A 72,089-nucleotide genomic window follows, 5' to 3' on the forward strand; every position below is an offset into this window, starting at 1 on the left:
GGAACATAGTATTTCAAAAAAATTCCTACGATCACGCAAGATCTATCTAGGAGAAGCATCGCAACGAGCGGGGAGAGTGTGTCCACGTACCCTCGTAGACCGAAAGCAGAAGCGTTTAGTAATGCGGTTGATGTGTCGAATGTCTTTGTGATCCAAGCACCGAACCTAAGGCACCTCCGCGTTCAGCACACATTCATCTCGATGACGTCCCTCGATCTCTTGATCCAGTTGAGGACGAGGGAGAGTTCCGTCAGCAAGATGGCGTGGCGACAGTGATGATGAAGCTACCGGCGCAGAGCTTTGCCTAAGCACTACAACGATATGACCGAGACATGTAACTGTGGAGGGGGGCACCGCACACGGCTAAGAGAAGACTTGGTGTGCCTTTGGAGTGCCCCCTCCCACGTATACAAAGGGGGGAGGAGAGGTGACCGACCCAAGGAGGGTGCGCCATGGGGGGAGTCCTACTTGGACTCCCGGTCCAAGTAGGATTCGCCCCCCCCCCTTTCCTATTCCCACTAGGAGAAGGAAGGAAGGAGGAGGAGGAGATAACGAAAGGGGGGCCGCCCCCCTCAACCCTAGTCCAATTCGGTTTGGGCATGGGGGGGGCGCCAACACCTCGTGTTGGGGAATGCAGTAATTTCCAAAAAATCCTACGCACACGCAAGATCTATCATGGTGATGCATAGCAACGAGAGGGGAAGAGTGTTGTCCACATACCCTTGTAGACCGTAAGCGGAAGCGTTATGACAATGCGGTTGATGTAGTCGTACGTCTTCATGATCCGACCGATCCTAGTACTGAAAGTACGGCACCTCCCCGATCTGCACACGTTCGGATCGGTGACGTCCCATGAACTCTTGATCCAGCTGAGTGTCGAGGGAGAGCTTCGTCAGCACGATGGCGTGATGACGGTGATGATGAAGCTACCGGCGTAGGGCTTCGCCTAAGCACTATGATGATATGACCGAGGTGGATTATGATGGAGGGGGCACCGCACACGTCTAAGGGATCAATGATCAACTTGTGTGTTCTAGGGTGCCCCTGCCCCCATATATAAAGGAGCAAGGGGGAGGCCGGCCGGCCCTAGTGGTGCGCCAAGGGAGGAGGAATCCTCCTCCTAGTAGGAGTAGGGTTCCTCCTTTCCTAGTGCTACTAGGAGGAGAAGGGGAAGGAAGGAATGGAGAGGAAGAGGAGAATGAAAGGGGTGGCGCGCCCCCTCCCTAGTCCAATTCAGATTTCCTATAGGGAAGGGGCGTGGCTGCCCCTTGTGGGCTACCTCCACTCTTCCCTATGGCCCATGAAGGCCCAACTTTCCCGGGGGGGGGGGGGGGGGGGTTTCCGGTAACCCTCCGGCACTATGGTTTTCTCCGAAATCACCCGGAACACTTCCAGTATCCTAATATAGTTGTCCAATATATCAGTCTTTATGTCTCGACCATTTCGAGACTTCTCGTCATGTCTGTGATCATATCCGGGACTCCAAACTACCTTCGGTACATCAAAACACATAAAACTCATAATACCGATCGTCACCGAACATTAAGCTTGCGGACCCTACGGGTTCGAGAACTCTGTAGACATGACCGAAACATGTATCCGGTCAATAACCAATATGGAACGTGGATGTTCATATTGGCTCCCACATATTCTGCGAAGATCTTTATCGGTCAAACTGCATAACGATATACGTTGTTCCCTTTGTCATTGGTATGTTACTTGCCCGAGATTCGACCGTCGGTATCTCAATACCTAGTTCAATCTCGTTACAGGCAAGTCTCTTTACTCATTCCGTAATGCATCATGCCGCAACTAACTCATTAGTCACATTTCTTGCAAGGCTTATAGTGATGTGCATTGCCGAGAGGGCCCAGAAATACCTCTGTGATACTCGGAGTGACAAATCCTAATCTCGATCTATGCCAACTCAACAAACACCATCGGAGACACCTGTATAGCATCTTTATAGTCACCCAGTTATGTTGTGACATTTGATAGCACACAAAGTGTTCCTCCGGTATTCGGGAGTTGCATGATCTCATAGTTATAGGAACACGTATAAGTTATGGAGAAAGCAATAGCAACAAACTAAACGATCATCGTGCTAAGCTAACGGATGGTTCAAGTCAATCACATCATTCTCTAATGATGTGATCCCATTAATCAAATGAAAACTCATGTCTATGGTCAGGAAACATAACCATCATTGATTCAACGAGCTAGTCAAGTAGAGGCATACTAGTGACACTCTGTTTGTCTATGTATTCACACATGTACTAAGTTTCCGGTTAATGCAATTTTAGCATGAATAATAGACATTTATCATGATATAAGGAAATATAAATAACAACTTTATTATTGCCTCTAGGGCATATTTCCTTCAGTTTCCCACTTGCAGTAGAGTCAATAATCTAGTTCACATCGTCATGTGATTTCACACCAATAGATCACATCTTTATGTGATTAGTTCACATCTTTATGTCACTAATACCCAAAGGGTTTACTAGAGTCAATAATTGATACGTCTCCGTCGTATCTACTTTTCCAAACACTTTTGCCCTTGTTTTGGACTCTAACTTGCATGATTTGAATGGAACTAACCCGGACTGACGCTGTTCTCAGCAGAATTGCCATGGTGTTATTTATGTGCAGAAACAAAAGTTCTCGGAATGACCTGAAACTTCACGGAGATTATTTTTGGAAATAATAAAAAATACTGGCAAAAGATCAAGACCAGGGGCCCACACCCTAGCCACGAGGGTGGGGGGCGCGCCCCCTACCTTGTGGGTCCCCTGGAGCTCCTCTGACCTCAACTCCAACTCTATATATTCATGTTCAGAGAGAAAAAAATCAGAGAGAAAGATTCATCGCGTTTTACGATACGGAACCGCCGCCAAGCCCTAAACTCTCTTGGGAGGGCTGATCTGGAGTCTGTTCGGGGCTCCGGAGAGGGGAATCCGTCGCCATCGTCATCATCAACCGTCCTCCATCACCAATTTCATGATGCTCACCGCCGTGCGTGAGTAATTCCATTGTAGGCTTGCTGGACGGTGATGTGTTGGATGAGATTTATCATGTAATCGAGTTAGTTTTGTTAGGGTTTGATCCCTAGTATCCATTATGTTCTGAGATTGATGTTGCTATGACTTTGCTATGCTTAATGCTTGTCACTAGGGCCCGAGTGCCATGATTTCAGATCTGAACCTATTAAGTTTTCATGAATATATGAGAGTTCTTGATCCTATCTTGCAAGTCTATAGTCACCTACTATGTGTTATGATCCGACAACCCCGAAGTGACAATAATCGGGACCACTTCCGGTGATGACCGTAGTTTGAGGAGTTCATGTATTCACTATGTGTTAATGCTTTGGTCTGGTACTCTATTAAAAGGAGGCCTCAATATCCCTTAGTTTCCGCTAGGACCCCGCTGCCACGGGAGGGTAGGACAAAAGATGTCATGCAAGTTCTTTTCCATAAGCACGTATGACTATATTCGGAATACATGCCTACATTACATTGATGAATTGGAGCTAGTTCTGTGTCACCCTAGGTTATGACTGTTACATGATGAATCGCATCCGGCATAATTCTCTATCACCGACCCATTGCCTACGAGCTTTCCATATATTGTTCTTCGCTTATTTACTTTTCCGTTGCTATTGCTATCATCACTACAAAATACCAAAAACATTACTTTTGCTACCGTTACCACCACTATCATATTACTTTTCTACTAAATACCTCGCTGCAGATATTAAATTTCCAGGTGTGGTTGAATTGACAACTCAGCTGCTAACACTTGAGAATATTCTTTGGCTCCCCTTGTGTCGAATCAATAAATTTGGGTTGAATACTCTACCCTCAAAAACTGTTGCGATCCCCTATACTTGTGGGCTATCAATAATCTAGTTTACATTGCTATGTGATTAATACCCAAAGAGTGATCATGTTTTTCTTGTGAGAGAAGTTTAGTCTACGGGTCTGCAACATTCAGATCCGTATGTATTTCGCAAATTTCTATGTCTACAATACTCTGCACGAAGCTACTCTAGCTAATTGCTCCCACTTTCAATATGTATCTAGATCGATGTAAAAAGCTCCCATCGACGTAACTCTTTACGACGAACTCTTTTATCACCTCCATAACCGAGAAATATTTCCTTAGTCCTCTAAGGATAATTTTGACCGCTGTCCAGTGATATATTCCTAGATCACTATTGTACTCCCTTGTCAGAAATATGCTAAGGTATACAATAGGACTGGTACACAACATAACATACTTTATAGAACCTATGACTGAGGCATAGGGAATGACTTTTCATTCTCTTTCTATTTTCTATTGTGGTCGGGTTTTGAGTCTTTACTCGGCTTCACACCTTGCAACACAGGCAAGAACTCCTTTTTTGACTGATCCATTTTGAACTACTTCAAAATCTTGCCAATGTATGTACTCACTGAAAAATCTTATCAAGCATCTTGATCTATCTCTATAGAACTTGATGCTCAATGTGTAAGCAGCTTCACCGAGGTCTTTCTTTGAAAAATTCTTATTCAAGTATCCTTTTATGTTATCCAGAAATTCAGTATCATTTCCGATCAACAATATGTCATCCACTTATAATATTAGAAATGCTACAGAGCTCCCACTCACTTTCTTGTAAATACAGGCTGCTCCAAAAGTTTGTATAAAACCATATGCTTTGATCAACTCATCAAAGCGTATATTCCAACTCCGAGATGCTTGCACCAATCCATAGAAGGATCGCTGGAGCTGGCACACTTTGTTAGCATCTTTAGGATTTACAAAACTTTCTTGTTGTATCATATACAACTCTTCTTTAAGAAATCCATTAAGAAATGCAGTTTTGACATCCATTTGCCAGATTTCATAAAATGGGGCAATTTCTAACATGATTCGGACAGACTTAAGCATCACTACGAGTGAGAAAATCTCATCGTAGTCAACACCTTGATCTTGTCGAAAACCTTTTTGCGACAATTTGAGCTTTTAGATAGTAACACTACTATCAGCGTCCGTCTTCCTCTTGAAGATCCATTTATTCTCAATGGCTCGCCAATCATTGGGAAAGTCAATCAAAGTCCATACTTTGTTCTTTATACATGGATCCCATCCCAGATTTCATGGCCTTAAGCCATTTCTAAGAATCTGGGCTCATCATCGCTTCCTCATAGTTCGTAGGTTCATCATGGTCTAGTAACATGACTTCCAGAAAGGATTACCATAACACTCTGGTGCGGACCATACTCTGGTTGTCCTACGAGGTTCGGTAGTAACTTGATGTGATGTTTCATGATCATCATCATTAGCTTCCTCGCTAATTGGTGTAGAAATCACTAGAAGTGATTTCTGTGATGAACTACTTTCAAATTTGGGAGAAGATACAATTATCTCATCAAGTTGTACATTCCTCCCACTCACTTATTTCAAGAGAAACTTCTTCTCTAGAAAGGATCCACTCTTAGCAACAAAGATCTTGCCTTTCGGATCTGCGATAGAAGGTGTACCCAACAATTTCTTTTGGGTATCCTATGAAGATGCACCTTTCCAACTTGGGTTTGAGCTTATCAGGCTGAAACTTTTTCACATAAGCATCACAACCCCAAACTTTAAGAAACGACAGCTTAGGTTTCTAGGTAAACCATAATTCATACGCTGTCATCTCAATGGATTAGCGGTGTCCTATTTAACGTGAATGTAGCTGTCTCTAATGCATAACCCCAAAATGATAATGGTAAATCGGTAAGAGACATCATAGATTGCACTATATCCAATAAAGTATGGTTATGATGTTCGGACACACCATATGCTGTGGTGTTCCAGGTGGCATGAATTTGTGAAGCTATTCCACATTGTTTTAGTTGAAGACCAAACTCGTAACTCAAATATTCCTCTCTGCGATCAGATCGTAGAAACTTTATTTTCTTGTTATGATGATTTTCCACTTCACTCTGAAATTCTTTGAACTTTTCAAATGTTTCAGACTTATGTTTCATCAAGTAGATATACCCATATCTTCTCAAATCATCTATGAAGGTCAGAAAATAATGATACCCGCCGCGAGCCTCAACACTCATCGGACCACATACATCAGTATGTATTATTTCCAATAAGTCAGTTGCTCGCTCCATTGTTCCGGAGAACGGAGTCTTAGTCATCTCTCCTATGAGGCATGGTTCGCAAGCATCAAGTGATTCATTATCAAGGGATTCCAAAAGCCCATTAGCATGGAGTTTCTTCATGCGCTTTACATCAATATGACCTAAATGGCAGTGCCACAAATAAGTTGCATTATCATTATTAACTTTGCATCTTTTGGCTGCAATATTATGAATATGTGTATCACTGCGGTCAAGATTCAATAAACCATTTATATAGAGTGTATGACCATAGAAGGTTTTATTCATGTAAATAGTACAACAATTATTCTTTGACTTAAATGAATAACCATATTGCAATAAACATCATCCAATCATATTCATGCTCAACGCGAACACCAAATAACATTTATGTTAGGGTCAACACTAATCCCGTAGGTAAAGGGAGTGTGCGATGGTGATATTATCAACCTTGGAATCACTTCCAGCACACATCATCACCTCGCCCTTAACTAGTCTCTGTTTATTTTGAAACTCCCGTTTCGAGTTACTACTCTTAGCAACTGAACCAGTATCAAATACCGAGGGGTTGCTATAAACACTAGTAAAGTATACATCAATAACATGTATATCCAATATACCTTTGTTCAGTATGCCATCCTTCTTATCCACCAAGTATCTAGGGCAGTTCCACGTCCAGTGACCATTTCCTTTGCAGTAGAAGCACTCAGTTTCAGGCTTGGGTCTAGCTTTGGGCTTCTTCATGGGAGTGGCAACTTGCTTGCCATTCTTCTTGAAGTTCTCTTTCTTTCCCTTTCCCTTTTACTCAAAACTAGTGGTCTTGACAACCATCAACACTTGATGCTTTTCTAGATTTCTACCTTCGCTGATTTCAGCATCGCGAAGAGCTTGAGAATTACTTTCGTCATCCCTTGCATATTATAGTTCATCACGAAGTTCCAGTAACTTGGTGATAGTGACTAGAGAACTCTGTCAATCACTATTTTATCTGGAAGATTAACTCCCACTTGATTCAAGCAATTGTAGTACCCAGACAATCTGAGCACATGCTCACTGGTTGAGCTATTCTCCTCCATCTTGTAGGCAAAGTACTATCAGAGGTCTCATACCTCTCGACACGGGCATGAGCATGAAATACCAATTTCAACTCTTGGAACATCTCATATGCTCCATGTCATTAAAAACATTTTTGAACTCCTGGTACTAAGCCGTAAAGCATGGTGCACTAAACTATCAAGTAGTCATCATACCGAGCTTGTCAAACGTTCATAACGTCTGCATCTGCTCCTGCAATAGTTCGGTCACCTAGTGGTGCATCAAGGACATAATACTTCTGTGCAGCATTGAGGATAATCCTCAGATCACGGAGCTAGTCCACATCATTGCTACTAACATCTTTCAACTTATTTTTCACTAGGAACATATCAAAAATAAACGGGGAGCTACATCGTGAGCTATTGATCTACAACATAGTTATGCAAATACTATCAGGAATAAGTTCATGATAAATTAAAGTTCAATTAATCATATTACTTAAGAACTCCCACTTAGATAGACATCCCTCTAATCATCTAAGTGATCACGTGATCCATATCAACTAAACCATGTCCGATCATCACGTGAGATGGAGTAGTTTTCAATGGTGAACATCACTATGTTGATCATATCTACTATATGATTCACACTCGACCTTTCGGTCTGAGTGTTTCGAGGCCATATCTGCATATGCTAGGCTCATCAAGTTTAACCCGAGTATTCTGCGTGTGCAAAACTGGCTTGCACCCGTTGTATGTGAATGTAGAGCTTATCACACCCGATCATCACGTGGTGTCTCGGCACGATGAACTGTCGCAACGGTGCATACTCAGGGAGAACACTTGTACCTTGAAATTTAGGGAGGGTTCATTTTATAATGCTACCGTCGTACTAAGCAAAATAGGATGCATAAAATATAAACATCACATGCAATCAAAATATTGTTGGAAATATTCCCTAGAGGCAATAATAAATAAGTTATTATTATATTTCCTTGTTCATGATAATCGTTTATTATCCATGCTATAATTGTATTGATAGGAAACTCAGATACATGTGTGGATACATAGACAACACCATGTCCCTAGTAAGCCTCTAGTTGACTAGCTCGTTGATCAATAGATGGTTACGGTTTCCTGACCATGGACATTGGATGTCGTTGATAACGGGATCACATCATTAGGAGAATGATGTGATGGACAAGACCCAGTCCTAAGCATAGCACAAAGATCGTGTAGTTCGTTTGCTAAAGCTTTTATAATGTCAAGTATCATTTCCTTAGACCATGAGATTGTGCAACTCCCGGATACCGTAGGAGTGCTTTGGGTGTGCCAAACGTCACAACGTAACTGGGTGGCTATAAAGGTACACTACAGGTATCTCCGAAAGTGTCTGTTGGGTTGGCACGAATCGAGACTGGGATTTGTCACTCCGTGTGACAGAGAGCTATCTCTGGGCCCACTCAGTAGGACATCATCATAATGTGCACAATGTGATCAAGGAGTTGATCACGGGATGATGTGTTACGGAACGAGTAAAGAGACTTGCCGGTAACGAGATTGAACAAGGTATCGGAATACCAACGATTGAATCTCGGGCAAGTATCGTACCGATAGACAAAGGGAATTGTATACGGGATTGATTAAGTCCTTGACATCGTGGTTCATCCGATGAGATCATCGTGGAACATGTGGGAGCCAACATGGGTATCCAGATCCCGCTGTTGGTTATTGACCGGAGAACATCTCGGTCATGTTTGCATGTCTCCCGAACCCGTAGGGTCTACACACTTAAGGTTCGATGACGCTAGGGTTATAAAGGAAGTTTGTATGTGGTTACTGAATGTTGTTCGGAGTCCCGGATGAGATCCCGGACGTCACGAGGAGTTCCGGAATGGTCCGGAGGTAAAGATTTATATATGGGAAGTCCTGTTTTGGTCACCGGACAAGTTTCGGGGTCACCGATATTGTACCGGGACCACCGGAAGGGTCCCGGGGGTCCACCGGGTGGGGCCACCTGCCCCGGGGGGCCACATGGGCTGTAGGGGGTGCGCCTTGGCCTATATGGGCCAAGGGCACCAGCCCCAAGAGGTCCATGCGCCAAGAGAAGAGGGAAAGGAAGAGTCCTAAAGGGGGAAGGCACCTCCGAGGTGCCTTGGGGAGGAGGGACTCCTCCTAGCCGCACCCTTCCTTGGAGGAAGGGCCAAGGCTGCGCCTCCCCCCTCTCCCTTGCCCCTATATATATGTGGGGGGTGGGAGGGCAGCCATACCAATGTTCTGGTGCAGCCCTCCCCTTCTCCCAAGTCCTTCTCCTCTCCCGTGGTGCTTGGCGAAGCCCTGCAGGATTGCCACGCTCCTCCACGACCACCACGCCGTTGTGCTGCTGCTGGATGGAGTCTTCCTCAACCTCTTCCTCTCTCCTTGCTGGACCAAGGCGTGGGAGACGTCACCGGGCTGTACGTGTGTTGAACGCGGAGGTGCCGTCCGTTCGGCACTTGGTCATCGGTGATTTGGATCACGACGAGTACGACTCCATGAACCCCGTTCTCTTGAACGCTTTCGCGCGCGATCTACAAGGGTATGTAGATCCACTCCTCCCTCGTTGCTAGATGTCTCCATAGATTGATCTTGGTGACACGTAGGAAAATTTTGAATTATTGCTACGTTCCCCAACAGTGGCATCATGAGCTAGGTCTATGCGTAGTTACTATGCACGAGTAGAACACAAAGTAGTTGTGGGCATTGATTTTGTTCAATATGCTTACCGTTACTAGTCCAATCTTGATTCGGCGGCATCGTGGGATGAAGCAGCCCGGACCGACCTTACACGTACTCTTACGTGAGACTGGTTCCACCGACTAACATGCACTAGTTGCATAAGGTGGTTGGCGGGTTTCTGTCTCTCCCACTTTAGTCGGATCGGATTCAATGAAAAGGGTCCTTATGAAGGGTAAATAGCAATTGGCATATCACGTTGTGGTCTTTGCGTAGGTAAGAAAATTTCTTGCTAGAAACCCATAGCAGCCACGTAAAACATGCAAACAACAATTAGAGGACGTCTAACTTGTTTTTGCAGGGTATGCTATGTGATGTGATATGGCCAAAAGGATGTGATGAATGATATATGTGATGTATGAGATTGATCATGTTCTTGTAATAGGAATCACGACTTGCATGTCGATGAGTATGACAACCGGCAGGAGCCATAGGAGTTGTCTTTATTTATTTATGGCCTGCGTGTCAACATAAACGTCATGTAATTACTTTACTTTATTGCTAACCGTTAGCCATAGTAGTAGAAGTAATAGTTGGCGAGACAACTTCATGAAGACACGATGATGGAGATCATGATGATGGAGATCATGGTGTCATGCCGGTGACGATGATGATCATGGAGCCCCGAAGATGGAGATCAAAAGGAGCAATATGATATTGGCCATATCATGTCACTATTTGATTGCATGTGATGTTTATCATGTTTATACATCTTATTTGCTTAGAACGACGGTAGTAAATAAGATGATCCCTCATTAAAATTTCAAGAAAGTGTTCCCCCTAACTGTGCACTGTTGCGACAGTTCGTTGTTTCAATGCACCACGTGATGATCGGGTGTTTGATTCAAACGTTCACATACAACGGGTGTAAGACAGATTTACACATGCAAACACTTAGGTTGACTTGACGAGCCTAGCATGTACAGACATGGCCTCGGAACACAGAAGACCGAAAGGTCGAGCATGAGTCGTATGATAGATACGATCAACATGAAGATGTTCACCGATGTTGACTAGTCCGTCTCACGTGATGATCGGACACGGCCTAGTTGACTCGGATCATGTAATCACTTAGATGACTAGAGGGATGTCTATCTGAGTGGGAGTTCATAAGATGAACTTAATTATCCTGAACATAGTCAAAAGGTCTTCGCAAATTATGTCGTAGCTCGCGCTTTAGTTCTACTATTTAGATATGTTCCTAGAGAAAATTTAGTTGAAAGTTGAAAGTAGCAATTATGCGGACTAGGTCCGTAAACTGAGGATTGTCCTCATTGCTTCACAGAAGGCTTATGTCCTTAATGCACCGCTCAGTGTGCTGAACCTCGAACGTTGTCTGTGGATGTTGCGAACATCTGACATACACATTTTGATAACTACATGATAGTTCAATTAAACGGTTTAGAATTGAGGCACCGAAGACGTTTTGAAACGTCGTGAAACATATGAGATGTTTCGAGGGCTGAAATTGGAATTTCAGGCTCGTGCCCACGTCAAGAGGTATAAGACCTCCGACGATTTTCTTAGCCTACAAACTAAGGGAGAAAAGCTCAATTGTTGAGCTTGTGCTCAGATTGTCTGAGTACATCAATCATTTGAATCGAGTGGGAGTTGATCTTCCAGATGAGATAGTGATGTTTCTCCGAAGTCATTACCACGAAGCTGCTAGAGCTTCGTGATGAACTATAACATATCAAGGACATATATGATGATCTTTGAGATATTCGTGATGTTTGACACCACAAAAGTAGAAATCAAGAAGGAGCATCAATTGTTGATGGTTGGCGAAACCACTAGTTTCAAGAAGGGCAAGGGCAAGAAGGGATACTTCATGAAACGGCAAATCAGCTGCTGATCTAGTGAAGAAACCCAAGGTTGAACCCAAACCCGAGACTAAGTGCTTTTGTAATAAGGGGTACAACCACTGGAGCAGAATTACCCTAGATACTTGGTAGATTAGAAGGTTGGCAAGGTCGATAGAAGTATATTGGATATACATTGTGTTGATGTGTACTTTACTAGTACTCCTAGTAGCACCAGGGTATTAGATACCGGTTCGGTTGCTAAGTGTTAGTAACTCGAAATAAAAGCTACGGAATAAACGGAGACTAGCTAAAGGTGAGCTGACGATATGTGTTGGAAGTGTTTCCAATGTTGATATGATCAAGCATCGCACGCTCCCTCTACCATCGAGATTGGTGTTAAACCTAAATAATGGTTATTTGGTGTTTGCGTTGAGCATAGACATGATTGGATTATGACTATCTCAATACGGTTATTCATTTAAGGAGAATAATCGTTACTCTGTTTATTTGAATAATACCTTCAATGGTCTTACGCCTAAAATGAATGGTTTATTGAATCTCGATTGTAGTGATACACATGTTCATGCCAAAAGATATAAGATAGTAATGATAGTACCACCTACTTGTGGCACTGCCACTTAAGTCATATCGGTATAAAACGCATGAAGAAGCTCCATGTTGATGGATCTTTGGGCTCACTCGTTTTTGAAAAGTTTGAGACATGCGAACCATGTCTATTGGTGTTTATGCATGAAGAAACTCCATGCAAATGGACCGTTTGGACTCACTTGATTTTTGAATCACTTGAGACATGCAAATCATACCACATGGGCAAGATGACTGAAAGCCTCGGTTTCGGTAAAATGGAACTGGAAAGCAACTTGTTGGAAGTAATACATTTTGATGTGTGCAGTCCAATGAGTGCTGAGGCGTGTAGTGGATATCGTTATGTTCTTACTTCACAGATGATTTGAGTAGATGTTGAGTATATTTACTTGATGAATCACGAGTCTGAATTATTGAAAGGTTCAAGTAATTTCAGGGTGAAGTTGAAAGATCGTCGTGACAAGAGGATAAAGTATCTATGATATGATCATAGAGATGAATATCTGAATTAGGAGTTTGGCACAGAATTAAGAGATTGTGGAAATTGTTTCACAACTGATACAGCCTGGAACACCATAGTGTGATGGTGTGTCCGAACATCATAACTGCACCCTATTGGATATGATGCATACCATGATGTCTCTTATCGAATTACCACAATAGTTTATGGGTTAGGCATTAGAGACAACCACATTCACTTTAAAAGGGGCACCACGTAATTCTGATGAGATGACACCATATGAACTATGGTTTAAAGAAACCTAAGCTGTCATTACTTAAAAGTTTGGGGCTGCGACGCTTATGTGAAAAAGTTTCGGGCTGATAAGCTCAAACCCAAAGAGGATAAATGAATCTTCATAGGACACCCAAAACAGTTGGGTATACCTCTTGTCTCAGATTCGAAAGCAATAAGGGATTGTTTCTAGAATCGGGTCCTTTCTCGAGGAAAAGTTTCTCTCGAAAGAATTGAGTGGGAGGATGGTGGAGACTTGATGAGGTTATTGAACCGTTACTTCAACTAGTGTATAGCAGGGCACAAAGAGTTGTTCCTGTGGCACCTACACCAATTGAAGTGGAAGCTTATGATAGTGATCATGAAACTTCAGATCAAGTCACTACCAAACCTCGTAGGATGACAAGGATGCGTACTACTTCAGAGTGGTACGTAGTCCTGTCTTGGAAGTCATGTTGCTAGACAACAATGAACCTACGAGCTATGGAGAAGCGATGGTGGGCCCAGATTCCGATAAATGGCTTGAGGCCATAAAATCCGAGAGAGGATCCATATATGAAAACAAAGTGTAGACTTTGGAAGAACTACTTGATGGTCGTAAGGCTGTTAGGTACATATGGATTTTAAAAGGAAGACGGACAATGATGGTAAATGTCACCATTAAGAAAGCTCGACTTGTCGTTAAGAAGTTTCCCGACAAGTTCAAGGAGTTGACTACGATGAGACTTTCTCACTCGTAGCGATGCTAAGAGTCTGTTGGAATTATATTAGCGATTACTGCATTATTTATGAAATCTTGTAGATAGGATGTCAAAACATTGTTTCCTCGATGATTTTCTTGAGAAAAGGCTGTATGTGATACAACCGGAAGGTTTTGTCAATCCTGAAAGATGCTAATAAGTATGCAAAGCTCCAGCAATCCTTCTAAGGACTGGAGTAAGCGTCTCGGAGTTGGAATGTGTGCTTTGATGATGATCAAAGATTTTGGGTCTATACAAAGTTTATGAGAAACTTGTATTTCCAAAGAAGTGAGTGGGAGCATTATAGAATTTTCGATGAGTATATGTTGTTAACATATTGTTGATCGGAAATGACGTAGAATTTCTGGAAAGCATATAGGGTTATTTGAAAAATGTTTTTCAATGGAAAACCTGGATTAAGCTACTTGAGCATTGAGCATCAAGATCTATAAGGATATATCAAAACGCTTAATGGTACTTTCAAATGAGCACATACCTTGACATGATCTTGAAGGTGTTCAAGATGGATCAGTCAAAGAAGGAGTTCTTGCTTGAGTTGTAAGGTAAGAAGTTAAGACTTAAAGCTCGACCACGGCAGAAGAAAGAGGAAGGACGAAGGTCGTCCCCTATGCTTTTATCATAGGCTCTCTACAGTATGTTATGCTGTGTACCGCACCTGAAGTGTGCCTTGCCATGAGTCAGTCAAGGGGTACAAGAGTGATCCAAGAATGGATCACAGGACAGCGGTCAAAGTTATCCTTAGTAACTAGTGGACTAAGGAATTTTCTCGATTATGGAGGTGGTAAAAGAGTTCGTCGTAAAGGGTTACGTCGATGCAAGCTTAACACCTATCCAGATAGCTGTGAGTAGAGATACCGGATATGTATAATGGAGCAACAATTTAGTATAGCTACAAGTAGAACAGTTATTTGGAATAGCTCCAAATAGAACGTGGTAGCTACATCTAGGAGATGACATAGAGATTTGTAAAGCACACACGGATCTGAAAGGTTCAGACCCGTTGACTAAAACCTCTCTCACAAGCAACATGATCAAACCTAGAACTCATTGAGTGTTAATCACATAGTGATGTGAACTAGACTACTGACTCTAGTAAACTCTTGGGTGTTAGTCACATGGCGATGTGACCTGTGAGTGTTAATCACATGGAGATGTGAACTAGATTATTGACTCCAGTGCAAGTGGGAGACTGTTGGAAATATGCCCTAGAGGCAATAATAAATAAGTTATTATTATATTTCCTTGTTCATGATAATCGTTTATTATCCATGCTATAATTGTATTGATAGGAAACTCAGATACATGTGTGGATACATAGACAACACCATGTCCCTAGTAAGCCTCTATTTGACTAGCTCGTTGATCAATAGATGGTTACGGTTTCCTGACCATGGACATTGGATGTCGTTGATAACGGGATCACATCATTAGGAGAATGATGTGATGGACAAGACCCAATCCTAAGCATAGCACAAAGATCGTGTAGTTCGTTCGCTAAAGCTTTTATAATGTCAAGTATCATTTCCTTAGACCATGAGATTGTGCAACTCCCGGATACCGTAGGAGTGCTTTGGGTGTGCCAAACATCACAACGTAACTGGGTGGCTATAAAGGTACACTACAGGTATCTCCGAAAGTGTCTGTTGGGTTGGCACGAATCGAGACTGGGATTTTTCACTCCGTGTGACGGAGAAGTATCTCTGGGCCCACTCGGTAGGACATCATCATAATGTGCACAATGTGATCAAGGAGTTGATCACGGGATGATGTGTTATGGAACGAGTAAAGAGACTTGCCGGTAACGAGATTGAACAAGGTATCGGGATACCGACGATCGAATCTCGGGCAAGTATCGTACCGATAGACAAAGGGAATTATATACGGGATTGATTAAGTCCTTGACATCGTGGTTCATCCAATGAGATCATCGTGGAACATGTGGGAGCCAACATGGGTATCCAGATCCCGCTGTTGGTTATTGACTGGAGAACGTCTCGGTCATGTCTGCATGTCTCCTGAACCTATAGGGTCTACACACTTAAGGTTCAATGATGCTAGGGTTATAAAGGAAGTTTGTATGTGGTTACCGAATGTTGTTCGGAGTCCCGGATGAGATCCCGGACGTCACGAGGAGTTCCGGAATGGTCCGGAGGTAAAGATTTATATATGGGAAGTCCTGTTTTGGTCACCGGACAAGTTTCGGGGTCACCGGTATTGTACCGGGACCACCGGAAGGGTCCCGGGGGTCCACCGGGTGGGGCCACCTGCCCCGGGGGGCCACATGGGCTGTAGGGGGTGCGCCTTGGACTATATGGGCCAAGGGAACCAGCCCCAAGAGGCCCATGCGCCAAGAGAAGAGGGAAAGGAAGAGTCCTAAAGGGGGAAGGCACCTCCGAGGTGCCTTGGGGAGGAGGGACTCCTCCTAGCCGCACCCTTCCTTGGAGGAAGGGCCAAGGCTGCGCCTCCCCCCTCTCCCTTGCCCCTATATACATGTGGTGGGTGGGAGGGCAGCCATACCAATGTTCTGGTGCAGCCCTCCCCTTCTCCCAAGTCCTTCTCCTCTCCCGTGGTGCTTGGCGAAGCCCTGCAGGATTGCCACGCTCCTCCACCACCACCACGCCGTTGTGCTGCTGCTGGATGGAGTCTTCCTCAACCTCTTCCTCTCTCCTTGCTGGATCAAGGCGTGGGAGACGTCACCGGGCTGTACGTGTGTTGAACGCGGAGGTGCCGTCCGTTCGGCACTTGGTCATCGGTGATTTGGATCACGACGAGTACGACTCCATCAACCCCGTTCTCTTGAACGCTTCCGCGCGCGATCTACAATGGTATGTAGATCCACTCCTCCCTCGTTGCTAGATGACTCCATAGATTGATCTTGGTGACACGTAGGAAAATTTTGAATTATTGCTACGTTCCCCAACAAATATGTGACATGATATGGCCATTATCATCTTGTTCCTTTGATTTCCATCTCCAAAGTACCGTCATGATCTCTATCATCATCGGAATGACAACATGATCTCCATCATCTTGATATCTATCAATGTGACGTCACATGGTCGTCTCGCCAACTATTGTTTTTGCAACTATTGCTATCACATAGTAATAAAGTAAAGCAATTATATGGCGCTTGCATCTTATGGAATAAAGAGACAACCAGGAGGCTTCTGCCAGTTGCCGATAACTTTAACAAAACATGATCATCTCATACAACAATTTATATCTCATCACGTCTTGACCATATCACATCACAACATGCCCTGAAAAAAAATTTAGACGTCCTCTACTTCGTTGTTGCATGTTTTAAGTGGCTACTACGGGATGAGCAAGAACCTTCTTACCTACGCATCAAAAACCACAACGCGGTATAGTGATTGCTTTTTGATCTTCAGAAAGAACCTTGTTCATTGAATCTGATTCAACTAAAGTTGGAGAAACAGACACCCACTAGCCACCTGTGTGCGAAGCACGTCGGTAGAACCAGTCTCGCGTAAGCGTACGCGTAATGTCGGTCAGGGCTGCTTCATCCAACAATACCGCCGAATCAAGAATCAACTAGTGACGGCAAGAGATATGTATATACCCACGGCCATAACTCCTTTGTGTTCTACTCGTGCATATAACATCTACGCATAGACCTGGCTCTGATGCCACTGTTGGGGCATGCAGTAATTTCAAAAAAATTCCTACGCACACGCAAGATCTATCATGGTGATGCATAGCAACGAGAGGGGAAGAGTGTTGTCCACGTACCCTCGTAGACCGTAAGCGGAAGCATTATGACAACGCGGTTGATGTAGTCGTACGTCTTCAGGATCCAACCGATCCTTGTACCAAAAGTACGGCACCTCTGCGATCGGCACATGTTCTGCTCGGTGATGTCCCACGAACTCTTGATCCAGCTGAGTGTCGAGGGAGAGCTTCGTTAGCACGACCGCGTGTTGACGGTGATGATGAAGCTACCGGCACAGGGCTTCTCCTAAGTACTACGACGATATGACCGAGGTGGATTATGGTGGAGGGGGGCACTGCACACGGCTAAGGGATCAATGATCAACTTGTGTGTTCTAGGGTGCCCCCTGCCCCCGTACATAAAGGAGTAAGGGGGAGGCCAGCCGGCCCTAGTGGCACGCCGAGGGAGTAGGAACCTGATACGTCTCCAACGTATCTATAATTTTTGATTGTTCCATGCTATTATATTATCTGTTTTGGATGTTTAATGGGCTTTACTATGCAATTTTATACTATTTTTGGGACTAACCTATTAACCGAAAGCCCAGTGCAAATTGCTGTTATTTTTGCCTATTTCAGTGTTTCGCAGAAAAGGAATATCAAACAGAACGAAACCTTCGCAAGGATCTTGCAGCGAGGAAGCCACGAGGTAGGAGGCCACGCCCAGGGGGCCAGGTACGAACACCACCCTCGTGGGCCCCTCACAGCTCCACCGACCTACTTCTTTCGCCTATATATACTCTTATACCCTGAAACCATCGGGGAGAGCCACAAAACACCTTTTCCACTGCCGCAACGTTCTGTACCCTTGTGATCCCATCTTGGGGCCTTTTCCGGCGCTCCGCCGGAGGGGGATTCAATCACGGAGGGCTTCTACATCAACACCATATCCTCTCCGATGATGTGTGAGTAGTTTACCACAGACCTTTGGGTCCATAGTTATTAGCTAGATGGCTTCTTCTCTCTCTTTGGATCTCAATACAAAGTTCTCCTCGATCTTCTTGGAGATCTATTCGATGTAATTCTTTTTGTGGTGTGTTTGTCGAGATCCGATGAATTGTGTATTTCTTATCAAGATTATCTATGAACAATACTTGATTCTTCTCTGAATTCTTATATGCATGATTTAATATCTTTACAAGTCTCCTCGAATTATCAGTTTGGTTTGGCCTACTAGATTGATATTTATTGCAATGGGAGAAGTGCTTAGCTTTGGATTCAATCTTGCGTTGTCCTTTCCCAGTGACAGCAGTGGCATCAAGGACCGTATTGTATTGTTGCCATCAAGGGTAAAAAGATGGGGTTTATATCATATTGCTTGAGTTTATCCCTCTACATCATGTCATCTTGCCTAATGCGTTACTCTGTTCTTATGAACTTAATACTCTAGATGCATGCTGGATAGCGGTCGATGTGTGGATTAATAGTAGTAGATGCAGAATCGTTTTGGTCTACTTGTCACGGATGTGATGCCTATGTTTATGATCATGCCTAGATATTCTCATAACTATGCCATTTTCTATCAATTGCTCGATAGTAATTTGTTCACCCACCATAATATTTGCTATCTTGAGAGAAGCCACTAGTGAAACCTATGGCCCCCGGGTCTATTTTACATCATATTAGTCTCCCGTCAACTAGCAATCTCTGTCGCCGTTTACTTTGCAATCTATACAACAAAAATACCAAAAATATTTATCTTATTATCTTTATCAGATCTCACTTTTGCAAGTGGCCATGAAGGGATTGACAACCCCTTTATCGCGTTGGTTGCAAGGTTCTTGATTGTTTGTGTAGGTACTAGGCGACTTGTGTGTAGTCTCCTACTGGATTGATACCTTGGTTCTGAAAAACAGAGGGAAATACTTACGCTACTTTGCTACATCACCGTTTCCTCTTCAAGGGAAAACCAACGCATGATCAAGAAGTAGCAAGAAGGATTTATGGCGCCATTGCCGGGGAGATCTACGCGCAAGTCAATACATACCAAGTACCCATCACAAACTATTATCCCCCGCATTACATTATTTGCCATTTGCCTCTCGTTTTCCTCTCCCCCACTTCACCTTTGCCTTTTTCTTTCGCCCTTCTTTTGTTCGATCTTGTGTTACCATATTTAGTGCTAAATTTACGGAGAACATCGGTATCCATAAAAGATTTAACACAATCAAACTTAGGTGTCATACCTGACTCCTTACCTTCATCGAGATCCCAATCTTCAGAGTTGCATTTAATTCTTTCCAATAAATCCCATTTGAATTCAATAGTCTTCATCATAAAAGAGCCAGCACAAGAAGTATCAAGCATAGTGAGGTTGTTATCAGAAAGCCGAGCATAAATTTTTTGAATAATCATTTCTCTTGAGAGATCATGATTGGGGCATGAATATAACGTTGACTTAAGCCTCCCCCAAGCTTGAGCGATGCTTTCTCCTTTGCGAGGTCAAAAATTATATATATAATTACGATCACGATGAACAAGATGCATAGGATAAAACTTCTGATGAAATTCAAATTTCAATCCCATGATCCCATATCATCACATAGCCTATACCATGTCAATGCGTCTCCCTCCAAAGATAAAGGGAAGACCTTCTTCTTAATAACATCATCGAGCACACCTACAAGCTTAAATAATCCACAAACTTCATCCACATATATCAAAGGTTTAGCTAGCAGTTTTTCTATCATACCCGAAGGAATTTCAAAGCAGACATTTTCATTTTCAGTAGGTTCAATAGGTTGAGGAGCAACTCTTTGCTCTACTGGTCGGGGTGAAGATACCCCGAACAAGCCCCTCAGAGGATTACTTTCCATAGTAACAAGTGACAGTAAATTTCAGCACGCTAAATAAATTTTTCCTTACCAAATTCCACCTACCAAAGGCGCTTCACTCTCCGGCAACGACGCCAGAAAAGAGTCTTGATGACCCACAAGTATAGGGGATCTATCGTAGTCCTTTGGATAAGTAAGAGTGTCGAACCCAACGAGGAGCAGAAGGAAATGATAAGCGGTTTTCAACAAGGTATTCTCTGCAAGCACTGAAATTATAGGTAACAGATAGTTTTGTGATAAGATAATTGGTAATGAGCAACAAGTAACAAAAGTAAATAAAGTGCAGCAAGGTAGCCCAATCCTTTTTGTAGCAAAGGACAAGCATGGACAAATTCTTATATAGAGAAAAGCGCTCCCGAGGACACATGGGAATTATCGTCAAGCTAGTTTTCATCTCGTTCATATGATTCGCGTTCGGTACTTTGATAATTTGGTATGTGGGTGGACCGGTGCTTGGGTACTGTCCTTACTTGGAAAAGCATCCCACTTATGATTAACCTCTATTGCAAGCATCTGCAACTACAACAAAAGTATTAAGGTAAACCTAACCATAGCATGAAACATGTGGATCCAAATCAGCCCCTTACCAAGCAACGCATGAACTAGGGTTCAAGATTCTATCACTCTAGCAACCCATCTTCTACTTATTACTTCCCAATGCCTTCCTCTAGGCCCAAATAATGGTTAAGTGTCATGTAGTCGACGTTCACATAACACCACTAGAGGAGAGACAACATACATCTCATCAAAATATCGAACGAATACCAAATTCACATGGCTACTAATAGCAAGACTTCTCCCATGTCCTCAGGAACAAACGTAACTACTCACAAAGAATATTCATGTTCATAATCAGAGGGGTATTAATATGCATATAGGATCTGAACATATGATCTTCGACCAAATAAACCAACTAGCATCAATTACAAGGAGTAATTAACACTACTAGCGACCCACAGGTACCAATCCCAGGCTTAGAAGCAAGAATTGGATACAAGAGATGAACTAGGGTTTGAGAGGAGATGATGCTGGTGAAGATGTTGATGGAGATTGACCCTCTCCCGATGAAAGGATCGTTGGTGATGACGATGGAGATGATTTCCCCCTCCCGGATGGAAGTTTCCTCGGAAGAACAGCTCCGCCAGAGCCCTAGATTGGTTCCGCCAAGGTTCCGCCTCGTAGCGGCGGAGTCTCGTCCCGAAAGTTGGCTTATGATTTTTTCCTCATCGAAAGACTCCATATAGCGGAAGGTGGGTGTCGGTGTCAAAATCGGCGGCTCTCGGGTAGGGGGTCCCGAACTGTGCGTCTATGGCGGATGGTAATAGGAGGCAGGGGACACGATGTTTTACCCAGGTTCGAGCCCTCTTAATGGAGGTAAAACCCTACGTCCTGCTTGATTATTCTTGATAATATGTGTAGTACAAGAGTTGATCTACCACGAGATCGGAGAGGCTAAACCCTAGAAGCTAGCCTATGGTATGATTGTCTGTTGTCCTACGGACTAAAACCCTCCGGTTTATACAGACACCGGAGGGGGCTAGGGTTACACAAGGTCATTTACAAAGGAGGAGATATACATATCCATATTGCCTAGCTTGCCTTCCACGCCAAGTAGAGTCCCATCCGGACACGGGACGAAGTCTTCAATCTTGTATCTTCATAGTCCAATAGTCCGACCAAAGGATATAGTCCGGCTGTCCGGATACCCCCTAATCCAGGACTCCCTCAGTAGCCCCTGAACCAGGCTTCAATGACAATGAGTCCGGCGCGTAGTGTTGTCTTCGACATTGCAAGGTGGGTTCCTCCTCCGAATACACCACAGAAGAGTTTGAATACAAGGATAGTGTCTGAACCTGCAAAATAAGTTCCACATACCACCGTAGAGAGAATAATATTTCCACAAATCCAATCTGTTGACATGTTTTGGCGGCATGACCTCATGCCATGGTCTGGTAATTATTCGAACTGTTTTTCTTTAACCAGCCCCGCACATAACGCGAGGCGGTTTCTTGACACGTCTTTTCAAGGCAGAGATCGTGTTCCCCTTATTACGGGAGTCTCATCAATACGGACATGGGTAACCCAACCGTTCCTAGGACTCCTAGATTTTAGGCAAGTCCCAAACGGCCACGAGGAGGACGCTTGATATTCACCCTCTTTATAAAGGGTCAAGGCTTTTACTTCTTCCCTCCCGTGCTCAATCGAATCCTTCCCCCGCCTCGAGTTCTAACACCCAAAGCCCAGGTCAGGTGCTTCAAATCTTCAATCATGTCCAGGTCCAACCTTCATGGCCGGTGGATGCCCTCCTCTGTCACGGAGGAGGATATCAAGAAGTTGAGGGAGGCCAGATACCTGACCGCCGAAATTTCGCATAGGCTGCCCGCCCAAGGGCAGGTCATCCATACTCCCGAACCCAATGAGAGCGTTGTGTTCATCTCCCACTTCCTCCGAGGACTAGGCCTTGCTCTAGATCCTTTTGTTAGGGGTCTTATGTCTTATTACAGGCTGAATTTTCACGATCTAGCCCCGGATTCCCTCCTTCACATCTCGTCATTTATTATCGTTTGTGAGGCCTTCCTCTGCATTACCCCTCACTTCGGCCTGTGGCTCAAGACCTTTGATGTGAAGCTGAAGATGGTCGAGGGGCAGTACACAGCGTGCGGAGGTGTTCTAATAAGCAAAATTGCTGGCGCTCCATGGCCGAAGGGCTCCTTTCCAGAGGTGTCCGGACTGTGGCAACGGGAGTGGTTCTACGTCACAGCTCCTCGAAGTGCCAAGTGGGTAGCCGCCCCCACCTTCCGCTCGGGCCCTCCACCACAACTGATGTCATGGATGAGAGGGGGCTGAGCTGGGGCCCAGCCAAGGACGTGCCCATACTGCAGAGCCGCATCCGTGATCTCTTCGAGGGGGATTTTATTCTGGTTATGGTGATGCAAGTCATGCTGGTTCATCGAGTCCAGCCTTGCAAACGCCGGCCCCTCCGCATGTGGGAATTCAACCCGGAAGGACCGCGCACTATTCAGAATTTCCTCGGCCTGACGCACGAGGAGATGTACAAATCGTTCTTCAGACCCCAAATAGAGTGTCCGGATACTACCGAGGACGTGGGCCTGAGCAGCAACTGCACCGCGGCCCAAGTAGGTAATCCCATGGCTGAACACACTATTTTTTATCATGACATCATTCTAAAGAATCGCTCTTTGACCAGGACTAGATAACAAAGGCGAAGATGATCCGGTGTTCGGCCCCCCTTCCTGAAGGCTTGGACAATCCGGTGCTAGAAAAGATGCTCGAGCCAGCACCTTGCCTGGTGCCCTCAAAAGAAGATGAAGGGGGTAATAAAGAGGGCGAAAGTGGGCCTCCACCGTTACCAGTTCCAACCGAGGGAACGAGCGTCTCCGCGAGGGAGGACAACCCGGGGGAAGAATCTGACATTCTCTCGCCCCGGGGAAGAAAGAGGACTACCTCTGAAGATCCGGAAACCAAGGTTTCCAAACGGGAGAAGAAATCTCCGCCAGAGGGTCCTGCCTCGGAGGGTGTTCTTGGCACACAATGTCCGCGCGGGGATCAGCCCTCTAACGAGCTGTAAGTAAAAAGGTATTTAATAATGAAGAAATCCTACCTTACTTCCGAGGAAAATAACTGAAGTATTTATCTTGTAGTTCGGATCTTAGCCCTTCTCAGCTGAGCTCGTCTTCGGAGGATCTTCTTCCGGAGATGATGGAGAGCGAAACGCCTCCCCCGGACTCCCTAGCTCAAGAAGCGGGCGACCTTGAGTGTCGTCGCGGAGGGCCTCTCCGGATCCGGTGTGGCCAGAGGATAATCCTATGGGCACCCGAAGTCCCCAGTATCCGGCTCTTGAAGAGAGCAACCAAAAGAGTCCGGCACCGTCTGGTGCGCGGTCGGATGTACGGAGGGATCTGCTGGAGAAAGCGGTTATCTCAGAAGAGCACCGCTCATTGATGGGTACGGTGATTGAAAGGATTTCATCTACCGAAAGCGGGCTGCATGAAGCCTTTATGAGTCTACTGACGGGTTTTGAGGTACGTGCAATGATGTAAAAGTATCGCACATTTTTAGATGTGCCCTGTGTAGATAGTAGCCCCTGAGACTCTGGTTGTCGTCGAAAACGACGGCAAACAGAGGATCGTAGCCCCAGGTAATAACCAAACTGTCTTTATGTGCAGGTGATGGAGGCTCTGGTGGCTAGCCGGACTATTGGGTATGCTGAAATAAAGCGGCAGCTGGATGCGGCAGATGCCGACATCGTGCTTGTCAATGAGCGGCTTGACAAGGCACAGGGTGAGTGGCCTTTTTGGTGATTGTCACATAATAAGAGCAACGTGATGCCAGTATCTTTAATATGTTGTGACTGCAGATGGAGCGGCCAACGTGGAGACCCTTCGGGCGGAGCTTGCCCGAGCCAAGGAGCAAGCAAGGAGTAGTAATGCGGCCGCTTTAAAGGCGGCCGAAGAGTTACGAGCCGAAAAGGCCGCGCATTGCGAGAGCAAAGAGAAAATGGCCAAGATGGCCGTAAATTTAAAAGGCACTGTCGACCGTCGCCAGCTTCTTGAAGAAGAAAACCGGGCGAAGGCAACAGACCTGGAAAAGGCCACAGTGGCGACCAAAGACACCCGCTCTGTGATGAGAGCGAAGAAGGAGGAGCTGCGTCAAGCCGGGGATATCGCGGCTGGGAAACCCTTCATGCTGCGGAGGAAGTTTGGAGATCCTCAGTATGCCCCTCTGGATCGGCTGTGGAGTTCGGCGGACGCATATCTGGACTTGGCGGCGAGTGCTGTCGATTCGGCCGAATACTTCCGAGATCAAACAGATCGTGAAGTGGACAAGCTATTCTAGTCACAATTTAATGTTCCAGAGCGTCCACTTCCATTGACTAATCAGCTTGCTGAATGGGCCGACCTGAATAGATTGTCCGGACTCGCGATGAGGTCTGTTGTGGATCATCTGTGGCCGGAAAGGCCAAAGCCGAACAACTATTTTAGTTTGGTGCAGCAGTTCCTTGGTGCGGTGCCGCGCATTAATGCGATGAAGAGGTCGTCGTGCATAGAAGGCTCGCGGATGGCCCTTGCCCGTGTCAAAACATACTGGGCGGAGATGGATGCCACCGCTGTCGCGGCGCAGGGTTCGACCATAGGCCGAGTGGCTGCTGAGCACTATTTTGAAGAAGTTCTCGAAGGCGCTCGTTCGATAGAGGCCCAGTGCTCGAAGAATATTATGTTTGAATGACATGTATTCTCATTGTAAAAACAATGTTGTATTAAGTTTATCAAGGCTTTATTTATACTTTTGCCCGAAAGTATTGTGATGCCTCCTGTGCGGCCGTTTATGTATATATGTATATAACCTGAAAGATTGCAGTCGTCGGCTTCAGCCCCCACGAATATAATGCGGGGGTGTTCGCAGAAGACGCATATTCACACTTGATCCAACGTCTTGGTCCATTAAGGAGGTGATAGCGCAGCGAACTAGGCAACATGACTATAATGCTTTAACACTTTCACTTAGCCAGAGGAGTTTGACGGTGGGGCTACTATATAGCCCCTGGTGGCTCCGCACTCATCCGAATTTGGCGTGCGTACATGCCTGGCCGAGAAACGACCCTTCGTTAAGGCGGAGGAATCCCGAAGATTCCGGTAGGTCATCGAGTGGTTGACCAGTCTCACGCTATATCATGATAGTCAGTTTTCGGCTTTCTCTACTGAGGTGCTCGTCCGGATGAACCAGGGCACAATCGCAGTAGTTCTCCTGGTGCCGCCTTAGCCGATAGAGCGGAACGTAAGGCAGCAAAACACAGGAGCCGGGCAAACCCAACATTTGACCAAAGACATGATTCGGAGCTGATGCATATAAGGCCAAACTCGCGATGCCGAACACTCCCTAAGGTATTCGGTCTTTTATGATGTAAACCGGGCCTAAACAGTGCCCTTTGTAATAAGCCCCTGGTGTCCAGGTACGTGCAATATTTTGACGTGGCCACATGCCAATACGTCAGCATCCTTCTCCATTGTACTGAGAATCCGGGGGATGTGTATCAACAAGAGACAGTAAAAAAGGTTTACGCAGGGTCTTAATCTAAAAAGAATCCTTGTAATGGGTCCCTTCTGCACGTCTGCGCCTGTGTCTCCATTGTGCCGTATTCTGGACGGGTGTAGCACGATGGTCATCTGAAAAAGAGAGTAACTTAATTGGAAAGTTGCCGTGCGAAAGGTAAGTTATACTAAATAAACAATATGAGTAAGGTTGAGCCTAATTGTCGCTTGTGCACGGCGTTGAGCCCCTTGTATTGTAATAGGGGTATAGCAATCAAACCTATATCAATTACATGTAGCAGTACCGGACTCGTCCAACCGTGTCCGTGGTGTTAACGACCTGTCAGATGCTTTAGTTGGTGAGGCTGTTTAGTGTGCGGCTGCCAAGGCAGCCGCATGGTCTTCCACGCGCAAGGAGCGCTCAATATTTCCATTTACTGTAATGATACCACGTGGACCGGGCATCTTAAGCATGAGGGAAGCGTAATGCGGTATTGCGTTAAAGCGAGCGAAAGCTTCGCGTCCAAGTAGTGCTTGATAGCCACTTTGGAACGAAGCAATGTGGAACATTAACTTTTCGCTGCGGAAGTTATCGGGAAAGCCGAATATAACCTCTAGTAGCAGGGAGCCCATGCAATGGGCTTCTGGGCCTGGCGTTACTCCTTTAAAGGTAGTATTGCTATGGCTAATTTTTGCTGGGTCTATCCCGATGTTGCATACTGTGTCCAGATATATCAGGTTTAAACTACTGCCGCCGTCCATGAGAACTCGTCTGAAGTGGTATCCGTCAATTATTTGGTCTAATACCAAGGCAGCCCATCCTGCCCGCCAGACACTTGCTGAGTAATCCCGATGGTCAAAAGTGATGGGTTGTGACGACCGGTGGCAGAATTCCACGGTGATAGGCCCTGGGGCATGTGTCTCTGGGAGTGCCGCTTTGTTTCCCCCCTTTATTACGTGTAACACGTTAACTGTTTTGACTTCTGGTGGGAATTTCTTATGTTCCCCAGTGCTTTGCTTGCGAGGCTCATCCTCGTCCTCGCTTGGTGTATCCTACCCCCTTATATTCGGCCTTGAGCTTGCCGGACTGCTTGAAGACCCAACATTCTTATGGGTATGATTTGCAGGTTTGTCGGGGGTACTATGGATCTGGCATATTTGGTCCAGAATCTTGTTTAGGCTGGACTGTTCGTCTTTGTTGCCTTTGGAGGGTGGCTTTTGCTGACCTAGCCGAGAGCTTCTGAATCCGGCGTTTACCGTCGTGCTCTTCGGGCTGTTTTCTTTATTTCGGCGCTTGTTTTTGCTGCGTCGTGATTTCCCGTTTCCATCCCTGACTTCGGATGTACTTGGGTCGCTGGTGCTGCATTGGGCTAACCAGTTGTCCTCGCCCGCGCAAAAGCGGGTCATGAGGCTTGTTAATGCTGCTATTGTTCTCGGCTTTTCTTGGCCGAGGTGTCTAGCGAGCCATTCGTCTCGAACGCTGTGCTTGAAGGCTGCTAAGGCTTCGGCGTCCGGACAGTCTACTATTTGGTTCTTCTTGGTGAGGAACCTGTTCCAAAGCTTTCGGGCTGACTCTCCGGGCTATTGAATTATATGACTTAAGTCGGCTGCATCTGGTGGTCGGACATATGTCCCATGAAAATTTGCCCGAAAGGCGTCTTCAAGCTCTTCCTAGCTTCCAATGGAGTTTTCGGGGAGGCCTTTAAGCCAGTGCCGAGCTGGCCCTTTGAACTTGAGGGGTAAGTACTTGATGGCGTGGAGATCGTCTCCTCGAGCCATGTGGATATGGAGGATATAGTCCTCAATCCAGACCCCAGGGTCTGTTGTTCCGTCGTACGCCTTTATGTTTACGGGTTTGAATCCCTCTGGAAATTCATGGTCCAGCACCTCGTCGGTGAAACATAGGGGGTGTGTGGCACCCTTGTATTTGGGTGTACCGTGGTGTTCGGATGTTTGTTGTGTTGTATTGCATACTGGAGCGTGCTTGCGTGGACCATATATGGATCTGGTTGCGCCGTCCTTTTCATGCGAGCCCTCGCGTGGATCGCGTACTGGCTTATGTGCAGCATTATTTGCCGCTCTGTATTGGCCACGAGGTCGTCTATCCGACTGGATGGCCATTTTGTTTTCTAATTACAGGGTATCTAAGGCCTCCTCGTCGAATTCGGGTAGCAACTTTTGCTTCGGGTAGCTCTTGGTGTGGCGATTACCGCCGTACTTCGCTGCAGTGTTGAGTACGTCACTCCATCTGATTCTGAGTGTGCCTTGTGCAGCTCTGAGCCTTTGCTTCTGCCTTTTCAGACTCCTTGCCGTGGCAACAAGACTTTGATGGGCATTCTGTTGCTCCGAGCGCCTGTCCGGTGTGATGTCGTCCGGACTGTTATCTTCGACAGAGTCGGGTTGTTCGGTTTGATTCTCCGTGTGGCCCTGGTCGGGCGATGGTTCACCCTACTCTATCGCTGGGTCTATATGACCGTTGTTTCTGCCGAGGCGGGATTTGGAGCAGCGCTTACGCCACCGCTTTGACTGCTTCTCGAGGGAACAACCCTGCGTTGCGTCCTTCTGTTCCTCGTCGTCGTTTTCTTTGGGTGTGTCCACCATGTATACATCATGTGATGAAGTGGGCATCCAGTGCCCTGTTGGCAATGGTTCCTATTCGTCTCATGCATCGTTGTCCATACCGTCGATGTCTTCGGAGTCGGTCGAGCATGTTGGTCAAATCATCGACAGTGGCTACTAAGTGGGTGGTGGGTGGGTGACGAATTTCATCGTCATCCGCACCCCAATCCTGCCGGACATAGTTTGGCCTGGACTCTCCTGACAAGGAGAGAGACCTTAATGAGTTCAGCATGTCACCGGAGGGCGAGTGGTGAAAGATATCCGTGGAGATAATCTCCATGATCGGCGCCTAGTCGGATTCGATAGGCACGAGCGTAGGCGGTTCGAAGTCTGTGGCCAGGGAAGGATTAGGTAGTGTGGCATCACGGCTCTCGTGAAGGGTAAGGTCGATATTCGGCTCGATCGCCGCTGAGGATGCGGCCTCCGTGGAGGGGTCTATCCACCCGTCCATGGATGGCGCAACTGGTTCCGAATTGAGGGTTGAAGTGGTTGCCGGCGCGATCACCTGGACACTGTCTGATGGCAGAACTAAATCATGCTCATCGTGACCGCATGGCGCACTAAGCAGGGGCTCGAATCCATCGAAGATCAAGTCTCCGCGGATATCGGCCGTGTAGTTTAAGCTTCCAAACCCGACATGATGGCCAGGGGCGTAACTCTTGATCTGCTCCAGATGGCCAAGCGAGCTGGCCCGCAGTGCGAAGCCGCCAAATACAAAGATCTGTCTAGGGAGAAAAGTCTCACCCTGTACTGCATCGCTAACGATGATCGAAGGAGCCATCAAGCCTAATGGCGACGACACAGAGGAACTCTCAATAAAAGCACCAATGTCGTTGTCAAAACCGGCGGATCTCGGGTAGGGGGTCCCGAACTGTGCGTCTAAGGCGGATGGTAACAGGAGGCAGGGGACACGATGTTTTACACAGGTTCGGGCCCTCTTGATGGAGGTAAAACCCTACGTCCTGCTTGATTATTCTTGATAATATGTGTAGTACAAGAGTTGATCTACCATGAGATTGGAGAGGCTAAACCCTAGAAGCTAGCCTATGGTATGATTGTCTGTTGTCCTACGGACTAAAACCCTCCGGTTTATATAGACACCGGAGGGGGCTAGGGTTACACAAGGTCGGTTACAAAGGAGGAGATATACATATCCGTATTGCCTAGCTTTCCTTCCACGCCAAGTAGAGTCCCATCCGGACACGGGATGAAGTCTTCAATCTTGTATCTTAATAGTCCAACAGTCCGTCCAAAGGATATAGTCCGGCTGTCCGGATACCCCCTAATCCAGGACTCCCTCAGTGCGCATCGGAGGGCCACCAGGGGGCCCACGAGGCAGGGGGCGCGCCCAGGGGGGTAGGGCGCGCCCCCACCCTCGTGGGCAGGGTGTGGCCCCCCTCCGGAACTTCTTGCACTCAGTATTTTTTTATATATTCTGAAAATGACTTCCGTGAAGTTTCAGGACTTTTGGAGCTTTGCAGAATAGGTCTCTAATATTTGCTCCATTTCCAGCCCAAAATCCCAGATGCCGGCATTCTCCCTCTTTATGTAAACCTTGTAAAATAAGAGAGAATAGGCATAAGTATTGTGACATAATGTGTAATAACAGCCCATAATGCAATAAATATCGATATGAAAGCATGATGCAAAAAGGACGTATCAATTCTCCCAAGCTTAGACCTCGCTTGTCCTCAAGCAAAGGATGAAATCGAAAAATATGTCCACATGTTTAGAGATAGAGGTGTCGACAAAAATAAAATACGGACATGAGGGCATCATGATCATTCTTAGAACATCAACTTATATAATTCTTGTCATATGATCTCTTATGCTAGAGTAGCAATTAAATCACAATTTCAAGTATGAATCATAAACTTCATTGAAAACTAACAAACTATAATCTCAGTCATTGGAGCAATTGCAATTTATCATAACATAGGAAAGAGTCAATATAAGAGCTTTTCAGCAAGTCCACATACTCAACTATCATATAGTCTTTCACAATTGCTAACACTCACGCAATACTTATGGGTATGGAGTTTGTCATGGCTTTGTCACGGCAGATGTCCTAGAGAAAGGACTTAGTCGTGGAGCCATCGCGACGGGTTAGGTTGAAGGGGTTAAAGCGGACACAGGGACGCAAGAGAGTTTATACTACTTCGGCCCCTTCGATTAAGGTAAAAGCCTACGTCTAGTTGTGATAGAATTTATGGGGTTTCGATGACTAGGGAGCAAACAAGCTTCGCCTATGTCTCGAGTTGTTGTCTATCTCTGAACCGCCGCCGGGTCGTCCCCTTATATACACGGGTGACACCCGTCGGTTCACAGAGTCCCAACACCGGTCGATATTCGTATTCTAGGTTGGTCCCTCCTTATTCCTAACTTACAATACAAGTTTATATACAAATCCCAGTTTATAGCTACAAGTCTTGAACCGGCTACGGGCCTTAGGCCCTCATCTGCCTTCTTGGGCTTTATCACTCTGGAACTACTGATGAAGTTGACCCGGCCCAGATAGGTCGGTTTACGCCCAGCAGTAATATCCCCAACATTAGGCCCCAGATTGATTTGAACGGGTTCATGTCAATCCTTTAACAAAAGCTTCATCTTCAACATCTTCTCATAAATTGGTAAATCGCCATGATGTCATCTTCTCTGATTGCTGTAAACCGGAGTGACATCACCTGTCATAACAAAGCTATCCATTATGCTTCTTTGTTTAATAGATCTGCGGAAATCGAGGCGACAGCTCCGTTTCGTGGCCCCTTGATTGTCGCACCTGACACATGTTCTTTCTCCTTATAAATAGGACCGAAGGGTCATTTCTTTCCTCCCCTTCGTGCCTTTCTTCTTCGTCTTCCTCGCATCGCCAGCCTCGGAGCTCCGCCGCCGCTGTCGACCTCTGCCTCAACCTTGGCCGCTGGATCAACCTGGGCGCACCAGAGCATCGCGGCAACCTTTCGTGTCTCCCTCAGCTCCGGTAAATCTTCTATCCTTTCCCCCGCAGATCTGACCTAGGGTTTCACAGTTCTTCAGTGTTCATCGTCTGCCTCTTGCTCATACGATAGATCTTTAGATGACTCCGCAAATCTTTATTCTGTGCAATGGTAGCTGTTTACCCTTCGCCTTCACTTACACATCTCAAAACCATAGATCTGTATGTACGTCTTGCTCATTGATTCGGTACTGCTCCTTTTTGGACCTCTGAATATTTGTCTTTTTTCTAAACTTGCTTCAGATCCATCGCTGTAGAGAAATCTTACGAAATCTGTTTCTATAAACTTACTCATCTGCTTCAATGTTTAAACCAGGCGGTTTAAGCTTGTAGAAAAAAATTGCCAAAACGGTATATACCATTAGTCCCCTTGTTGAACCGCCAGATGTTGTTGCTTCATAAAACTCCGGTTCAGATAGATCTGTCTCCGGTTTAACATTGCACATACCAATGTACCTTGATCAAATGCATTTTTGAACCGGGATCTTCTACCTTGTAGATTCCATCATGGCCAAGCAAGTATATGAGTGCAATTGGGTTCCTTCTCGCGTCACAGAGGCTCAGCTGGACGATCTAGTCCTAATCGGCGCTTTAGGCAGCAAAAATACCATCCATTGGAGGGCTCCTGGCAAAGAATGCCCTCCCACTCCTCAAGAAGGAGAGGTTGTTGTTTTCGTAGATCACTTAGCTCGGGGCTTTAAGCCGCCCGGTTCTAAATTTTACCGGGATGTTTTGGCCGATTTCCAACTCCATCCACAAGACACTGGCCCCAATTCTGTTACAAATATGTGTCACTTCCAAGTGCTCTGTGAGGAGTTCTTTCAAGAGGAGCCCACAGTGGAATTGTTCAGAGACCTTTTCCATCTAAACCGCCGTACTGAGTTTACTGACGGCTCCAATACGGAGTTGGGTGGCATGGCGATCTAGAAAAGGAAAGAGGTCACATACCCTCACGCCAAACTGCACAGCCACCCCAAAGAGTGGAATCAGACATCGTTCTATTGCAAAGACACCTCCCATGCTGGTGAGAATCCCTTGCCTGGCTTTCGTCCGGAGCGGCTCAGCAATACACACCCTTTTCCGCAAAGATTGACTGCCCAGGAGAGAAGCAAATATGCTCCTCAACTGTCGAAGCTCAGAGCCTTTATGGCCAATGGTTTAATAGGGGTTGATCTCGCTCGCTGTTGGATATCATGGAGCATACTGCCCCTTAGTCAGCGCTCCAGTTTGATGTGCGAGTATACCGGCAGTGTTGATCACCCACTGCGACATTCCAAAATCCAGCTCACTGATGAAGAAATCACAGAGGCTGTGAATAAGATGCTGAATGAACCGGAACATATCTGTGCTAAAAACGGCCTGCTTCCCTTCTGTGCCACCAACAAACCGCCAGTTGTAAGACCTTGATTTTTCCTTTTGCTGAATCTGTTATTGATATATCTGGTCATTGTTTAATATCAGTGTTTGTGTAATCAGGGCAATGATCCGTTTTGGAGCAAGAAATTGCCGCAGGAGAAACCAGAAAAACCAGACAAACTGGAAAGAGCAACCCGGCAAAAGACTAAAGCTGTAAAGAAGACTGCCCACAGGAAAAGAACTACTGCATCTTCTAATCCGGCCCCTGATGATGATGTGGATAATCCGGACCTTGAGGTAGAGCTTGACTCACTTGGCTTATTTTTCATGCATCTTATTGATGATGATATTTGTCAGGATGATGCCGAAGCCAGCCACGCTGACGCTGCAGAGGTAATTATTCTCTCTTCCGATTCAGAACCTTTGCCTTCGCTAAAAATCCGTCAGGCAAACCGGAAAGTTAAATTTTCTCATCCTCTTGCTTATTTGGATCCCAAATTTCTTATGAAGACCCAACAGCACGAAGCTCGTCGCACAACCCGGCACAGCGGCCAGGTAGTTACCTCCACCGGTTTACCGAACAGTCCGGATCGGAAACACCGTTCAGAGGTCTCTAATTTGCTTGTCAGTGATTGTCCTAAAGTAGGCTGCTTTCGTCAACCTCTTAATCCATCTGACTCCAATTAACAGGTTACTTCCCACTCATCTTCTGGCGAGTCATCGGCTACTCAGCTGCCACCTCTCAAAACGGTGCTTGGGTAAGCTATACTTATTATGATATTTGCAGCACATCGGTTTAAAACATATGCTGTATTTGATTTTGTTATTCTTTTCAGGGCCAAACCTAGGCCAAGTAAGAAGGCCCGCCTGGAGAAAGCGGCCGAAGAAGATGCCGTTCTTGAGCCAGGCAAAACACCCGATCTTGAAGTGGCTATTCTTGAGGATATACCCAATGATCCACCGCAGCAAGATGATGATCTTATTGCTGAAGAGAGACCTACTGATGCCTCAGGTCCTGTCAATCAGCCCACAGGCTCCATCCGGATTGAGAGATCCACCGGTCCAGCAAAGCCTACTGACAAGCCAACAGCCCCAGTGCAAATCGGCGATACTCAGGAGGATGAGGTTCTCATTACTGGCACTGGCCATACCGAGCCAAGCAATCCTGTTGCTTTGTCCAAACATTCTTCCAAGGAAGAATTTGCTGCCTTTGGTAAAGGCAAGTGGAATGCTGATCTGGCAACTTACGCTGCTCTGAACGCCCAAGATATCCATTCCGGCTACCTGAACCGGCTGTATACCAGCCATGACTATGAAGCCAGTCTGGTTAATATGATGAAGGATAAATACGGGGTAACTTTCATATGCTCTTTCCTGCTTGTATGCTTCAATACTTGCTGACTCTGCTAGCCCCCAAGGGCCGGTTTGTAATCTTCTTTCAAACCGGGACTTACTAATATAAATCTTAATACTTTGAAATTTGCCGATGTATCCCCCAAGGGCCGGTTCAACTTAGCGTAGTTAAACCGGTACTTTAAGTAATTGAGATTGCCGCATCAGAATATATATACGAGCAAATAGCCATTAGCCCCCAAGTGCCAAGTTGAATACTTGTATTGATCTTGGGACTTTGTAAGCAATTGAAAGATGAAGATCGAATATGCATTAGCCCCCAAGTGCTAAGTGCATAACTTGTTATGTGGTTGGTACTTCAATCCTTGTACCGTTTTGTTGAAGCATATAACTGTCTGCATGCAGGCGGAGCTGAAGACGAAAGAAAGCCAAGTCGCCGATCTCCAAGAAAACCTGAAAACCCAACAAGCTGAAACCTCCAAAGCAAAAGAGGAATTAGCCAACGCTTTAAGCGCCATGGAACAGCTTAAGGAGAGCTTCAAGAAGAAGCGGGCGGATTGGGCCACTGAAAAGTCCGCTTTAATCAAACGAGCAGAGGATGCCGAGGCTGGACTAAAACCAGTGGCCGATGAACTAACCAGCATAAAGCGGCACGTGCATGCCATGACTACTGCTATCTTTGGTAAGCCAGTTTGACTTCTGAATTGGCTCTGCATTGGTCACTTGGAGTCAGATGTGCGGAAGAAACTAAAAGACGCGTATACATTGGTTGAACAATTGTATACTGGTGCCCAGCGGATCATCTGTACCGCATCCCATAACAAACCGGCGCCCACTTTGATTCAAGACACTCTGATGAAACTGTCGGTGCTTCCTGCTCGGGTTGAAGAGCTGAAGAAATCTGCTGCTCGAACCAGTGCGATCAATGCCTTAATCCGGGAAAAAGCCTGGGTGCTGGATTTTGATCCTATTGAAGCGGCTCAGGGCTATCCCAGCTTGAAGGAAGACGGGTCAGAGTTTGGTGAAGCGGATCTGCGAGCAATAAACCGGGAGCTACGTCCGCTAGCTTGTCAATTGGTTGAAGAAGGAGACTTGTCTCATTATCAAGCCCAATATGATAATCAGAACAAGCGAATAGCTGCACCAATCCATGAATCGGAAAATCTGATCCCTCCAATCCATAAGCATACTTACGCTCCCGATATTGACCCGTCATTGTTGATCCATGATGAAGCTGTTTTTCAAGCATTAATGGGAATCGACTGGACAACTGTTGATTTCCAGCCACTGGGTAGAGAAACGGAGGCTGAAGCGGCGCAGGATGACCCACAACCATCAGGCCAGGCTGGTGACCAAGCTTGAACCGGAAGCCGGTTTGAAAACTGCCTCTCCTTTGCGAAAAACAATGATATTATTATGGGCATCGTGTTGCCTTGTAATAGGCTAGGTGATACTTTTGATGTTGATATGCCTTCGTGCATAATTTGTTCTTCCTGTGGTGATGAACTTTCCAAAGCACTTTCTGCAATAAGAAACTCTTCAAGCGCCACCGCGGTTGTACTGTCAGGCGGAATATGATGTCTGCATATATGAAGTCAAAACATCCAAAAAATTAAGTATATGACCAAATTTTTGAGATACATAATACCTGCTATCGTTGAGCATGAAGTTGGCTTGGCCAATCTTGAAGCGGAGTTTTGCAAACCCACACTGTTGGAGGAGATAACAGGTCCTGTATATATATGACGCTGGTTTACCATGTAAACCGTGCCGGGTTATAATAAACACCGTGTTACTCCATAAGAGGATGTTAACAACAAGGATCAAACCAGGCAAATAGTCTCCGGATTGACGTGAATTGTGTTCCGTCAATTGATTGGTTGAAAACTTTGTCGGTTTTAAAAAAACACAATAAAAAAGAAAGAAGTATCTTGCAAAGAAAAGTGCGAAGCAAAAGCAATGAAAAACCGTTTGCAAAAAGGGTTTATTTGAGCTGATCAAATGGCGTTACCATGGCCGAACACGACCAAGCTCCCGTTAGGTGTAACTATGGTTCTAGTCAGCCAGGTCCCCAAATGAAACCGTGGCATTTATGCCGACCAAGTGGCATGGCAATGGTTCGGGTTCGACCAAGCCCCCAAGTGATTCTGTGGCCTTAGGCCGATCAAGAGGCATGACTGGTTCAGACGTGACCAAGTCCCCAAGGATTGGGTCTTGTCCATCACATCATTCTCCTAATGATGTGATCCCGTTATCAATGACATCCAATGTCCATGGTCAGGAAACCGTAACCATCTATTGATCAACGAGCTAGTCAACTAGAGGCTTACTAGGGACATGGTGTTGTCTATGTATCCACACATGTATCTGAGTTTCCTATCAATACAATTCTAGCATGGATAATAAACAATTATCATGAACAAGGAAATATAATAATAACTAATTTATTATTGCCTCTAGGGCATATTTCCAACAGTCTCCCACTTGCACTAGAGTCAATAATCCAGTTCACATCGATATGTGATTAACACTCAAGGTCACATCCCCATGTGACTAACACCCAATGAGTTTACTAGAGTCAATAATCTAGTTCACATTACCATGTGATTAACACTCGATGAGTTCTGGGTTTGATCATGTTATGCTTGTGAGAGATGTTATAGTCAACGGGTCTGAATCTTTTAGATCCGTATGTACTTCGCAAATCTCTATGTCATCTTGTAGATGCAGCTACTACGCTATATTTGGAGCTATTCCAAATAACTGTTCTACTATACGAATCCAGTCTACTACTCAGAATAATTTGGATTAGTGTCAAAGTTTGCATCGGCGTAACCCTTTACGACGAACTCTTTTACCACCTCCATAATCGAGAAAATTCCTTAGTCCACTAGTTACTAAGGATAACTTTGACCGCTGTCCTGTGATCCATTCTTGGATCACTCTTGTACCCCTTGACTAACTCATGGCAAGGCACACTTCAGGTGCGGTACACAGCATAACATACTGTAGAGAGCCTATGATAAAAGCATAGGGGACGACCTTCGTCCTTCCTCTTTCTTCTGCCGTGGTCGAGCTTTAAGTCTTAACTTCTTACCTTACAACTCAAGCAAGAACTCCTTCTTTGACTGATCCATCTTGAACACCTTCAAGATCATGTCAAGGTATGTGCTCATTTGAAAGTACCATTAAGCGTTTTGATCTATCCTTATAGATCTTGATGCTCAATGTTCAAGTAGCTTAATCCAGGCTTTCCATTGAAAAACACTTTCCAAATAACCCTATATGCTTTCCAGAAATTCTACGTCATTTCTGATCAACAATATGTCAACAACATATATTCATCAGAAATTATATAGTGCTCCCACTCACTTCTTTGGAAATACAAGTTTCTCATAAACTTTGTATAAACCCAAAATCTTTGATCATCTCATCAAAGCGTACATTCCAACTCCGAGATGCTTACTCCAGTCTTTAGAAGGATTGCTGGAGCTTTGCATACTTATTAGCATCTTTCAGGATTGACAAAACCTTCCGGTTGTATCACATACAACCTTTCCTCAAGAAAATCGTCGAGGAAACAATGTTTTGACATCCTATCTGCAAGATTTCATAAATAATGCAGTAATCCCTAATATAATTCCAACAGACTCTTAGCATCGCTACGAGTGAGAAAGTCTCATCGTAGTCAACTCCTTGAACTTGTCGGAAAACATCTTAACGACAAGTCGAGCTTTCTTAATGGTGAAATTTACCATCATTGTCCGTCTTCCTTTTAAAATCCATTTGTACTCAACAGCCTCACGACCATCGAGTTGTTCTGTCAAAGTCTACACTTTGTTTCCATACATGGATCCTCTCTCGGATTTTATGGGCTCGAGCCATTTATCGGAATCCGGGCCCACCATCGCTTCTCCATAGCTCGTAGGTTCATTGTTGTCTAGCAACATGACTTCCAAGACAGGATTACGTACCACTCTGAAGTAGTACGCATCCTTGTCCTCCTACGAGGTTTGGTAGTGACTTGATCTGAAGTTTCATGATCACTATCATAAGCTTCCACTTCAATTGGTGTAGGTGCCACAGGAACAACTTCATGTGCCCTGCCACACACTAGTTGAAGAGACGGTTCAATAACCTCATCAAGTCTCCACCATCCTCCCACTCAATTCTTTCGAGAGAAACTTTTCCTCGAGAAAGGACCCGATTCTAGAAACAATCCCTTATTGCTTTTGGATCTGAGACAGGAGGTATACCCAACTGTTTTGGGTGTCCTATGAAGATGCATTTATCCACTTTGGGTTCGAGCTTATCAGCCTGAAACTTTTTCGCATAAGCGTCGCAGCCCCAAACTTTTAAGAAATGACAGCTTAGGTTTCTCTAAACCATAGTTCATACGGTGTCATCTCATCGGAATTACGTGCTGCCCCTTTTAAAGTGAATGTGGTTGTCTCTAATGCCTAACCCATAAACTATTGTGGTAATTCGATAAGAGACATCATGGTATGCATCATATCCAATGGGGTGCAGTTATGATGTTCGGACACACCATCACACTATGGTGTTCCAGGCTGTATTAGTTGTGAAACAATTTCCACAATGTCTTAATTTTGTGCCAAACTCGTAATTCAGATATTCATCTCTATGATCATATCATAGATCTTTTATCCTCTTGTCACGACGATCTTTCAACTTCACCCTGAAATTACTTGAACCTTTCAATAATTCAGCCTCGTGATTCATCAAGTAAATATACTCAACATCTACTCACATCATCTGTGAAGTAAGAACATAACGATATCCACTACATGCCTCAGCACTCATTGGACTGCACACATCAAAATGTATTACTTCCAACAAGTTGCTTTCTAGTTCCATTTTACTGAAAACGAGGCTTTCAGTCATCTTGCCCATGTGGTATGATTTGCATGTCTCAAGTGATTCAAAATCAAGTGAGTCCAAACGGTCCATTTGCATGGAGTTTCTTCATGCATATACACCAATAGACATGGTTCGCATGCCTCAAACTTTTCAAAAACGAGTGAGCCCAAAGATCCATCAACATGGAGCTTCTTCATGCGTTTTATACCGATATGACTTACGTGGCAGTGCCACAAGTAGGTGGTACTATCATTACTATCTTTTGGCATGAACATGTGTATCACTACGATCGAGATTCAATGAACCATTCATTTTAGGTGCAAGACCATTGAAGGTATTATTCAAATAAACAGAGTAACCATTATTCTCCTTAAATGAATAACCGTATCGCGATAGACATAATCCAATTATATCTATGCTCAACGCAAACACCAATCTCGATGGTAGAGGGAGCGTGCGATGCTTGATCATATTAACATTGGAAACACTTCCAACACATATTGTCAGCTCACCTTTAGCTAGTCTCCGTTTATTCCGTAGCTTTTATTTCGAGTTACTAACACTTAGCAACCGAACCGGTATCTAATACCCTGGTGCTACTAGGAGTACTAGTAAAGTACACATCAACACAATGTATATCCAATATACTTCTATCGACCTTGCCAGCCTTCTCATCTACCAAGTATCTAGGGTAATTCTGCTCCAGTGGCTGTTCCCCTTATTACAGAAGCACTTAGTCTCGGGTTTGGGTTCAACCTTGGGTTTCTTCACTAGAGCAGCAGCTGAATTGCCGTTTCATGAAGTATCCCTTCGTGCCCTTGCCCTTCTTGAAACTAGTGGTTTCACCAACCATCAACAATTGATGCTCCTTCTTGATTTCTACTTTTGTGGTATCAAACATCGCGAATATCTCAAGGATCATCATATATGTCCCTGATATATTATAGTTCATCACGAAGCTCTAGCAGCTTGGTGGTAATGACTTCGGAGAAATATCACTATCTCATCTGGAAGATCAACTCCCACTCGATTCAAATGATTGTTGTACTCAGACAATCTGAGCACTGGCTCAACAATTGAGCTTTTCTCCCTTAGTTTGCAGGCTAAGAAAATCATCGGAGGTCTTATACCTCTTGACGTGGGCACGAGCCTGAAATCCCAATTTCAGCCCTCGAAACATCTCATATGTTTCGCGATGTTTCAAAACGTCTTTGGTGCCTCAATTCTAAACCATTTAGCATTACGCACTGAACTATCATGTAGTCATCAAAATGTGTATGTCAGATGTTCGCAACATCCACAGACAACGTTCGAGGTTCAGCACACTGAGCAGTGCATTAAGGACATAAGCCTTCTATGAAGCAATGAGGACAAACCTCAGTTTACGTACCTAGTCCACATAATTACTACTATCAACTTTCAACTAAATTTTCTCTAGGAACATATCTAAACAGTAGAACTGAAGCGCGAGCTACGACATAATTTGCGAAGACCTTTTGACTATGTTCAGGATAATTAAGTTCATCTTATGAACTCCCACTCAGATAGACATCCCTCTAGTCATCTAAGTGATTACATGATCCGAGTCAACTAGGCCGTGTCCGATCATCACGTGAGACGGACTAGTCAACATCGGTGAACATCTTCATGTTGATCGTATCTACCATACGACTCATGCTCGACCTTTCGGTCTCTTTTGTTCCGAGGCCATGTCTGTACACATGCTAGGCTCGTCAAGTCAACCTAAGTGTTTCGCGTGTGTAAATCTGTCTTACACCCGTTGTATGTGAACGTTAGAATCTATCACACCCGATCATCACGTGGTGCTTCGAAACAACGAACTGTCGCAACGGTGCACAGTTAGGGGGAACACCTTCTTGAAATTTTAGTGAGGGATCATCTTATTTACTACTGTCATTCTAAGTAAACAAGATGTATAAACATGATAAACATCACATGCAATCAAATAATAGTGACATGATATGGCCAATATCATATAGCTCCTTTGATCTCCATCTTGGGGCTCCATGATCATCTTGTCACCGGGATGACACCATGATCTCCATCATCGTGTCTCCATGAAGTTGTCACGTCATCTATTACTTCTACTACTACAGCTAACGGTTAGCAATAAAGTAAAGTAATTACATGACGTTTATGTTGACACGCAGGTCATAAATAAATTAAGACAACTCCTATGGCTCCTGCCGGTTGTCATACTCATCGACATGCAAGTCGTGATTCCTATTACAAGAACATGATCAATCTCATACATCACATATATCATTCATCACATCCTTTTGGCCATATCACATCACATAGCATACCCTGCAAAAACAAGTTAGACGTCCTCTAATTGTTGTTTGCATGTTTTACGTGGCTGCTATTGCTTTCTAGCAAGAACGTTTCTTACCTACGCAAAAACCACAACTTGATATGCCAATTGCTATTTACCCTTCATAAGGACCCTTTTCATCGAATCCGATCCGACTAAAGTGGGAGAGACAGACACCCGCTAGCCACCTTATGCAACTAGTGCATGTCAGTCGGTGGAACCAGTCTCACGTAAGAGTACGTGTAAGGTCGGTCCGGGCCGCTTCATCCCACAATGCCGCCGAATCAAGATTGGACTAGTAACGGTAAGCATATTGAACAAAATCAATGCCCACAACTACTTTGTGTTCTACTCGTGCATAGAAACTACGCATAGAACTAGCTCTGATACCACTGTTGGGGAACGTAGTATAAATTCAAAATTTTCCTACATGTCACCAAGATCAATCTATGGAGAGACCAGCAACGAGGGGAAGGAGAGTGCATCTACATACCCTTGTAGATCGCTAAGAGGAAGCGTTCAAGAGAACGGGGTTGATGGAGTCGTACTCGTCGTGATCCAAATCACCGGAGAACCTAGTGCCGAACGGACGGCACCTCCGCGTTCAACACACGTACAGCCCGACGATGTCTCCCATGCCTTGATCCAGCAAGGAGAGAGGGAGAGGTTGAGGAAGACTCCATCTAGCAGCAGCACAACGGTGTGGTGGTGATGGAGGAGCGTGGCAATCCTACAGGGCTTCGCCAAGCACCACGGGAGAGGAGAAGGACTTGGGAGAAGGGGAGGGCTGCGCCAGAACATTGGTATGGCTGCCCTCCCACCCCCCACATATATATAGGGGCAAGGGAGAGGGGGGAGGTGCAGCCTTGGCCCTTCCTCCAAGGAAGGGTGCAGCTAGGAGGAGTCCCTCCTCCCCAAGGCACCTCGGAGGTGCCTTCCCCCTTTAGGACTCTTCCTTTCCCTCTTCTCTTGGCGCATGGGCCTCTTGGGGCTGGTGCCCTTAGCCCATATAGGCCAAGGCGCACCCCCTACAGCCCATGTGGCCCCCCGAGGCAGGTGGCCCCACCCGGTGGACCCCCGGGACCCTTCCGGTGGTCCCGGTAGAATACCGGTGACCCCAAAACTTGTCCGGTGACCAAAACAGGACTTCCCATATATAAATCTTTACCTCCGGACCATTCCGGAACTCCTCGTGACGTCCGGGATCTCATACGGGACTCCGAACAACATTCGCTAACCACATACAAACTTCCTTTATAACCCTAGCGTCATCGAACCTTAAGTGTGTAGACCCTACGGGTTCGGGAGACATGCAGACATGACCGAGACGTTCTCCGGTCAATAACCAACAGCGGGAACTGGATACCCATGTTGGCTCCCACATGTTCCACGATGATCTCATCGGATGAACCACGATGTCAAGGACTTAATCAATCCCGTATACAACTCCCTTTGTCTATCGGTACGACACTTGCCCGAGATTCGATCGTCGGTATCCCGATACCTTGTTCAATCTCGTTACCGGCAAGTCTCTTTTACTCGTTCCGTAACACATCATCCCGTGATCAACTCCTTGATCACATTGTGCACATTATGATGATGTCCTACCGAGTGGGCCCAGAGATACCTCTCCGTCACACGGAGTGACAAATCCCAGTCTCGATTCGTGCCAACCCAACAGACACTTTCGGAGATACCCGTAGTGCACCTTTATAGTCACCCAGTTATGTTGTGACGTTTGGTACACCCAAAGCACTCCTACGGTATCCGGGAGTTGCACAATCTCATGGTCTAAGGAAATGATACTTGACATTAGAAAAGCTTTAGCATGCAAACTACACGATCTTGTGCTATGCTTAGGATTGGGTCTTGTCCATCACATCATTCTCCTAATGATGTGATCCCGTTATCAATGACATCCAATGTCCATGGTCAGGAAACCGTAACCATCTATTGATCAACGAGCTAGTCAACTAGAGGCTTACTAGGGACATGGTGTTGTCTATGTATCCACACATGTATCTGAGTTTCCTATCAATACAATTCTAGCATGAATAATAAACGATTATCATGAACAAGGAAATATAATAATAACCAATTTATTATTGCCTCTAGGGCATATTTCCAACAATACTGTGTGGAAAGCCAAACCGGAAAATCACTTTTTTAATGAACTGAACCGCCGTGGCCGCATCACACTTGCTAACAGGTTCTGCCTCCACCCACTTTGTAAACTTGTCAACCGCCACCAGGAGGTGGGTCTTCTTATCTTTGGACCTTTTGAAAGGCCCAACCATATCCAGCCCCCAAGTCGCAAACGGCCAAGTAATTGGAATCATTCTCAATTCTTGAGCTGGTACATGAGCACGTCTTGAGAACTTTTGGCAACCATCACATCGTCTGACCAGATCCTCTGCATCAGCATGAGCAGTTAACCAATAGAAGCCATGGCGAAACGCTTTAGCCACCAGAGATTTTGAACCGGCGTGGTGACCAAAATCTCCTGCATGGATCTCACGCAAAATTTCACGGCCTTCTTCAGGAGACACACAGCGTTGAAATGCTCCTGACACACTGCAATGATGCAACTCGCCGTTGATAATAATCATGGACTTGGATCGCCGGATTATCTGCCTGGCCAGAGTCTCATCCTCTGGTAACTCACCCCGGTTCTTGTACGCCAGGTAGGGAAGCGTCCAATCCGGAATAACATGAAGAGCTGCCACCAATTGAGCCTTCGGATCAGGAATAGCCAAATCTGCTTCACCAGGGATCTTGACCGATGGGTTGTGCAGCACATCCAGAAAAACATTGGGCTGAACCGGTTTGCGCTGAGAGCCCAGCCGGCTTAAAGCGTCCGCCGCTTCATTTTTCCGCCAGTCCACGTGGTCCACCTGATAGCCTTTGAAATGACCTGCAACAATATCCACCTCACGACGATATGCCGCCATGAGTGGATCCTTAGAATCCCAAGTGCCAGACACTTGCTAAGCCACGAGGTCCGAGTCACCGAAGCACTTAACTCGACCTAGATTCATCTCCTTAGCCATCCGGAGACCATGGAGCAAGGCTTCATACTCAGCTGCATTGTTAGTACAAGGGAACATTAAGCGGATAACATAACAAAACTTATCACCTTGTGGGGAAGTTAATACGACTCCAGCCCCCGAACCTTCCAATTGCCTAGATCCGTCAAAATGGATGGTCCAATATGTGTGATCCGGCTTTTCTTCAGGTGCTTGCATTTTCGTCCAATCATTGATAAAATCAACCAGTGTTTGAGACTTAATCGCCGTCCGAGGCACATACTTCAAATTGTGCGGCCCAAGCTCTATATCCCACTTGGCAATCTGGCCAATTGCTTCCTGGTTCTGGATGATATCCCCCAAAGGAGCAGAACTGACCACCGTAATTGAACTCCATACAAACTGATCCGTCTTTTTCAACATCTGATACAGAGGGATTGCCTTCTCACCAAGACGACTGATAAACCGGCTTAACGCGGCAATCCGGCCTGCCAGGCATTGAACATCATTGATACACTTCGGTTTAGCCAGGGAGGTGATGGCTGTGATCTTCTCCGAATTAGCCTCAATTCCCCTATTGGACACCAGGAAGCCTAATAACTTGCCCGCCGGTACACCAAAGACGCATTTGTCCGGATTAAGCATCATCTTGTATGTCCTCAGGTTATCAAAAGTTTCCTTGAAATCACCAATCAGAGTCTCCTTCTCCCTGGATTTAACCACGATATCATCCACGTAGGCGTGTACATTATGACCAATCTGTTTGTGTAGACAATTTTGCACACAACGTTGATAAGTTGCCTGGGCACTCTTGAGCCCAAAGGGCATAGACACATAGCAGAAGGCTCCAAAGGGAGTTATGAATGCCGTTTTCTCCTGGTCCTTAACTGCCATTTGGATCTGATGATAGCCAGAATATGCATCCAAAAAACTTAAACGCTCACAACCCGCCGTAGCATCAATAATTTGATCAATACAGGGGAGGGCAAAAGGATCTGCTGGACAAGCTTTATTAAGATCTGTGTAATCCACACACATGTGCCAGGTGCCATTTTTCTTAAGGACCAGCACCGGATTGGCAAGCCACTCAGGGTGAAAAACTTCAACAATAAAACCAGTTGCTAAGAGCCTGGCTGCCTCTTCTCCAATTTCCTTGTGTCTTTCTTCGTTAAACCGGCGGAGGAACTGTTTCACCGGTTTGTATTTAGGATCCACATTAAGGGTGTGCTCAGCGAGTTGCCTCGGTACACCTGGCATGTCAGAGGGCTTCCATGCAAAAATGTCCCGATTCTCACGGATGAACTCGATGAGCGCGCTTTCCTATTTTGGATCCAAATTAGCACTAATGCTGAACTGCTTGGACGAATCGCTGGGTACAAAGTCAACAAGCTTAGTTTCTGCTGCCGATTTGAACTTCAGTGCCGGATCATGCTCCGTAGTCGGCTTCTTTAATGGAGTCATGTCCGCCGGATCAACATTTTCCTTATAATATTTCAGCTCCTCGGTGGCACAAACCGACTCTGCATAGGCCGCATCACCTTCCTCGCACTCCAAAGCGATTTTGCGGCTTCCATGAACCGTTATTGTCCCCTTGTGACCCGGCATCTTGAGCTGCAAATACACATAACAGGGCCATGCCATAAACTTGGCGTAGGCCGGTCGCCCAAATAGGGCGTGATATGGACTTTGGATTTTCACCACTTCAAACATCAATGTCTCCGACCTGGAATCATGATCATCCCCAAAGGCCACTTCCAGAGCTATCTTACCAACAGGATATGCTGATCTGCCAGGTACTACACCATGGAACACCGTATTAGACGGTTTAAGATTTTTATCTGTCAGTCCCATACGACGAAAGGTCTCATAGTACAAGATATTAATGCTGCTACCTCCATCCATGAGCACCTTGGTGAACTTGTAACCTCCCACCTGAGGCACCACCACCAGAGCCAACAGACCTGGATTATCGACCTGGGGAGGGTGATCCTCTCTGCTCCATATGATTGGCTGTTCAGACCAACGTAGATAACGGGGTATGGCCGGTTCAACAAAGTTGACCGCCCGCCTCTGAACCTTTTGGTCTCGCTTGTCCAAGCTAGTGGTGAAGACATGGTACTGCCCACTACTCAACTGCTTTGGGTTGCTCTGGTAGCCTGACTATTGCTGTTGTTGGTTGTAACCACCCTGGTTGTTCTGACTATTTTGACCATTGTGTCCGCCCAGATTACCATTAAATCCTGAACCGGAACTTCCTCCACCGTAACCCGGCCCGGATCCTGAGCCACCGCCAGATTCGTGATCATACCAGAAATTATTAGAATTCTTGAACTCCTGCATAATAAAGCAATCCTTCCAAAGGTGGTTTGCTGGCGCCTCCTTCGTCCCATGTCTTGGACAGGGCTGGCTTAGCAGATAGTTTAGGCGGTCTGGGTTAGGGTTGGGTGCCCCATTACGATTTTTCGGTTTACCCTTGCGTCGCTGGCCATTGTCCTGTGCGTTGGTATTAGCCACAAAGTCCATGTTACCATCCGCTTTACGCTTGCCTCCACCACCATTGCCTGCCCAGTGATGCTGCTAACCTTTGGAGTTGCTGTTCCTCTTTCCCTTCCCTGTCTTGTCATCATCAGATTCGGGATCCTGGGTACTATCAGAATCAGCATATTTCACCAAAGCAGCCATGAGGGTCCCCATGTCAGTGCAATGACGCTTCATCCGTCCCAACTTCAGCTTCAGGGGCCCAAACCGGCAGTTGCCTTCTAGGGTTAATACTGCGGTGTCAGCGTTGATGCGGTCTGATGAGTGCAACACTTGTGAAACCTGGCGCACCCAATGAGTCGTTGATTCTCCTTCCTCCTGGACGCATGCAGCTAAGTCCACTATCGACATAGGCTGTTTACATGTATCCTTGAAATTGCTGATAAACCGGGCTCGTAATTGGGCCCATGAACTGATAGAATTAGCCGGCAAGATTTTTAACCAAGTACGGGCCGTTCCTTCAAGCATCATGGTGAAGTATTTTGCACATGCCGCGTCATCCACATCAAGCATCTCCATGGCCATCTCATAGCTCTCCACCCATATCTCTGGAGGCTGATCCGCCATGTAATTTGGTACCTTGCGCGGGCCCTTGAAATCCTTGGGCGGGCGCACATTGCGTAAAGCGGGGATAAGGCAAGGAACCCCCAAAGAACTAGAAGTAACACCAGGTTCGATCGAGATGGTTGGACGAACCAGCGCGAGCTGCCGAGCCTGATGCTGTGTGGCTAACTCAGCCTCCCTGCGTGCTCGGGCCCAGTTCACCACTTCTTGAGCGTTATCAGCACCACCCGTGGGGTTGTTGCCACGGGGTGCTCCACGTCGTTCGTTACTCAACACTGCCGGTTCATCCATATGTCTGCTATAGCTCCGGCTTAGACGGGGGGTCGAGTGGATCCGGTCGCGGCTGTACGAGTATGCTTCCTGTTGGACCAAAGCTGTCCTCAGAAGCTCCTTGACCCGTCGTGTCTCTACTGCCTGCGGCAAATCACCTTCAATTGGAATGGCCTCCAGCTGTGCAGCAGCGACAACGAGATTGTCTATCGGGTTGGAGTAGTGACCCGGAGGTGTTAAAACAGCCTGAGGTATAACGGTGTTTTGACGAGGCGGGTCCATCTGATGAGGCTGAACCGGTGCACCGGTCCCGGGAGCTTCCGCCCGGTTTCCCTCCAGCGGATTGCCGGTTCCTACTCCTGGAGTGTTGAAAAGGTCTCTGGCCTCAAAAACCGGAGGCTAACGGGATCGGTACTTCCTCCTCATGACTTCCTGTGACGCACTCTGGTCCAACATGAGCCTGTAGGCTTGTGCGTCTAAAGCGGCCCGCTCCGTGGCCATCTTGGTGTCCTCAGCTGCCAGGTCTGCCTTGGCCTGGGTGATCTATTCCTTTACCTTTGCAATCTCGGCGTTGTGAACGCCCTGATCCGCCGGATTAGCCTCCGCCATAAGCACAGCCAATGCATCAAATAGCTTTGATAGAACTTGAGCCGGCGGGCGCACAGGGCCTCCTGCCCCGGCAGATGTCGCCGTTGCTGAACCGGAGGTTGTTGCCGCAGCGGTCGAAGAATGAAGCACTGCTTGTGTACCAGTCATGAATATTCCAACCCGGTTGGGCAGATCAGAGGGGTCCGGAATACTGTCGCCATCGGAACAGCCCCCAATCCGGCCGTCGTGTAGCTGATAAAGAGATTCGGTTTCTCCGGTCGATGACTCGTCATCGCAACAAACGACGGTATCGCCGCGAGATTATGATCCATCCTCATAACTTCCTCCATGGATGACTCCCATGAAGGCATGCTTCATGGCCGGTTTAACCCGGGTGGATCGCGCACGCTGAGCCGTCTCGATGAGGTCGGTGCAGTTGTCCGGCTCAGGGCCCGGTTCACCGATCTTGCCAATGAGAACGTGAATTCCACCAAAGGGGACCCGGTACCCTTACTCAATTGAGCCGGCCTCAGGGCCCCAGCCTGCGTCGTCGATGTAGAACTTGCCCCGACGACTCTTAGTCATCCGGCCTACAGCGTAGCCCTCGAGTCCTTCAAAGTGGCCCTCCAAGAACCGGAAACCATCGTGCGATAGCCCCACGATGGGCGCCAACTGTCGTGGCTTTGTCACGGCAGATGTCCTAGAGAAAGGACTTAGTCATGGAGCCATCGCGACGGGTTAGCTTGAAGGGGTTAAAGCGGACACAGGGACGCAAGAGAGTTTATACTAGTTCAGCCCCTTCGATGAAGGTAAAAGCCTACGTCTAGTTGTGATGGAATTTATGGGGTTTCGATGACTAGGGAGCAAACAAGCTTCGCCTATGTCTCGAGTTGTTGTCTATTTCTGAACTGCCGCCGGGTTGTCCCCTTATATACACGGGTGACACCCGTCGGTTCACAGAGTCCCAACACCGGTCGATATTCGTATTCCGGGTTGGTCTCTCCTTATTCCTAACTTACAATACAATTTTATATACAAATCCCAGTTTATAGCTACAAGTCTTGAACCGGCTACGGGCCTTAGGCCCTCATCTGCCTTCTTGGGCTTTATCACTCTGGAACTACTGATGAAGTTGACCCAGCCCGGATAGGCCGGTTTACGCCCAGCAGTAATATCCCCAACATTTTAACCGGACATAGAGAAAGATAGGGGCTTATAGTTTTGCCTCCCAATGTTTTACCTCAAGGGTAATGTCAACAATAATAGTTCATAAAAACTCACATCCAATTAGTCATATATACCAGGATCTTTCCAACATGTTGTGATTGCCAAAAGATAAAATGTAAAAAGGAAGGGTGAAGATCACCATGACTCTTATGCAAGGTAGGAGATAAAAGTAAAAGATAGGCCCTTCGCTGAGGGAATCAGAGGTTGTCATGCGCTTTTATGGTTGGATGCACAAAATCTTAATGGGAAAGAACGTCACTTTATATTGCCACTTGTGATATGGACCTTTATTATGCAGTCCGTCGCTTTTATTTCTTCCATATCACACGATCGTATAAATCTTATTTTCTCCCACACTAATAAGTCATACATATTTAGAGAGAAATTTTTATTGCTTGCACCGATGACAACTTACTTGAGGGAACTTACTCAATCCGTAGGTAGGTATGGTGGACTCTCATGGAAAAACTGGTTTAAGGGTGTTTGGAAGCACAAGTAGTATCTCTACTTGGTGCAAAGAATTTGGCTAGCATGAGGGGGAAAGGCAAGCTGAATCATGTTGGATGATCCATGACAATATAATTTATCTCAGATGTAAGAAAACATAACCCATTACGTTGTCTTCCTTGTCCAACGTCAACTCTCCAACATGTCATATTTTAATGAGTGTTCACAATCATAAAAGATGTCCAAGATAGTATATTTATATGTGAAGACCTCTTTTTATTTATTACTTCCTATTAATTGCAACGATGACCAAAACTATGTTTGTCAACTATCAACAACTTTTATTCATCATACTCTTTCTATGTGAGCTCATTACTCTCCATAAAATCCATATGATCTCGTTGTTTCTTTTTATTTCTTTCTCTTTTCTTTTATTCACTCAAGATTATGGCAAAATAATCAAGCCCTTGACTCAACACTAATTTCTATTATATATATAGCTCATGGACTCGATTACATAGAAGGATCATAAAGCAAAACTCACAACTAGATCATACTAAAACTTTATGCTACTAGATCAAGATATTATCAAAAGGATCGAACTAAGAAAAACGGTAAAGATAAAAGTGATGGTGATACGATACCAGGGCACTCCCCTAATCTTGGCAGTTGCCAAGGGGAGTGCCCATACCAGATACTCAATTCTTCTTTGTTGGTGGAGAGGGTGGAGTTGTTGATGATGGATAGTCGCACATCGAGTGTAGGAGGTCCTCCAACTTGCGGATAATGCCCTTGAGTGCGATGATATGCTCCTTCAACAAAATATTTTCACGTGTGAGGTACTTGTTTTGTATACGGGATAACTTAATCATCTTGAAAGCCTCGATCTCAGTTGGGGTAAGAAGATTGTAATCAAGTTGAAGGATGTCTTCTGCTGCCGGAACTTGGTCCTCCTTGGTCTTCTTGATCCCTTCATCCTTGTTGACCTCCATAGGTTCTTCCCACTTCAGCTCTATCTTCATTAGCCAAGCATCATTGTCACCATTGTTGGGGGAGGGAGACGACATAATGCCTGGCCTTGAAAACCCTGACAGAAAACAGCTCGAACCAAGAACAAGAGAATTTTGCGTGATACGGGAGTCAAAACCTTCGGGAGATTATATAATGAATTTTTACCGACCAAAATACGTAACGTGCAAGAAAACGGAGTCCGGAGAGCACACGAGGTGCCCACGAGGTAGGGGGCGCGCCCAGGGGAGTAGGGCGCGCCCTGCACCCTCGTGGAGCCCTCGTGTCCTTCCCGGACTGCTTCTTATTTTTCTAAATATTCCAAAATGGAGGAAAATTGCCATTAGAACATTTTTGGAGTCAGTTTACTTACCGTACCACATACCTATTCCTTTTCGGAGTCTGAAACGTTCCGGAAACTGTCCCTTATGTATTCCTCTGGGGTTACCATTTCAATAACATTCGTTTCAACATTTATAGGATTACTTGAGATATAATGTTTAATTCTTTGACCGTTCACCACGTTCGGATTTGTTCCTTCGAAGTTGTTGATTTTTATGGCATCGAAACGATAGACCTCCTCGATAACGTAAGGACCTTCTCATTTAGAGAGAAGTTTTCCTGCGAAAAATCTTAAATGAGAGTTGTATAGCATTACATAATCACCTACATTAAACTCACGCTTTTGTATTCTTGTGGCATGCCATCTTTTAGCTTTTTCTTTAAATAATTTGGCATTCTCCTAGTCTTGGGTTCTCCATTCATCGAGTGAGCTAATGTCAAATAACCTCTTCTCACCGGCAAGTTTGAAATCATAATTGAGTTCTTTAATAGCCCAATAAGCCTTATGTTCTAGTTCGAGGGGTAAGTGACATGCTTTTCCATAAACCATTTTATACGGAGACATACCCATAGGATTTTTATATGCAGCTCTATAGGCCCATAATGCATCATCAAGTTTCTTGGACCAATTCTTTCTAGATCTATTAACAGTCTTTTGCAAAATTAATTTGAGTTCTCTATTGCTCAATTCTACTTGACCACTAGACTGTGGGTGATAAGGGGAAGCAATTCTATGATTAACATCATATTTAACAAGCATTTTACGGAAAGCACCATGAATAAAATGTGAACCACCATCAGTCATTAAATATCTAGGGACTGCAAACCTTAGAAAAAATAACTTCTTTAAGCATCTTAATAGAGGTGTTATGATCAGCAATACTAGTCGGAATAGCCTCTACCCACTTAGTAACGTAATCAACAGCAACTAAAATATGTGTGTATCCATTGGAGGCAGGAAAAGGTCCCATATAATAAAAGCCCCAAACATCAAATGGTTTAATAACAAGTGAATAATTCATAGGCATTTCTTGACGTTTATTAATATTACCAATTCTTTGACATTCATCACAAGATAAAACAAACTTACGGCCATCCTTGAAGAGAGTAGGCCAATAAAAACCGGATTGCAATACCTTGTGTGCAGTTCTATCTCCAGCATGGTGTCCTCCATAAGCCTCGGAGTGAAACTTGCGTAGGATCTGTTCCTGTTCATGCTCAGGTACACAACGTCTAATAATACCATCTACTCCTTCTTTATAAAGATGTGGATCATCCCAGAAGTAATGTCTTAAATCATAGAAAAACTTTTTCTTTTGCTGGTATGTGAAACTAGGTGGTATAAATTTAGAAACAATGTAATTAGCATAATCAGCATACCATGCAGCAGTGTGAGAAGCATTTATGACATTTAATTGTTCATCAGGAAAACTATCATCAACAGGTAGTGGGTCATTAAGAACATTCTCTAGCCTAGACAAGTTGTCTGCAACGGGGTTCTCAGCTCCCTTTCTATCAATAATATGCAAATCAAATTCTTGTAGCAAGAGAACCCATCTAATAAGTCTAGGTTTAGCATCTTTCTTTTCCATAAGGTATTTAATAGCAGCATGATCCGTGAGAATAGTTACTTTAGAATCAACAATATAAGATCTGGACTTATCACAAGCAAATACAACTGCTAAAAATTCTTTTTCAGTAGTGGCACAATTTCTTTGAGCATTGTCTAGAGTTTTAATTACTAGCATATTGAATAACATTTAATTTCCTATCAACTATTTTCCCTAGAACAGCACCTACAACATAATCACTAGCATCACACATAATTTCAAAAGGTAAATTCCAATCAGGTGGCTGAACAATAGGTGCAGAGCTTAATGCTTTCTTAAGTATTTCAAAGGCTTCTACACAATCATCATCAAAAACAAATGGTATATCTTTTTGTAATAAATTAGTCAAAGGCCGAGAAATTTTTGAGAAATCCTTAATGAACCTCCTATAAAAACCGGCGTGACCAAGGAAACTTCTTATACCTTTGATGTCCTTGGGACATGGCATCTTTTCAATAGCATCAACCTTAGCTTTATCAACTTCAATGCCTCTTTCAGAAATTTTGTGCCCCAAGACAATACCTTCATTAACCGTAAAGTGGCATTTCTCCCAATTCAAGACAAGGTTAGTGTCTTCACATCTCTGCAAAACTCGATCAAGTTGCTTAAGCAATCATCAAAAGAGGATCCATACACGGAGAAATCTTCCATGAATAGCTCACATATCTTTTCACAGAAATCAGAAAATATAGCCATCATGCATCTTTGAAAGGTAGCACGTGCATTACATAAACCAAAAGTCATACGTCTATAAGAAAAGGTACCGAAAGGGCAAGTAAAAGTGGTCTTAGATTGATCATCAGCTGATACAGGTATTTGAGAGAAACCAGAATAACCATCTAGAAAGAAAAAATGTGTATGTTTGGATAATCTTTCTAGCATTTGATCAATAAAAGGTAAGGGGTAATGATATTTTTTAGTAGCCTTATTTAATTTGCAGAAATCAATTACCATCCTATAACCTATAATAATTCTTTGCGGAATCAATTCATCTTTATCATTCGGAACGACAGTAATACCTCCCTTTTTAGGGACACAATGGACAGGGCTTACCCACTGACTATCAGCAACGGGATAAATTATACCTGCCTCAAATAGCTTTAGTATTTCCTTTCTTACCACTTCTTTCATCTTAGAATTCAGTCGTCATTGGTGATCATGAACTGGTTTGACATCTTTCTCCAAATTTATTTTGTGTTGACATAGTGTGGGACTAATGCTCTTAAGATCATCGAGAGTATATCCAATAGCAGCACTGTGCTTCTTCAGAGTTTTTCAATAATCTCTCTTCTTTATCCTCTGAAAGGTTAACACTAATAATAACATGATATATCTTTTTCTCATCAAGATAAGCATATTCAAGAGTATCAGGTAACGGTTTGAGCTCAAACACGGGATCACCCTTGGGTGGAGGAGGATCCCCTAGGATTTCGACAGGCAAATTGTGTTTCAGGATGGGTTCCTGTTTAAAGAATACTTCATCTATTTCCCTTCTTTCATTCATATACATATCATTTTCATGGTCTAGCAAATATTGTTCTAAAGGATCACTAGGAGGCACGACAATAGAAGCAAGACCAATAATTTCATCTTTACTAGGCAATTCCTCTTCACGGTGTTGTCTACGAAATTTAGAGAAATTAAATTCATGAGACATATCACCTAAACCAATAGTAGCAACATCCTTTTCACAATCTATCTTAGCATTAACTGTGTTCAAGAAAGGTCTACCAAATATAATGGGACAAAAGCTATCTTGTGGGGAACCAAGAACAAGAAAATCAGCGGGATATTTAGTTTTCCCACACAAGACCTCAACATCTCTAACAATTCCAATTGGTGAAATAGTACCTCTATTGGCAAGTTTAATTGTGACATCAATATCTTCTAACTCGGTAGGTGCAATTTCATGCATAATTTCTCTGTATAAGTCAATAGGTATTGCACTAGCACTACCAGCCATATCACATAAGCCATGATAACAATGATCTCCTATTTTAACAGAAATAATAGGCATGCCTACAACGGGTCTATGTTTATCTTTAGCACAAGGTTTAGCAATTCTAGCAGTCTCATCACAGAAATGAATAACATGCCCATCAATATTATTAGACAAGAGATCTTTAACAATAGCAATATTAGGTTCAACTTTAACTTGTTCAGGAGGTGTACAGGTTCTAATATTGCTTTTACGAACCACAGTTGAAGCTTTAGCATGATCTTTCATCATAACAGGAAAAGGTGGTTTCTCAACATAAGAAGTAAGAACAATAGGATCATTATAAGTGACAGTCTTTTCTTCAACTTTTATAGGTGCATCTACTTTTACTTCTATGGGAGGATGATAGTTAAACCACTTCTCCCTAGGGAGATCAACATGAGTAGAAAAAGATTCACAGAAAGAAGCTACTATTTCAGAGTCAAGTCCATATTTAGTGCTAAATTTACGGAAAACATCGGTATCCATAAAAGATTTAACACAATCAAACTTAGGTGTCATACCTGACTCCTTACCTTCGTCGAGATCCCAATCTTCAGAGTTGCATTTAATTCTTTCCAATAAATCCCACTTGAATTCAATAGTCTTCATCATAAAAGACCCAGCACAAGAAGTATCAAGCATGGTGCGGTTGTTATCAGAAAGCCGAGCATAAAAATTTTGAATAATCATTTCTCTTGAGAGCTCATGATTGGGGCATGAATATAACATTGACTTAAGCCTCCCCCAAGCTTGAGCCATGCTTTCTCCTTCGTGAGGCCAAAAATTATATATAATTACGATCACGATGAACAAGATGCATAGGATAAAACTTCTGATGAAATTCCAATTTCAATCGTTTGTAGTTCCATGATCCCATATCATCGCATAGCATATACCATGTCAATGTGTCTCCCTCCAAAGATAAAGGGAATACCTTCTTATTAATAACATCATTGGGCACACCTGCAAGTTTAAATAATCCACAAACTTCATCCACATATATTAGGTGCTCATCGGGATGTAATGTTCCATCTCCTGCAAAAGGTTTAGCTAGCAGTTTTTCTATCATACCCGAAGGAATTTCAGAGCAGACATTTTCATTTTCAGCGGGTTCAATAGGTTGAGGAGCAACTCTTTGCTCTACTGGTCGGGGTGAAGATACCCCGAACAAGCCCCTTAGAGGATTACTTTCCATACTAACAAGTGACAGTAAATTTCAGCACACTAAATAAATTTTTTCCTAACCAAATTCCACCTACCAAAGGCGCTTCACTCCCTGGAAACAGCGCCAAAAAAGAGTCTTGATGACCCACAAGTATAGGGGATCTATTGTAGTCCTTCCGATAAGTAAGAGTGCCGAACCCAACGAGGAGCAGAAGGAAATGATAAACAATTTTCAGCAAGGTATTCTCCGCAAGCACTGAAATTATAGGTAACAGATAGTTTTGTGATAAGATAATTCGTAACGAGCAACAAGTAACAAAAGTAAATAAAGTGCAGCAAGGTGGCCCAATCCTTTTTGTAGCGAAGGACAAGGCTGGACAAATTCTTATATAGAGAAAAGCGCTCCCGAGGACACATGGGAATTATCGTCAAGCTAGTTTTCATCACGTTCATATGATTCGCGTTCGGTACTTTGATAATTTGGTATGTGGGTGGACCGGTGCTTGGGTACTGTCCTTACTTGGACAAGCATCCCACTTATGATTAACCTCTATTTCAAGCATCTCCAACTACAACAAAAGTATTAAGGTAAACCTAACCATAGCATGAAACATGTGGATCCAAATCAGCCCCTTACGAAGCAACGCATAAACTAGGGTTTAAGCTTCTGTCACTCTAGAAACCCATCATCTACTTATTAATTCCGAATGCCTTCCTCTAGGCCCAAATAATGGTGAAGTGTCATGTAGTCGATGTTCACATAACACCACTAGAGGAGAGACAACATACATCTCATCAAAATATCGAACGAATACCAAATTCACATGACTACTAATAGCAAGACATCTCCCATGTCCTCAGGAACTAACGTAACTACTCACAAAGCATATTCATGTTCATAATTAGAGGGGTATTAATATGCATATAGGATCTGAACATATGATCTTCCACCAAATAAAACAACTAGCATCAACTACAAGGAGTAATTAACACTACGAGCAACCCACAGGTACCAATCCCAGGCTTAGAGGCAAGAATTGGATACAAGAGATGAACTAGGGTTTGAGAGGAGATGGTGCTGGTGAAGATGTTGATGGAGATTGACCCTCTCCCGATGAAAGGATCATTGGTGATGACGATGTCGATGATTTCCCCCTCCTCGAGGGAGTTTCCCCGGCAGAACAGCTCCACCAGAGCCCTAGATTGGTTCCACCAAGGTTCCGCCTCGTAGCGGCGGAGTCTCGTCCCGAAAGTTGGCTTATGATTTTTTCCTCATCGAAAGACTCCATATAGCGGAAGATGGACATCGGAGGGACACCAGGGGGCCCACGAGGCAGGGGGCGCACCCAGGGGGTAGGGCGTGCCCTCACCCTCGTGGGCAGAGTGTGCCCCCCCTCCAGAACTTCTTGCGCTCAATATTTTTTATATATTCTGAAAATGACTTCCGTGAAGTTTCAGGACTTTTGGAGCTTTGCAGAATAGGTCTCTAATGTTCGCTCCTTTTCCAACCTAGAATCCCAGCTGCCGGCATTCTCCCTCTTTATGTAAACCTTGTAAAATAAGAGAGAATAGGCATAACTATTGTGACATAATGTGTAATAACAGCCCATAATGCAATAAGTATCTATATAAAAGCATGATGCAAAATGGACGTATCAAGGTTTTGCTTGAAATTCGTGAATCTGAACAGTGTGATGAATTACTTTATGAAGCGATTCACGATAGATCTTTGAATAAAAAGCATGATTGTAATGATTTTATTATAAATTCTATGGATGCAAATTGTGCTAATAATATGCAAAACCCTAAGCTTGGGGATGCTAGTTTTGCTACGTCCTCTACTTGTTGCAATGATCATGATTGGGGTGATTCTTCTTATGATCTTAAAAATTTATTTAAGCCCCATGATGAATATGAGATTGACAATAGTGTTTGTAATATTATTGAAAGTGGGTTTGGAAGAGTGTCAACTTTAGATCCCACATATTTGGATAAAGTTCAATCTTATGATTTTTATTGATAAAAGTGGGTTTGGAGAGGTCATGCCTTTAGTTAATGTTAATCCCAATAATTTGGAAGAGTGTCAACTTTGCATGCATGTGGATCGTGTTGAAAATATTTTATGTGATAGCTATTTTGTTGAATTTTCTTATGATCCCACATGTAATTATTATGACAGAGGAAAATATGATTGTAGAAATTTTCATGCTACTAAATTACCTCTCGTTATGTTGAGATTGCTATTGTTTCTTTCCGCTTCCTTGCATAAGCTAGTTTTTGCTTGCTATGACAATTTGTTTGCCTATAAGATGCCTATGCATAATAAGTATGTTAGACTTAGATGTGTTTTTCACGTGATTCGTGATGCTCTCTTTGTGCTTCAAATGTTGTCTTTCATGTGAGCACCATTGAAATTATCAATGCCTAGCTAGGGGCGTAAAACGATAGCGCTTGTTGGGAGGAAACCCAATTTTATTTTTGTTCCTTTATTTTTGTTCCCGTTTAGCAATAAATAATTCATCATGCTACTACTGTGATTGTGTTTTTTGTGTTTTAGTTAGTGTTTGTGCCAACTAAACCCTTTAGGATCGTCTTGGATGATAGTTGTTTGATCTTGCTGTAAAAGACAGAAACTTTGCGCTTACGAGAATAATTTGCATTTTTTACCGGAGAGCGATAAAATACCAATTCCAACTGAAGTAGATCAATATATAAATTATTTAGGACGTCCTAATTTCTTAGGATTTTTAGAGTTACAGAAGTATTCGAAACCTACAGATTGCTACAGATTGTTCTGTTTTTGACAGATTCTGTTTTTTGTGTGTTGTTTGCTTATTTTGATGAATCTGTGGCTAGTATCGGGGGGTATGAACCATAGAGAAGTTGGAATACAGTAGTTTTAACACCAATATAAATAAAGAATGAGTTCATTACAGTACCTTAAGGTGGTGGTTTGTTTTCTTATACTAACAGAGCTCATGAGATTTTCTGTTGAGTTTTGTGTTGTGAAGTTTTCAAGTTTTTGGGTAAAGATTTGATGGATTATGGAATAAGAAGTGGAAAGAGCCACTACAAAAACATGTTAATGCATGACAGATTTCAGGTGATGTTTTCGGAAACTGTCATTGATGGCCTGGTACAACCCTGGAAGCCCGCCCAAGGCCGCAAAAGCCCGCGTACCCTTTACTCATATAAAATGCTAACCCTAACCCTCCTCTCTTCCTCCTCCGCAACCCCTTCCCAATTCCCCATCAACCCCACACAGCGCCGCCACCCACCACCTCCTCACCTCTCTCCTCCCACAGATCGCCATCGGCCCGACTCCTCCTCTCCTCTCACCTCGTAGCTTCTAGATCCGCCTCGTCCAGCGCCCATCCATCCCTCTCCCGAACATCTCTCTCTCTCTCTCTTGTGACCCTCGCACCGCAGCCAACCCCCACCGATTCCGGCGACTTCCACCACCGCACAACATGCACTGTAACTGGTCTCCGACCCCTCTGTCACCCAGGACGGCTAGATCCGCGGCTCACGTCTCCGGCGCTCGCCTGCGACCATTAGCCCGTGGCTAGGGTTTCGGTTGTGTCGTCGCATCCATCATCGCCGCGTCTTCGGCGGCTTTGCTCCACCGCACACCGCGCCCCCTCATTCCCTCTCCTCCTCCTAGATGCCGCCTTACTTGTTCGGTGCGCTCGCCCACGCTGGGTTGCACGACAGCTACCCCATCCTCCTCTCCCACTTCTCCGGCGCGGTGGTGCATCATATGACTGGAGGCCCTGCCTTGCCCAGGTGAACACCTGAAACCCCTTTTCCTCTCCTCTAGCCCTTCTTTTCTTTGTAGGATGTGCTTTGGCTGACTGAGTGTGTTCATCCGTATATATTTGAACAAGTTACTGTTCTTGGAACCATGGAACATATATCACTAGTAGAAAACGGGCCTATTCTTCCGGTTCGAAAGGGCCTTTTGTCCCGGTTCCTGAACCGGGACTAAAGGGTCGTTACTAATGCCCTGTCCCTTTAGTCCCAGTTCAGTCCAGAACCGGGACAAATGGGCCTCCACGTGGCCTGTGCGCGGAGCCCAGACAGGAGGGCCTTTGGTCCCGGTTGGTGGCACCAACCGGGACCAATAGGCATCCACGCGTCAGCATTTCTGTGGCTGGGGTTTTTTTTTTTTTAAGGGGGGGGGGGGTGGGGGGTTTTGGGGGGGGGGGGGGTTAATTTAGGTGTTTCATATATTGTGTTAGCTAGCTAATTAATAGAGAGAAGTGTCCTCTCTTATGTTCGTGCTTGGTCGATGCTACATACTATATATACGTATAGAGAGGACTAGACACGCTAGCTAGCTAGTAAGCAAACGAAGGAAATAGAAGATTGTCATGAACATATATGCATACAGAGAGAAGTGATATCGACCACCTCTCCTTCTCCAAGAGATTGGTCCAACAACAAGTTCTCGTATATCTATCCGACACTACCGGCTACATATATACAATAATTATCTCTTACAAATATAAGCTCCTAACATACGGACGCATGGTCCACATAGTATTCTCCGTCTTCAGCGATCACGTGGTCAAGAAAGAATGCCGCCAATTCCTCTTGAATTGCTCGCATGCGAGCTAGTGCTAGGAGTTCATCCCGCATCCGAAACATCTAATTTGAAGAAGGGGGTCAATACACACACACACACATATATATATATATATATATATATATGAATGAATGAATGAAACTCAACACAAATGATGGTAATAAAATAAAATTGTGAATATTGTTATTTACGCACTTCATATTGTTTGTCAGAGTAGCCCCGCTCACAGGACGTGTGGCGGATGGACTCGCAAACGTAGTATCCACAGAAATCATTCCCTTGTTCCTGCCACAACCACTTTACAAGAAATAGAGGTCAATCAAACTGATAAGCAAGAATGCCAAATGGTATTGATGAAACTAGCGCTTGAATCACTAGGAGATGCGCGGAACATGCTACTATAGTACTTACTTTCGGGTGTCTAAATTCCAGCTTCTTCGGCAGTCCCGGAGCTTTTTTGGTGAATTTTCTCCAAACCCTGCCAGACAAAGAAAACAATTACTTGATATCAGAAATGAACAAAGTTGCTGATATGGTGGATAATGATCGATTTAACTTACTTCTCGAGCATTTGAGTCATGTCCGCATACTCCTGGGGATCTTTTCGTTTAGAGTCCAAGACAGTTACTACTCCCTGCTCAAGCTTAATCTCTAGGAGAATATAGTGGAACCTGCGCACGCATGCATAACTCATCAATTACATTACTATAACCTTGACTAATATATAAGGGAAACCGAATATGCACAAGACAGTAACACTCACTTGAAGTTGTAAGGAAAGAGTATTATATCTTTTTTTTCATTTATTACCAACGATCGTAGCAAGTGGCCTCGGTATCTGCGGCATGAAATTTAACCTCAGTTGCATCTATGAGATTTGTGTTAATGAACCCAATATCACCGACTTGTCTTTTCTTCAATTCGACGATCTTCAATCTGCATAATATAGTGAGGATAATTATAAATACATGCAATGAAAGAGCTGAGCTATATAGAGAGACTTAATGACAGAAGTAGTACTACTTACAGACAGTAGCAGGTGACCGTTGCTTTATCGAGGGCCAATTGATTGATAAACTGAAAGAACTCCTCAAATGGAACATGCAATAGTTCAATTCCAACGAGGTCATGCTCCTTTTTAACTCTCACATACAAAGTATTCCTCCCCCCAGACTCTCTGCAGATTTTCAAGTACCAATCATGCAATCTTCACATCATCGTTGATAGAGATCTTTCATCTTTGACGAGAGGCCTCCCGTACTCGTATCTTTGTATCTGCACCTCCAAGAAATCATAATGTACATCGTCGGGCAGGTAATCTCCAAGATTGCTATAACCGGGCACCATCCTCAGATCATTAGCGACGTTGTCGCTAGGCACCTTGAGAGGGGGGCACGATTTCTTCGCTTGTTCGCCGACCTGGGCAATTTGTTTCCCAGCTCGTCGTTCTTTCATCCTTTGATCACTGACAGTACTTCCCGACCGCTCCGCTTCAGCAAATGCCTTTCCAATAAGGCGCTCATAGTTGCCTTTCGGCGGAGACTTGGATGGTTTTGTCAGGGCAGCCAGAGTGCGCTTCGCTTTCACCGGATCTACCTTCTCCTCCGGAGGTGGATGTTTCTTTGCTTTCACCCCTTCAAAGAAGTTCCTCACTTCTTCTTGTGCGATCTCGGCGTTCTCCTCCAGGGTCCTCTCGTATGGTAACTTCTCTGGAGTCTTCAGAGAAGGACCGAATCTGTATGTCCTCCCGCCTCTCGTTGTACTGCTAGACGCCGGCAGAGCAGACGGAGTGGCTGTCTTCTTTACTTGCTTATGAGGCGGAGGAGAAGGACTATGACCTGCCGGAGCAGCTAGAGCGGCGGTGGGTCTCTTCCGCCCTTGCTGACGAGGCGGAGAAGGAGGAGGCTAGCTGCTCGGGCGCGCCGGTTCAGGCGGAGAAATAGGCGGAGTGCCGCCACGCGCCAGAGAAGCAGCCGGCCGAGTGCCCTGATCGTCACTCACCGGAGGAAGAGGCGGAGTTCCCTGACTCACCAGAGGAGGAGGAGGAGGAGGCGGAGGCGTCCATTTCGGAAGGTTGATGAGCTCCTTCCGCCATAGTCATGGAGTCTTCAGAGCAGAACCCAGCCGAGTCTCCCCTTCACTGGTAGGGTGGTCAAGCTGGAGGTCCTCAAATCCCTCCGTTATTTAATCCACCATCACCCTAGCATATCCTTCTGGAATCAGCCGGTAGTGAAAAGTTGCGCCGGGTTCAGTAGGAAAAACAGTGCCAACAGTCGCCTTGACCTTCATATTAATCCATTGCGTCATAAGGTGGCAATTTTGAGACTCTGTGATAGCATCCACGGGATAGCTGGCAGGAGCCGTCAAGACATGCTCCGGTTGAAGCAGCTCGGTGGAAGGCACGCTGCTTCTCCGCTGAGATGGCGGGGTAGCTTCGAGGGAAGCTTCAGCAGTTCATTTGCTGCGATTTGCTTCTTGTTCCTCTATCACTTGTACCCTAGCGTGCAGCGCCTGCAGTTGGGTCTGCTCCACTTTATTCCTCCTCTCGTGGCATTTGTAACCACCTGCGTCCGGAAACCCAGCCTTCCACGGAATGGAGCCTGGCATGCCTCGTGTCCGTCCAGGGTGCTCGGGATTCCCGAGGGCCATTGTGAGCTCGTCGTTCTCTCTGTCTGGAACGAACGTCCCTTGCTGCGCTGCTTCGATATAATGCTTAAGCCTCTTGACTGGTATTTCCATTTTCTCGTCCGTCCCAATGCACTTCCCTGATACAGGGTCCAAGGTTCCGCCAGCCCCGAAGAACCAAGTCCGGCAATGGTCTGGACAGTTAATTGTCTTTGGTTCGATTCCTTTATCAACCAGATCATTCTCAGCCTTGGCCCACTTAGGCTGGGCTACGAGGTAGCCACCTGACCCTGTGCGATGGTGATGCTTCTTCTTCGCAGCATTTTGCTTGTTTGTCGCCGACAACTTCTTACTCTTTTCCGATGTCTTGTGGGCCACAAATGCGGGCCAGTAATCTCTGATCTTCTCATATCTGCCCTAGAATTCTGGTGTCTCTTTTTTATCGACAAACTTATTCAGCTCTTTCTTCCACCTCCTGAATAGGTCTGCCATCCTCTTAAGAGCAAAAGACTCGATTAATTGCTCTTTAACTGGCTTCTCTGGATCATCCTCTGGAGGTAGGGTGAAATTTGACTTCAGCTATGTCCAAAGATCATTTTTCTGCATAGCATTGACATAAGACACCTCAGGGTCTTCTGTAGCCGGCTTTAACCATTGATGGATGCTGATCGGGATCTTGTCCCTAACCAGAACCCCGCACTGAGCAACAAATGCGTTCTTTGTCCGGATGGGTTTAATCAGTTGGCCGTCGGGCACGATTGCTATGATCTCAAACCTTTCATCCGAGCTCAACTTTTTCTTCGGGCCTCGTCTCTTTACCGAAGTTGTGCTCAATCCGGAGGGCTAGAAAAAAGAACAAAGACTTAATTAATATGTGTACATACCAAAACAATGAATGCATCAATTAGCTAGTCAGCATAGGCTTAACTAATATATATACCTGGCCGGACTCGGTTCGGTCACCGGAGCCGTCATCACGGTCTCCTTCTTGCACCGGCATTGGCTCACCGGAGCCGTCCTCACGGTCTCCTTCTTGCATCGGCATTGGGTCACCGGAGCCGTCATAATCATAGCCAGCTGCTTCTAGACCATCGGTGTCGTTGAGAAACAACGAGCAGACGACATCACTTCCTCGTGCGATTATGTCCCCCAACAACTCTTCTTGTACTTTGTCTCGGGCGGTGTCCATAGTTTCTACAAATATTTAGAACATGGCAATTATTATTCAAACATGACAGATGGATATATTAGTGGCAAACATAGGACTAATATTAATTAGTGGCCTCGACGCTGCTTCTCTAGGGTTTGGGGTGGCCTCGACAATGCTTCAAGGGTTTGGGGTATATCGACAACGACGACATACGTACATGGGAAAATAATACTATCGGGGAGGGGGTATATCGACCCCCCCCTCCTCTATTCTTTATTCTCCTCTTTTTTTCTTCCTTTTCTTTTTTTATCCTCTTCTTCCTCTCATGTTCGACGACCCTCGACCCTTGGCGACACTAGACCCCCTCTCAACCCTCGACCCCTCAGCGACCATCGACCCCCTCTCGACCCTCGACCCCTTGGCGACCCTCGACCCCCTCTCGACCCCTTGACGATCCTAGAACTTTTTTTCTCCCTGATAACATTTTTTTCTCCGAGAGAGTTAGTGTTCCCGAGTGAACCGGAGGGGGACATTGGTCATATCGGATTCGTCATATTTTCTACGAATGTTCTATATACATACATCCGTCGATATCATTCCATACATACATAGACATCTACATTATATATGAACAAAAAATATATCAAAATTCATCATACTTACATCTACAGTATATATGAACAAAAATTTCATCATATCAATATTTACATATACATACACACATACATACATACACATGACCCCCCTCATTCATCATATCAAATTCATCATATCAATATTTTGCAAGGGGAAGGAAGGAAGGGGGGCGATGGGGCGGTAGCTACCTCTCCCGGCGGGATCGGGGAGGACACCCGGGCGGCCGGCGTCGGGGGCGATGGCGACAAGGACGGGCTCGGGGTCGGCGAGGGCGACGTCGGGGCGCGCTCGGCGAAGACGGCGAGGCAAGGCGCGCTCGGGGGCGGCGGACGGGCTCGGGGGCGCAGGGGGTGCGGCAGGGCACGCTCGGGGGCGGCGGACGACAACTGCGTGGGCGGCGGACGGCATCGACGTGGGCTCGGGGGCGGGGCAGGGGCAACGGCGTGGGCGGCGACGACGAGGCAGCCTGGCAGCGATGAGCTCGGTGGCGTCGGGGGGAAATGGGCGATGTAAACTGAAACATTTGTCTCGGTTCATGGCACGAACCGGTACCAATGCCACCTATGGTCCCGGTTCGTGCTACCAACCGGGACCAAAGGTCTCATTTCGGCAGCCCAAAGGGCGGGAAGCAGAGGCCATTGGTCCCGATTCGTCTTACGAACCGGGACCATAGGTAGGCATTCGTACCGGTTTGTGCCACGAACCGGTACGAATGCCCCCCTATGATCCCGGTTCGTGCGTCTAACCGGGACCAATGGCCTGCGTCGCGACGCAGTGCGGTGGGATTTTTAGTCCCACCTCGCTAGCTGAAGAGCTCCCGCACCTGTTTATAAGCCCTGCTCTGTGTTCCCTTTCGAACTCCTCTGAACTGCAGGCTTACGGGCCAAATGGGACACTGCAATGCCTGTGGGCCTACTCGGCCTGCTGCGGGCCTGAATCCTGGCCCATGGTTGGGTTTCTAGTCGTGCTGGCCCAATAGGTGGCATTTTGTTTTTGTTTTTTTGCTATTTATTCTTTCATTTCTACTTAGAACTAAATACTTATAGTTTTTTAGTGATTTCTTTTTTCTTTTAGGTCACAAAAATTATAAACTTTCTGTTAGTGCCATTAGTTTTAAAATTTGAATAGTTTAAATTTGAATTTTTTAAAATTTGTGTGAATCACAAGTTTGTGATTAACTTTACTAAAAAAATGAACATAGATGCACCTATAGAGAAAATTCAACCTAAATTCATAATCAATTTCAATGAATTTTAGAGAAATTCATTATGAATTTAGGTCAAATTCCCTGTATAGGGGCATCTATTTTCACTTTGAGAGGAGCTCAACAAGGCAGAGAGGGACGGGCTTATAAACAGGTGTGGACGCCCTTCGGTTGGCGAGGTGGGACTAAACTTTGAGCGCAACAAGGACCAACCCTTTAGTCCCGGTTTGTGGCACAAACCGGGACTAATGGTCATGGGCCAGGGGCGAACCCTATTTTTTCCAGTTTTTTTGTTTTGTTTTCTGCATTATTTATTTTCTTTTGTTTTTTGCTTTATTTTTTAATTCCTTTTGCTTTTAGATTTAGAAAAATTATAAACTTTCTATTACTGCCATTAGTTTTCAAATTTGAAAACACTTTTTTTTAGTTTTTTTGTTTTCTTTGTTGCTTTATTTATTTTATTTTGTTTCTACTTACAACAAAATAATTATTGTTGCTATTTTTAATTTTTTTTCTAGTCTTTTTGTTTTTTTTCTGTATTATTTATTTTCTTTTGTTTTTTGCTTTATTTTTTAATTTTTTTTGCTTTTTGGTCAGCAAAATTATAAACTTTCTGTTAGTGCCATTAGTTTTCAAATTTGAATAGTTAAAATTTGAATTCTTTGAAATTTGTGTGAATCACAAGTTTGTGATTAACTTTACTAGAAAAATGAACATAGATGCACCTATAGAGAAAATTCGACCTAAATTCATAGTTTTCAAATGAACTCTGAAAAAGTTGGCATAGCATATTCGTGTGTTACAAAGTTGGCATGGTATCATCATAATAATTACGGGAGAAAGTCTTCACTTTTTCTTCGCTTGTGTCATTTCCTTATTGCGCCGTAACCATGGATAATCTTCATTGTTTATTAGGATGCTTGGGTCAGCCTTGACATTGAAGGGAGGAATTTCATGAAACTTTTCATAATCTTCAGACATGTCTGTCTTGCCCTCCACTCCCAGGGTGTCCCTTTTTCCTGAAAGAACTATGTGGCTCTTTGGCTCATCGTATGATGTATTCGCTTCCTTATCTTTTCTTTTTCTCGGTTTGGTAGACATGTCCTTCACATAGATAACCTGTGCCACATCATTGGCTAGGATGAACGGTTCATCATTGTACCCAAGATTTTTCAGATCCACTGTTGTCATTCCGTACTATGGGTCTACTTGTACCTCGCCTCCTGACAGATTGACCCATTTGCACTTAAACAAAGGGACCTTAAAATCATGTCCGTAGTCAAGTTCCCATATGTCCACTATGTAACCATAATATGTGTCCGTTCCCCTCTCGGTTGCTGCATCAAAGCGGACACCGCTGTTTTGGTTGGTGATCTTTTGATCTTGGGCGATCGTGTAAAATGTATTCCCATTTATATCGTATCCTTTGTAAGTCAATACAGTCAAAGATGGTCCCCTGGAAAACAAGTACAGCTCATCACAAATAGTGTTGTCACCTCTGAGACGTATTTCCAACCAACTGCTGAAAGTCCTGATGTGTTCACATGTAATCCAGTCGTCGCACTACTCCGTATGTTTGGAGCGCAGACTGTTCTTGTGTTCATCGACATACGGGGTCACCAAGGTAGAGTTCTGTAGAACTATGTAGTGTGCTTGAGACCAAGAATATCCGTCCCTGCATATTATTGAGTCACTTCCAAGAGTGCCTTTTCCAGTCAGTCTCCCCTCATACCGCGATTTAGGGACACCTATCTTCTTAAGGCCAGTAATGAAGTCAACACAAAACCCGATGACATCCTCTGTTTGATGGCCCATGGAGATGCTTCCTTCTGGCCTAGCGCGGTTACGAACATATTTGTTTAGGAATCCCATGAACCTCTCAAAGGGGAACATATTGTGTAGAAATACGGGCCCCAGAATGACAATCTCGTCGACTAGATGAACTAGGACGTGCGTCATGATTTTGAAGAAGGATGGTGGGAACACCAGCTCGAAACTGACAAGGCATTGCGCCACATCAATCCTTACCCTTGGTACGATTTCTGGATGGATCACCTTCTAAGAGATTGCATTGAGGAATGCACATAGCTTCAAAATGGCTAATCGGACGTTTTCCAGTAGAAGCCCCCTGAATGCAACCGGAAGCAGTTGCGTCATAATCACGTGGCAGTCATGAGACTTTAGGTTCTGGAACTTTTTCTCTGGCATATTTATTATTCCCATTATATTCGACGAGAAGCCAGTCGGGACCTTCATACTAAGCAGGCATTCAAAGAAGATATCTTTCTCTTCTTTTGTAAGAGCGTAGATAGCAGGACCTTCATACTGCTTCGGAGGCATGCCGTCTTTTTCGTGCAAACGTTGCAGGTCCTCCCGTGCCTCAGGTGTATCTTTTGTCTTTCCATACATGCCCAGGAAGCCTAGCAAGTTCACGCAAAGGTTCTTCGTCACGTGCATCACGTCGATTGAAGAGAGGACCTCTAGGTCTTTCCAGTAGGGTAGGTCCCAAAATATAGATTTCTTCTTCCACATGGGTGCGTGTCCATCAGCGTCATTCGGAACAACTAGTGCGTCGGGACCCTTTCCAAAGATTATGTGTAAATCATTGACCATAGCAAGTACGTGATCACCGGTAAGCATGGCAGGCTTCTTCCGGTGATCTGCCTCGCCTTTGAAATGCTTGCCTTTCTTTCGACATTGATGGTTGGTCGGAAGAAATCGACGATGGCCCAGGTACACATTCTTCCTGCATTTGTCCAGGTATATACTTTCAATGTCGTCTAAACAGTGCGTGCATGCATGGTATCCTTTGTTTGTCTGTCCTGAAAGGTTACTGAGAGCGGGCCAATCATTGATGGTCACGAACAACAATGCCTTTAGGTTAAATTCCTCCTGTCTGTGCTCATCCCACGTATGTACGCCGTTTCCATTCCATAGCTGTAAACGTTCTTCAACTAATGGCCTTAGGTACACATCAATGTCGTTGTCGGGTTGCTTAGGGCCTTGGATGAGAACAGGCATCATAATGAACTTCCGCTTCATGCACATCCAAGGAGGAAGGTTATACATACACAGAGTCACGGGCCAGGTGTTGTGATTGCTGCTCTGCTCCCCGAAAGGATTAATGCCATTCGCGCTTAAAGCAAACCATACGTTCCTTGGGTCCTTTGCAAACTCATCCCAGTACTTTCTCTTGATTTTTCTCCACTGCGACCCGTCAGTGGGTGCTCTCAACTTCCCGTCTTTCTTACGGTCCTCACTGTGCCATCGCATCAACTTCGCATGCTCTCCGTTTCTGAACAGACGTTTCAACCGTGGTATTATAGGAGCATACCACATCACCTTCGCAGGAACCCTCTTCATGGGGGGCTCGCCGTCAACATCACCAGGGTCATCTCGTCTGATTTTATACCGCAATGCACCGCATACCGGGCATGCGTTCAGATCCTTGTATGCACCGCGGTAGAGGATGCAGTCATTAGGGCATGCATGTATCTTCTGCACCTCCAATCCTAGAGGGCATATGACCTTCTTTGCTGCGTATGTACTGTCGGGCAATTCGTTATCCTTTGGAAGCTTCTTCTTCAATATTTTCAGTAGCTTCTCAAACCCTTTGTCAGGCACGGCATTCTCTGCCTTCCACTGCAGCAATTCCAGTATGGTACCGAGCTTTGTGTTGCCATCTTCGCAATTGGGGTACAACCCTTTTTTGTGATCGATCCTCTAACATGCGATCAAACTTCAGCTTCTCCTTTTGACTTTCGCTTCGCGTCCTTGCATCGACAATGACCTGGCGGAGATCATCATCATCGGGCACATCGTCTGGTTCCTCTTGATCTTCAGCAGCTTCACCCGTTGCAGCATCATTGGGCACATCGTCTGGTTCCTCTTGATCTTCACCAGCTGCCCCCATTGCAACATCACCGTATTCAGGGGGCACATAGTTGTCATCGACTCTTCTTCTTCGTCGTCTTCCATCATAACCCCTATTTCTCCGTGCCTCGTCCAAACATTATAGTGTGGCATGAAACCCTTGTAAAGCAGGTGGGAGTGAAGGATTTTCCGGATAGAGTAAGACATCGTATTCCCACATTCAGTGCATGGACAACACATAAAACCATTCTGCTTGTTTGCCTCTGCCGCATCGAGAAACTCATGCACGCCCTTAATGTACTCGTAGGTGTGTCTGTCACCGTACATCCATTGCCGGTTCATCTACGTGCATTATATATAATTAAGTGTCCAAATTAATAGAAGTTCATCATCACATTAAAACCAAAGTACATACATAGTTCTCATCTAAAAACATATAGCTCTCCAGAGCATCTAATTAATTAAACCATACATTGAAACTATGTAAAACATTTCAATGTGAAAACAAATGCGATCATAATCGCAACCAAGGTAACAATTGATCCAACGGCATAATGATACCAAGCCTCGGTATGAATGGCATATTTTCTAATCTTTCTAATCTTCAAGCACATTGCATCCATCTTGATCTTGTGATCATCGACGACATCCACAACATGCAACTCCAATATCATCTTCTCCTCCTCAATTTTTTTATTTTTTCCTTCACGAAATTGTTTTCTTCTTCAACAAATTTAACCTCTCGACAATAGGGTCGGTTGGAATTTCCGGTTCACATACATCCTAGATAAATAAAATCTATGTCACGTTGGTCGGCATAATTTTCATAAACAATAAATGAACCAATAGTTATAAAGATAATATATATACCACATCCGAATCATAGACAGGACGAGGGCCGACGGGGGCGGATACCAAAACCATCGCACTATATAAGATGAAATAATAAAAGTAAGAAAATAATACAAGTATCTATGTAAACATACAAGTAAGAATATTTTTTTCCTTTCAGAAAGAAGATAAGAACAAGAGGCTCACCATGGTGGTGCCAGCGATGAGCTCGGCGCGGGTGATCGACGGCGGTGAAGACGGGGACGGGGCGTGACGGACCGCTAAACCTAGACAAATATTGAGGAAAATGGAGCTTGGAGGTCGAGCTTGGAGAGGAGAAAGCTTAAGTAGTGTGGCTCGGGCATTCCATCGAACACCTTGTGTGCATAGGAGGTGAGCTAGAGCACC

Source organism: Triticum urartu, chromosome 5 (assembly GCF_003073215.2).
Source record: "Triticum urartu cultivar G1812 chromosome 5, Tu2.1, whole genome shotgun sequence".
Lineage (NCBI taxonomy): Eukaryota > Viridiplantae > Streptophyta > Magnoliopsida > Poales > Poaceae > Triticum > Triticum urartu.